General features: G+C 41.1%; 1 protein-coding gene and 1 long non-coding RNA gene across 2 annotated transcripts; one reads left to right on the top strand and one right to left on the bottom strand.

The window, feature by feature from the left end:
* Positions 1-2,671: 2,671 nt before the first annotated feature.
* Positions 2,672-20,638, bottom strand: CALB1 (calbindin 1). Its single transcript, XM_052786945.1, has 11 exons — positions 20,431-20,638; positions 20,075-20,151; positions 15,403-15,477; positions 10,403-10,486; positions 10,258-10,314; positions 7,118-7,195; positions 4,621-4,676; positions 4,486-4,525; positions 4,345-4,398; positions 4,141-4,212; positions 2,672-3,727 (listed from the first exon to the last, which is right to left on the bottom strand). The coding sequence occupies exons 1-11, from the start codon at positions 20,510-20,512 to the stop codon at positions 3,614-3,616; spliced, it is 789 nt and encodes a 262-aa protein (XP_052642905.1). The 5' UTR covers positions 20,513-20,638; the 3' UTR covers positions 2,672-3,613.
* A 491-nt stretch (positions 20,639-21,129) lies between these two features.
* On the top strand, positions 21,130-25,973 carry LOC128142303 (uncharacterized). The gene is made up of 3 exons (XR_008235339.1): positions 21,130-21,198; positions 21,962-22,110; positions 25,656-25,973. It is a non-coding gene; the product is annotated as an uncharacterized LOC128142303 (long non-coding RNA).
* Positions 25,974-72,089: the final 46,116 nt, after the last annotated feature.

The raw sequence follows: 72,089 nt of genomic DNA on the forward strand, positions 1-72,089 counted from the left end.
GGATTTGGAGGTGCTCAGCACTTCAGAAAATGAGGCCACGTAATTTGGGTGCCTAAATATGGATTCTGAGCCTCCTCATAGACACAGCAAGTAGGTGTGGATTTCGGTATGCCGCCACAACCAGTGATAATAACCATGATTATGATGAGGGCTTAGTATAAATGCACAAGATGTCAAATGGAAATTATTCAGAAAAAGCTAATGTCTAATGAAACAAACACTTAATCCTAGTTTAAGTGCAGTTTAGCAGCAGCATGTGCGTGTTTTGTGGGACGAGGTTCATTTTATATAGAAGCGGTGCCAGGTCTCAGCACCCTGATCTGTATTTGACATTTGCACATGGAATATTCCGTTTAGAAATTTTGTGAGCTTGTGTGGGGTAATCTTTTCACAGATGTGTAACGAAGTTGCAAATGCAGGATTAGACCAGTGCTATGATACCGTGCATGAACTGTTCAGGATAAAACAGTGCAGCAGTGAACAAAAGCCATATTGCTCACTTCAAGGCCCATGTTCAATCCAGATTAAATAGCCGGTGAAAATTACCGTGATACTCTCCATAATGGGCAGTGGTTTGTATGTATCACAGCTGCTAGCTGAGTGGTGGTAGTGACTTCAGGTCAGGTGAGGCCCCTGAGGTGCCCTGAAGGACTGTGTTACAGGCACAGCTGGAAGCAGGCACTCACTATGCCTGACCTGCTACTACTAAGGCTTACGTCTGTCAGCAAATATTGCATTTATAATGCAAAAGGTTTCTCAAGGGCCTAATAGTTCCTGGGATTTTTTTTTTTTTTTCAGCATTAGTAATGCTGCTTTGTGCTTTAATAGAAAATCGCCTTACTTGATTTGAATAGGAAGCATTGCGTTGTTTTCATCTGTACACCTTTACACTAGAATGGGCTAAAATTTTGCACAGCATGCTTGTTTGCAATTTGTAGGACTGTGTTTGAGTATTTATTAGCTTGAGCGCTTATTAGTTTGAGTATTTATTGAAATAAAATACCTATTTTTAGACAGTAAAATGGTTAACTTCAGTAAAGTAGATCCATGTAGCTGCCTGTCAGCCAGTTTCTCTGCTTAGCAGGAATATGGCATACCCACACTACCTCATGTAATTTTTGTGCATGCTACTATTTTAATTTCAACCCTTTTTTTGGTCACCAGATGTCTACCAGAAGAAAGAAGCTTGCAGTCTTCCCTATCATTACCTCTCTTACTATTTCAAGCCTCGTTCTGCCCTGACCCTAACCCAGGAGTGTTTTAGAGATTTTAAAACCTGGAGATTTTACAGCAGTTTCGACTTACCCGTATTTACTACACTTTGCTTTGCACTGACAGAGTAGACACCTTTGCTAGAACTTTTTTTTAAATTGCTGTCTTTTAATCCAAGTTCTGTTTATGAGAAATTACTGCAAGAAACCTTCTGCCTGTGGGGGACTGAGACCTGCTTTCTGTGTCGTGCTCAGCAGCAGAGCCAGCTGGTGGGCAGCAGCAATGGTAGAAACGTGGCTTCAGAACAGATCTGTGACAAGTAACTTTACTCATGTTCAGGAAGACAGATTCCAGTTTCTGTGATGACTTTTTGTCAAAACACTTTAAACGCTTTATCTTCCACTGTAATGATTTTAGCAAACGGTCACATCATATTTTTACGTACAAGTTTTGGGTTTTTTTCTTTACCTTTACACTTAAAATGTTAAAATAAGGCAAAATCCAGGGGTTTAAGTGCACAGTATGAACAGTATCAATCATTTATTGTACTGATATGCAGATTCACTGTTTCTTCACTTAACATACACAATTGTATTTCATGTTGCATAGAGAAAAGAGGGGAACAAGCAGGTGAGAAGTCAAATCACTGTGCACGGAGTGGGCATAAAGCAGTGAGAATGAGCTAGCTTAATCTTACTTTAATTTTTTTGTGTTTTTTTTCAGCAAGACCCCATCCAGCACCACCTACTCCTTAACTTTCCAAGGCTCAGACTGGAGAGAACCCAAGGCAATTAGGGCTGTCCTGAAATGGTATTTAGTTGCCTGAGTTGACCTGAGGAATTCAAAGATTCATTTCAGTGGGAGTTAGGGACTATAATCGTGAAGGATCTGAGCCTCATTGTTTGAGACACGTTTCAAATAAAAAGCATTTGCATCTGCTTGTTAAATAAGACACAGAGATGCATCTGAGAAGTTGTATGTAGCTAATCTGCTAACCTGGAATTGCTTCTGAAACAGCTGTACATGGAGACAGCATAGGTTTATTGGCTTTAAGACACAGCCCAATTTCCTTCCTACACCTGTACATACTGGGACCAATGGCCTGGACATTCATGGAGTTGTCTGGTGTAAAACCGGTGTAAAGTAAAAAGGGAGCCTGTCCAATAAAGTAAAGATGCAAGAAGACAGGGCTGTTTCCACAGTATAGTTCCCCATTTAAAAAATACCTGTCTAGCATAATAAAAAGCAGAGCCCACCATGTAAACTAAATTATTAAATTGGTATAAAATCTGTACTAGATCTTTTTCTTCCTTTAGTGTTAAATTTTAATACTATTATTATAGATTAGTGATTCAGTGTAAGATCCAGGGAGGCACATGTTTTTTTCAGATAGTTGTTTTGTCCTTTACATGGTACAGAAAAAGAATCCAGGAGATAGACAAACTAGACACCGACAATCTTAGGATATTAAATTTAATTATAGATTACACAGAATATGATGTAAAAACAGCAATTTACTAGAATAATTATAACCTGCAAAATGTGAAAATAGTTTAGAAAATGGATTGTCATATTCTCTGACACAGCAATAGTCATGAAAGGTACACTTATAATATCATACGTTAATCTGTGTATTAACTATACTACCTGTCATTTAGCCAGGATTCCAAGACAGATTACAGGCATTTATTTCTGAAGTGCCTATGTTTAAATTCAGTAAAGTTAAACAGCTAGATTGAAAACACTATATTTTTGTCAACTACTGCGTGGAGATCTATCCCGGATAAATGCTTTGTCTATATGCTATGAGTTCGTAATGAGAAGAGTAATTGAAAAACTGCAGAAAGCACAGACCTGGAAGTGGGTGGTTTGACAAGTGAAAATAGTTCTTAGTGCCTTGTTAAATTTTGGAAATCAGACATGCCAGCATCTCCTTCCTATTTCAGACCTAGAACGTATTTAATCTCAATTCATGTTTTGCATTTAAAAAAACCCACTTGGTTGTAATGGGGAAAGATATCTGTAGACCTTTGTGTTATGTAGTTCAACAAGAAATGGTGCAAGTGTCAAAGGATATGATGACCACAGCAATGTCAGCAGGTTTAATTTTTTTCCAGCCATGTTTATGAAAGCAAAAAAAAAAAAACCAAAACCAACCCTGACATATTTTAGTTTCTTTTTGAATATACAGACTAGCCCAAACATAGACATTCTCTTTATCAATCTTATTGTTACAAAAACTGTACATTACAAACAGTATAGAAACAAACTGAAAGGAATGTGCCACACATCCTGGCTAATTTTCTATATGCAGTTTAAAAATACAGCCTACTCCCTTATAGTGCACAGTTATTGTGTAGATAGAGTACATCACTAGTTAAGTGGACATGATAGAAGAGTTCTAGTTTTCCTCAGCACAGAGAATAAGAGCCAGTTCTGCTCGGTAAAGCTTTCCTCCATCAGACAAGGCCATGATGCTTTTCTTGTATGTCGCAAGGTTGTTAATGTCTAATTCCTATTTAAAGAACAGATAATGCTTTATAATCCTGTTTAGTTACCAGCATCAACAAGTTTGCTTCCCATGGCAGAAAATGAGAAAAAAAAAAAAGGGCATTCTCAGCCTGGCCAACAGTAACACATCGCAAATGTTGTCTATGTATTTGTATGTTATCGACATTATAGCCATATGTTAGATTGCTGATAGCTGGTGTCTCAGAAGCAAGCTTTTGACAGTGTCGCTATGTAATCACAACTCCCCTAGTTCAGGATTTACACTGGTATGACTTCTGCCGAGATTTTTAGTTGTACTTTGACTTCAGGAATTATGACTTAGAAGCTCTTTATTTATCTTAATTGGGTGGATTATAGTGTCCTTAAAATTGAAATTAAATCTGAACTCTAACGGGAAAAAAAACCCTCTAGGATTACCTTTTTGTTCTTTTCACAGAGATCCTTCAGTAGTGCATCAAGTTCATTTTCATCTATATAGCCATTGCCATCCTGAAAAATAACATGAAAGGTAATTTTAAACATTTATTTTTCATTTCAGAGGTTATGGCTAATTTTTCACAAATTCAGAAAATAAGTGCCATCAAACTACGCAATTAATAAAAAGGTTTTTTGAAGACTTACTTGATCATACATCTCAAAGGCTTTATTGAATTCTTTTGCACACATTTTGACACCCTAAATGCCAAAAGGAAAACAAATCCATTAATGACACCAGTTATGTGTGATGGTAACAGGTTACTTTAAGAATGTGAATATTCATACCTGAAATTTAATAAGAAAATTTTCCTGTACAGGGAGTAGTCTTTGGAGAGAGAAAACAAAGGTCAAAATATTTCACTGTTTCCATAATAGCGATTGGTACATGATACTTGTTGTGAAAAGAGACAGAAGACATACCTGGCCAGTTCAGTAAGCTCCAACTTTCCATCATTGTTTGCATCAAACATCCTGAGCTGAAAGAATATAGTATTTTACATTACTAATCAAAATTAATCAACTTAATGAAGAAAACACTTTTTGGAAAACTTAAATTCAATGAAATTTAGCCTGTATTTCATGCTGAAACGATGGCTCCAGATTTTGATCTGTCACATTTGCTGTGTAATACATTTATTTAAAGTACCGAGGAAGCAATTTATAGTAATTAATTCTACTGCAAAAGCCTGGCAAGAAACCAGATGAACAACACTGATTAACCTACTGTAAGGTAGGTCTTAACCTGCCTACGGTGATGAATGTCCCATATGAGGAATGCACATGTAATTATTTATAAATGAGAGGAGTGTTGACATGGTAACATTTTACTTTTGACTTCATGTCATGATCTGATAATAGCATCATTATTCTCTATTCATAAAGGTGAAACAACAGTCAGGTGAAGTTCAATAGAATACAAGGCATTCAATTTCTTAGACGGAAAATAATAGACATTCAATTGGCTGCTAGGTCTAAATATTTAAGTAAAGATCACCTGTTTCTGTGATATATTTCATTAAAAGAGTGAACAGATGCTGTAGATGATCACATTTTGTTGATGGTATGAAAATGGGAAATTAAATCTCTCCAAATAATTATAATTAAATTACAGGAATAAATATATCAATGTAATTTGACAAAATGAGTGAATACTATTTCTAATCATTTTTAATCACCCTATTGTATGAAAGTGTTTTCCTTTGAGGTCTTGAAAGGATGAGCTCCTGCTGCTTGAGAGGCACAAACAGCTCATATTCGCTGTTAGAAGTAGATGGAGATATTGCACCTGCGTGGGACTTCCAGTTTTTATGTCTGTATAGTTCCATTTGTCTACTTTCAAGTATTATTTTGCCTTTGCTGTATAAAAGAGTCACAAAAGCAGCAAACTGTACAAACATTGTTAGACATTGTACTGAAAACACCACCACCCACACTCCATCCCATCACTTTCAATCACAATAATTTTAGATGTAATTTTTAGATGAGAGGAAAAGCGACATCCTGTACTGAGATAAGTGTATATCCTTTTAAAGACAGAATTAATGCCTTGAAAAAAGACAGAGTTTCACTTGGTTAATACACAATAAATGGCAAAGGAGACCAGAAAAGAGACCAATTCTATAAACATTTATTTCTACGTAACACCCTGGTTCCTTTTAACACTTCCTTTCCTTGTATAAAAGCATCTGCCTTGCATGCGTTTCCCATGAAAGGAGATTTGCATTTGGGGGAGGTAAGCAGTGGCAGCTGTGAAGTCAACATATTTTGTATTTTGATGGGTTGTTAGTGGCTGGCTGTGCCTGCTTGCAGCTGCTCAGGACCGTGAATTTTCTATTAGTTGTCTTTTCTACTTTATGAGGAGATTATGGGAGAACTGGCCTTATATTTTTTTTGTTATTGCTGTTAATTCTTTGTCATTGTGTCTCTCTGCAGAGGCCAGAACTTAGAGCATGCTTTAAGATGAAGGTCAAAAATCTCCCTGAATGAAAAGGATACATGTTACCTTCACCAGTGAATAAACGGTGATAATTCTAGGTAAATGCTTTGTGCTGGTACAACAAACCAGCAGACTTTTTCCAGGAGAAACACAAGTTTTGATCAGCCATTCTCAGGCCAGTTTGAGGGCTAGTGTGTTTACCTAGCACATTTTTGATTGCTAAAAATATTTTAGGATGAAACCAAACTGGTAAAACAAAACCTGTAGTGTTTTGTATTTCCTGAAGACCAGAATTCTGTCTTTTTTTTTCTTGAAATGTCCACTCAGAGGCCAATGCTGGTCCTTACCATAGAGCACCATAGCAGTGGGATGGAAGGAGTGCCCCAAGGACGGGCTGATTTAAGGCTAGGGAAGCAACAGTTTTGTTCTAGTGTTTATCTAAAACATCAGTTTCTCCTTCTTGAAGGGGAGGAGAAGGAAAGAGTGAGATGTTTATAAATCCGGTAAGAAGCCATCATGCAGTGATGGCTTTTAAGACAAGAGACAGACACTACAGCACTGTAAGAAGGCAAAACATAGAAAGTAACCCCAAATTAATTTGATCTAAATACAGTAATATAATTATGACAGGTATAATTTTTTTTCCTATGAACTGTGAAGACTTCAGTTTTACAACTACTGGCACAGGGAAGCAGAACAGGGGAAAATACTATGGTATGGTCTAATATTATATAAATACCGAAAATATTCAGAATTCCTGAGCTTTTTTTTTTAAGGAGCGCTGAAAACTGCCCATCAAAGCTCTGTAGCTGCAGAAGTGCTTGCAGTGCTAGATGCCACAGTTGTCTTTCTGTTGCAATAACATAGTTAGCCTGATTAGTACCTGGTGGGGCTCCAAGTCATTTGGAGCCTTCCAGTGGCTAAAGATAAAGAGTTTGGATTAATCCAGTCTTGATGAAACATGCCTGTAAATAATCTTACCATTATTTCTGTGTATTCTGTTAGCTTTGAGTCTTCAATCTGCTTATTTGCTTTCTGTAATAAATCTTTCAAGAAGCTCTGTTAAAATAAATAGAAGAGTAATAGGTAAATTTTTATCTACAGTATAAAATGCTTGACTTGCTAACTTCAGATTAAAGTAATGGGAAATACTATTTTACTCCCACTTTAGTATTTACTGCTGAAGTTCCAAATAAGTATGAAAAGAAGTAGTAATTAACAGCTAAGAATATAACAGTTTCTTTTGATCAATTCAAGTATATTGCACAGTTTTATTTGGAAAAAGTGACTCAAAACTTTCTGCTTTGTATGCCATTTGTTGTATTGTGACTTTGGAAAAAATAGTTTGGCTTTCAAGTATACTGCTTCCTAATCAGCTCTATCAGTAAACTAAACTAATTAACCTTGAGTCTCCTTGAAAACTTGGATGTTTAATCACTTCTTGCAACATAGGAACAATTTTACAGAAAAGATCAATGATTAATCAAGTTTTCTCCTTGCCTATGGCGGTACCCAATGCTAGAAGTGAACGTTAACCTATGTTGCTCCTTCCTACCTTGTATTTTAAATGTGTGCAGCCAGTTTCCTTGCATTTTTTTAAATGAGAATTTGATATAGGATCACATGATTAGAAACACCAGCCATTTTTACTTTAAAAAATAAGATCCTTTCCACCCATTTAGTGGTTTAAATTTCTGTACTAGGTCTGTGACATTAAAAAAGAAAGATATCAAGGCATTAACAAGGGTATTACAAGACCTGAGATGTCTGTATGCCTGTCAATGCTCAATGAAGTACCTAATTACTGTCTTCAGCTGGAGTGTCATTATCTTTGTGGAATTTTGGGCAACACTTCAAGATAGGAAATAGGGTAGCTCATAAGAAAATCTATTTGTACATAGATGACATTCTTGAACTTGAATGCAACCATGTCAATAGTCATATGACTAATACCCACTATAGTTCTTCTAGTCTGGCGCCCTCCATGCTGGAGGTCCTTCCTAGTAGCCTCTATACAAAGACCATGACTGAAATGTCGTAAATGGATGTTACAGAGACATGTTTATCTTGTGTGCTTTGATGGAAAATAGGACTGGAAAGGACATTGAATGGCTATCCAGTCCGTCTGCGTGTCTCAAGAAAGGATCATCTCTATCTAAACTTCCTGAGTTACTGTCTGATCTGAGCTATTGCCAAACCTTTCCTAGATAAGGTAGTGATGGAGAACCTGCCTCCCCCTTAGACAACGTATTCCACTGCTGTTACTATTGTTAGAAAGTTTTCCTGATTTCCAGCTTAAATTTCTCTTACAAAGTTGTAAGTGGGTGTACTCCTTGCATAGCAAATACTTAAAATGTTTGGGCTTGTCAAGAAATACTGATCTAAAAATAAAACTGGACATGTATGTCTTATTTTCAACATGTTAAAATGGCCTGTTTCTCTAAGGCAGACAAAATCTCCCAGCACAAGAGAGATGGGACCATTTCGGATCCGGTTAAAATGTCTTCATTATTCAGCTGGTCCTCAATCAGCCCTGCCTTTTAAAGTCTATTTTAAATTATAGTAGCTGGCAACAGTCCTTAAGGCATCGTCTCACGGCCGGAGAGTTCTCAAGTGCTACATGTGTGGCCTCCTCCTGATCCTACCAACTTTAGATACATGGACCTGCTGCGACCAGCCAGCAGAAGAACGGGCTCGTATGCCTGCGGTTTACCTTGAGGTGGGATCCTTGGCAAACGTCACACAGATACCAAACTCAAAGAGGAAGGGAAAAGGAAAAAAGTTGTGAATTGTCTGGTGTGGATACCTCTTCTGAACAGAAGAGCTGTAAGGATTTCAGGTGGTTTGATCTCCTGTGCTTTAGTTAATAAAGCTTATATAGTTCTTTAGAATACCACATATGGGCAAAATAGTCCAAATTAGATGGATAAACACTGCTAGGTCTTTCTCTTGCTATGAATTGTTTTGATTCCTCTGAATTTAAAGCTGCAGCAATCTATCAAGTGCAATTGAACTGTGGAAAACAGCACCTTTCTACTCAGACGCTCTATATGAGCATCTTTTCTATGAGGAAAGGCTGAGAGCTGGGACTGTTCAGCATGGAGAAGAAGAGGCTCAGGGGGGACCTCATCAACCTATACAAATACTTCAAGGGGGGGCGCAAAGAGGATGGAGCCAGGCTGGTGCCCTTTGACAGGACCAGAGGCAATGGGCACAAACTGAAACACAGGAGGTTCCCTCTGAACATCAGGAAACACTTTTTCACTGTGAGGGTGACCGAGCACTGGCACAGATTGCCCAGGGAGGTTGTGGAATCTTCGTCCTTGGAGATACTTGAAAGCCATCTGGACATTGTTCTGGGCAACTGGCTCTAGGTGGCCCTGCTTGAGCAAGGGGGTTGGACCAGATGACCTCCACAGGTCCCTTCCAACCACTCTGTGATTCTGTGACTCCATGATTCAGCATCTACAAATTGCTGGTAGTTTTATGACTAGGAAGGTAAATCACCCTAGTTTTAAGGTTTGCTAACTCTGCGAGGCTGAGATGGCTAATGCAATAATCTCAATTCTGCTCTTATTTGTGCATATTAAAGCTGATACCAAAATCCCACCCAGCCTCTTGCTGTGTTAACCAAGCAGGGGCAACACAATTCCATTAGTGGTAGCCTAACAGTATTACAGTGGAAACTGTAGAGTTACATGGTACTTGACAGAGCATGATCTATCCAGCAGCAAAGTGATTAATGGTAGTGGTGCCCTTAGGGAAAAAAAACCCAACAAAACAGCCCTCATATCTAATATACCAAAAAAAGAACAACATAGCTTTCAAAGGCCTATCTTGCTTTCTTAATCTTTCTTACTTCTAAGCTAAAGTACCTGCTACCCTGAGTCACTTGAGACAAACATTGATCTGAATTAAAACATGTTTTAAAAAACATTGATCAGATTAGAGTTTCACTTTAAATAATTTACTGGCGATAAAAACATCAGCTAATCATATTGCTTTTCGGTCATGTTTGAAATGCAAAAACATGCATGGGTGGGTATCTGAAGTAATAGATAGCACAGGCTGTAATCCAATGCCTGTTCTCCTATCAAGCATACTCATAGATATTGGTTTACCTTAAGCTCCTCAGAATCAATGAAGCCACTGTGGTCGCTGTCATATTTTCTCCATGTCTGCAATCAGAACGTGAATGTTTTAATGATGTATTTATGGCAAGTGGGTCTTGGATGGTTTTACAAAAGGCAACATTTCATACTGTACCTGCATGAAGTCTTCACTTGACTTTAGCTGCTGGCATCTGAAGAACAACAGGAAATTCTCTTCCGTTGGTAATATCTGAGCAAGCTGTAACAGAATTTAAGAAAGATTAAGTTTTGATTCTTCATTAGGCCAGCTGAGCCTGTAAAAGAGCATGAAACTTTTTAAAAGAGTATGAAATTCTTTGTGCTCATACTGCCCTATTGTGGCCCCATAGGAAGCTTCTTGCTGTTAGCTGAAATGTTTGGAAAATGCCTCTGAAAGCCTTCTGGCTTGCAGCTTTGCCATATTTATCAAGGTCAAACAGAGCTGAGGTCTGAGAGAAGGGAATGAGACAGCACTTTACTGAAGGGGTAGCTGGGGAAAGACAGGAAGAAATTCACCCATGCAGAGTTAGGGTCTGTGGTGAAAACCTTGGAATCAGCACAAAGGGAAAGCATAACGCAAGGATGTTTAGAGGATAAGTGTGGAGGACCATGAATTAAGACAGTGAGGAAAATAGACTACTCACAGATAACGAGGAAGAGGAGGAAGAGAGAGGAACACTGACGTGAACAAAACATGTAAGGTAAACAGAAAAATATATGGAAAAGCCAGGAGAAAAAAAGAAAGTGGGGAGGGCAAGGGGATGGCAACCCGTGATCATTTGTCAGGCACAGAGATGTGTTCAAGAGGAGCTATAAATACCAGAAAGAAATCAAAAGGGCTTTTAGCCCTGCAAAATCAGGGGTGGTTCTTCCAATGCCTCTGCTCTACAAAAGGCTTTTTTAAAATCAGACATTATTGTACTGGTTATTGAAAATGTTAATTTACTGTAACTCAATTTTGGCAAGTGACAAATGTAGAAGATGGAGAGTATGCTGTATAATTTAATGTAAAATCATGATTTGTTTTTAACAAAAGCCCAATATTTTTTCTGTCCTCAAAATGTATGAAATGTGTTTTGATTAAAGAAAACTTTTTACTTGAAGAATAGACCAGCTGTGCTTACTAGAAAGAGAAAATGGAGAAAGACAGATTTCTTAGCTGCATTCTTTCATGAAAAATGACATCTGCAGACTTCCTGGAGCCCCATCTTAAAATTTTGATTCAAATTTTTGTTTTTCTGCATTCATTTCACACCCTCAAATCCCTCATTCTGTCTATTTCAGTGCTATAGCCTAATTAATTGCTCAGGCTTTTTTATTGGGTTCCAGTCACACCGTAGGTGAGTTCAGCTCTCCCTCTCACCCTACAGGTGAGATCATCAAGGGTATGGAGACGGATCTCTCATTTCTCTAAAAGTATCTGTGCAAGGAATCAGTTATAGTCTTTAAGTGTTGGTACAATTAAAAAGACACATCAGAGCACTCTCCTTACAGCAATGGCGCAGCTGATGACAGGCTGTCAGGCCCATCAGACCGTTCAGAGTGCTTTTGCTAAATGGCTGAACACCAAACCCAATCAGCTTAAACAGTGTGTTTTCATCAGCAGCTTTCAAAACCGACTCTATTATACATACCATACACACATGTGGGTAAGTACATGTTCACATATACACAGTATCTAAATGTGTGTAACTTAGTACTGATTTATGGAAAAAATTCTTTATTTCTCCCATGACAGGTGTCCTGGTTTGGGCTGAGATACAATTAATTTTCTTCCTAGGAGCTTTGATTTTTAGAGTAAGTCAACATTCCTACTCAACAACAAACGTTGAATGGAATAACTGATTATAATAATAAGCAGAGTTTGGGGGAAGGGACTGATTATGACAAAGGGAAAGAGTTTACGTGTGGAAATCATAAACAAGATGCCATTTGCGTGATGTCTATAGCTAACTGGTGAATTTTGCAAGGGCACTGTAAAATAGTATAAGGTGCAAGGGTAAATGTAAAATAGTAACTTTCCAAAGAAACATTAACAGCTTACTAGCAGTACCAAACTGTATTTGAGGTACAGAATATATTACCTCTGGAAGAAAATTACCTTATTTTAAGTTATACCTCTCACACTTTGTAAGTATCAGGGGAAAGCACAGTCTTTTACATTACAAAGATGTAGTAGCTCAATATCCAACATTAGCTCAGGCTTCCACCAAAAAATGTCTTTTGCGTTTTCTTTCTTTTGTACCCTTTAGCATAATATAAACAATATAGCTAAAGGGAAGTCCCATACTCCAAGCTCATGCATCAAGTATCATTAAATTGCTTTTTGTGGAAAACTCTGCATTATTAAGGGAAGAGAAGATTGTGTGGAAACTGGCTCAACTTCCCGGTCCCCGTTATACCACTACAGAGAAGAAAGACGGAAACCTGATGCTATTTCTAATGATGACTTCTTTGTGAGGGTAAGCGTAGGGGGACTCTGTGAGCATGTTTGAATGAGTGCAGACCACTACAACTTCATGTATGGCAGCAATAGCGGTTTAGTGAGCACTTCTGTGAGCTCTGCTGCTTTTATGTTGAATGTCGGCTATTTCTGCATCGTGAGTAACAGAGGACAACCACAAAGCCTGAGGCTGGCTTGACTCCTCTCTGCTTAGGTGCAGGCTGAGGTACGTCTTTATAGGTTACCTGGCAGAAAAAATACTCTCAGTACTTAATATCAGAACTATTTTCTAGAAATCATTCTCTAAGTAAATTCTGTTGATATTTAATGCTATTTAAAATTCCTTTCACTTAATAGAGTGAATCTGCTTTTTAAAATCCTATAGTAGAGAATGGGAGTACAAAGAACATTTTAGGCTAATAAGTCGCTATTTTTACGGCAGCAGTAAGCTTCAGATAATTTGAACGTGGAATTACGAAGTCCTGAGTTTCAAAACCTTGGGTTTCACATCCACATTTTAGTGAAAATGTTGGTCTGAATAAGTACAAAAGGTGCATTAAAGGTCCCTTACACAATGACAAGCAAGTGGACAGGTCAGACTCTGCCTTTAGCTGGAAGGCACTGGATAAAAGCTAGTGAACTAAGTGCAGTGTGCTTGCAAAGACAGAATCGACACTTAATCTGAGCTGAAAATCCACTCCTTCATCTGTGAGTGGCCTCCTCTTTATCTCAGTCACCAGACCTTTCTTGAAAATTTATTATGTGCTAGGACATTTTCTGTCAGATGCTGGGGTATTCATTATGATGGCTGGGAGTCTGAATGGCTTTACATAATTTTTTTTTTTAAACAACATGCATACACTTTTTCAGAAAAACTATTTGATGTACTATGTAAATGGGAGCAATCTGGAATTACTGGACATTTTTATTTATAAGGAAGGAGAATCAAGTCCAAATACCAACTTTAATATCATACTGCTCTGCACGTACAACGCATTTCATCTGAGTCCCATCAGCACTTTCCAAATCAAGCTTCATGCTGATGTAAGTGAAATAAAATATAGCTATTGGCTTAGGAAACTGCTATATTAAGGGAGAAAGTCCCTTCAGTCACTGAACTGAGTACTGTCACTGCTCAGTGGCTTCAGTGGATGTTGAGCATGCTTGGCACTTCATTGGGGGTGGTGAGCACCGTACCGTATCAGACCCTATCTGATCTGCTCACCTTTACCCATTAAGTTAATAGCAGAATCAGAAAGAGAATTTGAAAGGTAAAACTTTCAGTTATCTTTCCTAAGTGAAGAAACACAGTCTTTTTCAGTCACTGCCTATACATCCTTCTTGCATCCAATGCTTGCTATTACACATATTCAAAAATACTAAATTAAATAAGATTCTTCAATACCAAATGAATAAGCATTTGTTAGTCCAAACCCAAACAATTTGTTAGTCCAAATAAACACTAGTTCTTTTTAGGTGCAGAACTATTTGATCAATGCTAAACATCGTCAAAAGATGCATTTTTAAAAAATCAATGATAGCTGCAAGTGAAAAAACCTGTTCATATTTCCATGGTAGTTTAGTCATAATTGCATATGCATTTAAACAAGTATATGCAATTCAAACACCTGACAGAGGAGAAAAGATACCCTGAAATGATCTATTATATCAGCAGTGCTACTTCCTATTGACTTTTACAGATTCTGTTCAGTCCTCTATTTTAAAATTAGCTACTGACCCAAAGTTGGTCACTGTAGAAATTTTGCAGACCTGGCTTGTTTCCAGCTGTTTCATAATTAGCTCTCTAGGTCAGATTTCTTATTATCAGGAAAAAATATATAATAGCATTTAATAATAAAAACGCAGTCTCACCGCACTCAGAGTGACATAAATAAGTCATAGGCTTAGGCTTGAAAAAGTGATTTCTCAAGCTGCAACCCAGCAAACTCTCCTTTTTGACTTGCAGCACTGAAGAGTGAAAGCGAGAGAAAACACAACGGTTCCCCCTTTCCTAGCAAGTTGTCTAAATTACACAATTGTTGAGCAGCTGTACATGTGGAAGGGGTTGGTTATCTTTGCCCTCTTTAGAAAGCAGGAGTAAGGAATAGGGCAATTTTCTGTGTGAAGTGCTATTAAAGTTTGAGAAAGGAATTCATAAGAAATCCTGATCTTTCACCAGCTGGATCACAACTACTATTAAAAGTTTGTTTAAATTCAACATGATTAATGTGCTGTCTAACCATACTTTTTTAGAATAGACTACATACAGTGATTGCCCAGTTGTGTTCACTTGTGTATTATCCTCACTACAGGAGTGGTGACAGGGCATTAGTTCAAAATCATAGGTAGAAATAAATCACATTACCTTTCACAATTTAAATTTCTAAAATAGAGCTTTTACCTGCTTTGCAGGAAAACTAAATTGCTGTTGATGCTTATTTGTGCTGAATAAAGCATGCAAAGTTAAATGAAGTGTAGTGAAATGTCTGGAGAGGGGTAAGGAATACCTTATTTTTTGTTAATGAAAAAATTTCGTTAGTGAAAAAAATACTAAAGATCTTAAGACAGCGGAAGACATTTTCTGTGTAACTAAAAATCAAAAATATTTACATATTATACTCACATTGTTCTGTGCTAAATGTATTTTCTGCAAGTAAACATGTCAGTCTTTTGTTATAAAGTAACTGTCTTACCTCAACTATTCCTATTTTTCCATCTGTAGTCTTCCCATATTGGTCCACAAAAGCTTTCATTTCAGGTGTTAAATCCTACAAAGTTACAATGAGAGAATCATTACTTTAAGATACAGAAAAACATATGTAAACTTACTTGAATATTCTATTAGTTTCCAAATAAGGTACTACATTTAATGAAGTACTCGTACTTATTGCAGCTAGATTCCTCAAGTTTAATGAAATTGAGTATTTTTTTATCATGAACAACGTCACTGTGATAAATTTACTTCCTAAGTAATTATATTATAGTCAGTGTGAATGATTGGCATCTAAATACTTAGAACTCCTATTTTAGTTTACAGAATGAAAAAAATTATACAGACAGATGTGTTGGAAGATGTGTATAACAGCTCCTTTGTTTAAGAGGATGACAGTGAAGTTCACAGGCAATTATTAGTCAATTTTCTCAGTTTTCATTTTTATATCAGTAACCTAAAGGCAGTGCAATATCTTGCAAAATAAGGAACATTTCAGTATAATGCATCTGAACACCAAAATGGCCTTTACACATCTTTGAGTGGATTTTTCCTGAACAATGGATGCTATTTTAGCCCTAGAAGAACACATCACAATATTGTATTTTTTACTGTTTAGTATTTGGTTATCATAGAAACAGTCAAAATGTCACTGCTGAAATGTAGAGAGGCAGATTTAGGAGGGAGAAAATTTTCAGCAGTACCTTAAATCCAATGGAGTGAAGTCAGCGTAATTGTTCTTCATATAAATTGTGGTCCCTGCTATACTTCTGTTCTCTAAAGGCTATTCTCACTCTAGGCTATGGCAAAGGTGCCAGCCTTGGGGTGAATGTCTAAATATTTGATTTCACACTTCAACTTGACTTGCCTTGTTTTGATATGAGCTGCCATCAACCTTCAATACCGATTAAACTTTCTTTGTATTTCTTATAGATGTGAGCTAGTAAAACCATGCAGCAAGAATCAGGACTAGTTATATTAAAACAATGGACAATTCTATGGTTATAGATGAAAATACAGCAGCCTCTGGAAATTAAAGGTTTAGTTGCTATAATAGATCTGATTATATAGGACCTAAGTGATTCTCTCAGTGAAGACCCAGGGAATCTCAGCTGTACAAAGTCTGTTGTAGTTTGTCCCAAATTTCAACTACCAAAGCTAACTAAAATGTCAGTTCCTTGTAGCTGATACAATCATGGCCTAGTATCCTATTTCTGTCAAAGTCATCCATGGCAGGTTAGTAATTTGCCATGGCTTTAATTAGAGATATGGTTATTAATACAATGCACTTCAATGTCACCTTTCATCGAATGATCCCAAAGTGGGGACAAGTTTGCTTAGCAGATAGAATGGAGAATTTAGACACCTGGATTTTAATTAGTCCTGGTTAAATATTTTACTAATCTTTCTAACAGCAGCTCCGCAGTGCCAGACAGTGTCCAGCCACTGAAGGAGGCACAGCTGCTTACAGGCTAAACAAAACAGGATGCTCATTCTCTAGTATGTTATTCAGAAATGGGTTTTTTTTTGGTGTTCACTTCACCTGCTCTTGAGCTGCTTGATGAGTTATTGGAGTTATGCTATTCAAATAAATGTTTTCAGTCAAAAAATCTTGCCTAAATTTAACCAAGTCTAGTCCTAAACTTGATACAGATGCAGTGCTCAATGTTTGAAATTAAGAAACTAGCCCTTTGCAGTGCTCAATATTTGAAATTAAGAAACTAGCCCTTTGCACCTCAGTCTCCCCTCTTAAGAGATACTTATCCAACCAAGTGGAGCTGTAGAAAAAAATAGCTTTTTTTGAGATAATTTGAAAATGTAAGGATAGATGGCACTACAGAAACACTTACGTGACTGTATTCATAAACATCTATTAAATCACATATTTCTGTGGAGAAATATTGTCATCGTCTATACATGCAGAGAAAGTGAGAAACAGATGTGGAATAGCTCAGCCAAGATCCGCCTATTGACCCTTTATCAACCTCTGTGTTAGTCACTTATATCCCACAGTTTCTTTTGGCAATTGGCATACCTAAATAGAGAACATACTGCATAAATGTGGGGCACAATAAATGGAAGCTATGCTTATATAGCTTTTATCTTTAAAAAAGAGGCAGTTCTTTCAACGTCTGGAAGTATATCAGATCAATTCACTATCTACCATAAAGCATGAAGCAAAAAGACGTAGTGTTACCAAAGAAAAGCCCAAGCCCTAAAACCTCCACGTACACGTCAGCCCTTTGGGGCCAGCATGAATCAGGCTGCATGCTACTGCTCTGTCTGAGGAAAAGCAACTGTGAAAGTACGGGCTTACTGAGTGGATTAATAAAAGAATTAGAATTAGAACATAATTAGATCAGTTCTGTAGTTGGGAAGAATACTGGGAAATGTTAAACTATCCTATTCGATGACAGAATCAATGTGATTCTTTAATGCATATGGCATGACTGATGTAAAATCCAGCTATGAAGAATGCATAATTGAATATTTCAAAAATAGTGAGCAGGAGAGTGACCTGAAATGCAGAAGTTAATGATGAAAAAGAAGCTTTGGGGTGTTAAAAGAAGGACAGCCGAGGAAATGACATATAACCTACACTGGTTTCTCAATGTGTCCCTTCTGGCAAAAGAATAGAAATTCAAAGCTACCGAATTAGTATCCCGTGAGACAAGACACGAACTAATGAGATGCTTGTTTGGCAAATGAGCCTTCAAATCCAAGAATCAGCTTAGATTTGAAACCTAAGATGACATATATCCATACTCCAGCACCAACAGACCAAGTACTGAATTTGATGTTGCTACTGTAGGTTGCTCTTTTCAGCAGAACACTCCAAAGATAGGTTTGAATTAGAGAAATGGGAAAGGAAAACTAATTAAACACCTGAGCATTTTTAAACTATAGTGTGAGATACAGGCAGAGGTTATTTTAAAAAAAAAAAAGCATAAATTATGAAATTTGTAGCAGATAAGAGTAATCCTGCAAAGCTTTTCTGTGTTACTTTGAGCAGGCTCTGTTTTTAAGAAGAGATGCACACTTGCTTTGAGAGAGAAAAGAATCTGATCTTAAAATGATAAATATTTTTTTCCTTGAGCGTCTAATTAATTTTTTAACTACTGAATAATATATCAGCATTTCTACTAAGAATGCCATTCATACTAAATATACACAGGCTTTAATATCTTCATTCTAATGGACACGCTTAAGTTTCCTGCACTTCAATACAGAAGAGAGATTTGTTTTCTTGCAATACTTGAACGGTATTGAAGTAGTGTTTAATCTTTTCTGTCAAAAAAAAAAAAAAAAGACTTTTTCCCTCTAAAAAACACATTCCTTTCCCAATTTTCTGGGGGTTTTTTTGAGTTGTTTTTTTTTTTTTTAACTTTAGTTTAAAGTTACTTACAGTCATGAAAATGAGTGCCTACACCAACAACTGTAAGAAGAATTAACTGGTACCAAGACTGCAGTAACATTAGAGGCATTGCTGCGAGACAGATTTTCAGATGTGTGAAGTTTACACTCATACAATTAATAAGAAGATACAATTTTCCACAAAAGAAATTATGATTCATATTGATTTTTTTGCATTTACTTCCAAAATATACAACAGCTTTTAAAGCAAAGTTAATTATTGAAAAGCTATTGCTCAGTCTGGAGGTATTCTTATACGAAGTATTAATCTATTTCCCCCATGCATACATGCCATTCCGTTAAATTATAATTTCATTTTCTGTTACTTCAGAATTCTTTGAGTATAGATTAATTGAAATTGATTCCATGAGGTTATATACTGGAGTTTGATGCTAAGCGGCCTATTTTAGAAACTGATTATTTTAAAGGCAATTTATTTGTTAAAAAGGTTCGCTTCTGTTTTAATTCAAATCTTTACATGGAATCTTTCATTTCTTTCTTTCTTTTCTCCTTTCTTTCTTTCTCGCTCTGTTTTTTTTTTCCCACGTGGGTATAGTTTGGAGGAAATTAATAATTAGTGCTTTAATAACTCATCCACAGAATTGTTTTGACAACATTGTCAAAAACTTTGCTGTCTCCCTGAACAATTTAAACTATCAGGATTTGGTACTCATACTCCTGGTGTACAACACTGGTGAAGGGCAAAAAGTGGTTAGCAGTCATCTGCAGATCTATTGACTGGCCAGCAAGGGGCAGAAATGCATTTCAGCCCGTACTGCCCATTAGGTACGAAATTAAAACTGAGTCCAGCTAACTTGAAGTGTTGGGTTTTTTTTCTTTCTGGATTTTTTTTTTTCTTTTTAGTATCAGTGCATATCTGGATCAGGTAAGATTAATTGCAATGGGATGAGGTCCCATCCAAGACAAAAAGGCAACGTCCGTGCATTCCTTGACTTTTCTTTTTAAGTGCTGCCAGAAGTATCGGCTCGTAGCCCGACAAGATGTGAGCGGGACCTGCTCTCCAGGGAGGTGGACCCGGCCTCACCTTTCCAAAGCAGACGATTTATTTCATTTGCGACCTGCTGACTTCTAACCAAGCTACTTCCCTTCGCCTGGTGAGGCAAGGGCATGGAACCGTGTGATGGCAACAGAGAACAGAAGGAACCGGGGCACTGGAGCTGGCTCCAGAAAACTCTTCTTTCCCGCAGAAGACAGGAAAGCGGGGCGAAACGTTAACCTACCAAGCCTGCCTTCTTCCGCGCTTGCTGCAGCTCCTGGATGAAGTTTTGTAACTCCTTCCCATCCATGTACCCATTGCCTACAACAGAAAGAGTTACGGTTGCTGTCGCCGCTCCCTCCGAGCTCTCGCCGCTCTCCCGCCCCGGCCGGCACGGCTCCGGCCCGCCCGCTCCCTCCCGGCCCCGCGGTTCCCGCCACCCACCCCAGCCCCTGACGGCTCCGGGGCGCCGGGCGCGGAGCGGGGCCGGGGGCCGCTTTCGGGCGGGGAGCGGTGCGGGGCGTCCCCCCCACCCAGGCTCCCGCGGGCCTGCCCCCCTCCGCCCCCCGCCGCCCCGGGGTGGGTGGGTGAAGGAATCACCGTCGGAGTCGTAGTGGTGCCAGATCTCGAAGAACTGGGCGGCCGAGATCTCCACGCCCTGCAGGTGGGTCTCCGCCGTCATGGTGGGGGCGCGGGGCCGGGGGGGGGACGGGACGCGGCGGGGCGCTGTCCGCGGTCCTGACTCTGCCCGCGGCCGGCGGCGGCGGCGGCGACGACGACTGCGGCGACGGCTCCTCCCGCCGCCGCCCCGCCGAGGGCTATTTATGGGGCCGGCCCGGCCGGGCCACTCCCCCCCCGGCGCTGCCCTCCCTCTCCGCGGGCACCGGCGAGGCCTCCCCGCCCTGCGCTGCGGCGGGGGGGGGGGGGGGGGGGAGGGGGCCGAGGAGGGGGCCGCCGGGCCGGCCCCGGCGGGAGACCCCGGCAGGGGCAGAGGAACCCCGCGGCACCCTCCCCGCCCCCCCCCCCCCCCCCCCCCGCGGCTGAGCCCTCTGGGGACAGTCACCCCGAAACGGAGTGGGTCGGAGTGAGGGGTGTGCTGGTGCCGGCTGGAGGCCGCCGAGCAGGGGGAGCAGCGCTCGGGAGTTACTGCGGGTCCCTCGCTGTGGGAGATCCCGCCCGTGAGACGGGGGTGGGGTGGGGGGGCAGAGGGCGAGCGCCGTCTCCCAGTTTAGCCATCGGGTTTCCATCAGGGAAAGGGTCCTGGATGTGAGATGTCATGGGATATTGAGGCATTCATATTGAGATAGCATGGGAACAGGCACGGTAAATTTAAATATGCTGCCCTAGGAGGTAATGTCATCCCAACAGGTAAGTATGGAAGACTTCATTAGTAAGTTCTTTCTTTCCCAGTGCAGAGGTGTGAGGGGCACTACCACAGTCACTTCTGGCTGGGCGAGAATGTTTTTTGGCAGACCAGCTTTGCAGACTTGGCCTCCTATGGCAGTGGGTCGGTGGTGGGAGGCGACAGAGCAGCTTACCAAAGATCTTGCTTTTGTCATGGGGTAACATGGTATTGTACTAGTAATAATGATTAAGTCCCTTTGGGGATGACTCAGTTTAGTCATTAGGGTTGCCTGGGTACTCTGAAGCACTAAAACTGCCTTTGTCCTTCTGGCAATATCCCTCAGAGGCTACATTCTGTTAGCATGGTTTGATGGCCAAGATGATCGGCTGACAGGACATTGCCAAATACAGTAGGTAGTATAGTAAGGATGGGGGATAGGAACAGCTGGAAAACCCAGGGATCTCCACGTGTTAAGTGATTGATGTGAGCAACAGTAGGACAATAGTATGTTAAGACTCACATATAGTGCGAGAATAAAAAAACAATGGGATAATGCAGAACAGAAGACAGCAAAATGCCAAGGGGGATGGTTAACCCAGCAGGATGAGAGGTGGATGCTTAGTTAAGGGCTGACATGTCCTGAGAGGGATTTCAGTAGATTGCGTGGCTGAAATCTTGTATGCATTATGGAACAAGATGTGGGCATAGTGATTAAGTAATCATGAGACCTTATACTTGATTCCCTCCATCTTTCCATTCTCCTGTTTCTCCACCTGTTATGTGCAGCTTTCCCTCATTCTGTTGCTGCCGTTTGGCTGTGAGTTCTTCAAGAGATACATCGTGTTGGTCTATGTTTTGTGAGATGCTGAACAAAGCAGCAGCTAAGATGAAAGACACAAGAATCTGATAATTAATCCCTTCAGTTCAAAATATTTGTAAGTATTAGTGAAAAATGTTCAGAATAGCTTTACAGCCACAAATACCATTACACACTTGCAAAAGGACTGCAGAAATTTAAAATATTTCTTTACAATCAGGCTTTGTGTTTCACCATGTAAAAAAGAAATAAAAAACCCCATGGCTGGGTCAATTTCCCATCTAGGAACTGTTTTTTGGGCATGGCTTTCTCAGAGTGGTAGACTTCAGTGGTAGCCAGATCCTGAAACTTCTGTAATCTGCCTACATCTTCTCTTGAAAATAAAAATCTGAAACTAATGCCTTTCTATAAAGTAGCAATGATGACAAGAGAAGAGAGGATTCGTGGGGGTTTTTTTAGCAGGAGCAAGGACATGGCAGAGCTCTGGCCTTGACAAGCAGAAGCAGAGTGACTCGGGCCTGGGATTATCCTTTATGCTTGGAAAAGACAACGGGGTGCCAGTGACGCAAGGGCACTGGAAGGAGACAAAGGTGGAACTGGCATTTCTATCATTTTTAGATAGATGAGGTCTGTGCCAGTGAAGCAACTTCTTACGTTTGCCAAGTGTATTGAATTACTCCATTCAGTGCAGAATTTCAGCTTCTAGCAATCCTGCACGAACGGAAACCGAGCACTGAACCTGTTTCAACAGTCCTCTGACTTGCATCTTACGTTGATTTGCTCCCTGCTACATACCATTTTCTAATGGCACATGAAATATTGTGCTTGTTACTTTTCCCTGGCCCAGAAGTCTGTAGCTGAATGTGAGAGAAGAATTCAGCATTGTTGGGGGCCAGCCCAACCTTGCTCATCTGGCTGCTGAGACTTGTAAATGAACAGGAGCTGCAATGTTTACATTTTCAAAAGTCCTCAGAATAAAGTATTTTACATAGGTCATAAGTGGCCAGGAGGGTTTGAAGAAAGCCTCACATGAACTTTCAAAATATGCTGCTTCTCCCCACCAGGAACATGTATAATCGTGTGCAGGTAGGACACTTGGACACGCTGACCTCTCATTATGCCAACATCTACAAAATCAGTACTGTCTACAGAACATTTATGTATCTTTGTGCATTCTTTGTAAAACAGTATATTGAGGTGAATGGGTTTGTATGTTCTTGCTGCTGCACTTGAAGTGATCCTGCATGGGCATAAAAGTAGCAGACATTTCCATGCAAAAATAATCACTTATATAACTAACTGCACACCATATTTTCATGATTAATGAATTACCAAGACACCATTCATATTTAATCCCACCGGACTCTGCTCCTTATGCAAAACTAAGTCGGAAACTGGTCATTTCGATTCCAAGAAGCTATTAATTTCCATAGAAAGAGGAAGCACTGGAAAATGTTTAAAAATGGACATATATACAGGATATGATCCATAACCCAATGAAGTTCATGCAAATTTTTCTAGTGACTCTAGAGGGCCTTATACAAGGACAAAGTTCTTCATATTTTCAGAAATTATATGTATGGTGATACGCGTATATACACATTGATTAATGAATTACTTCACTGAGAAGCCTAAGCCTTGTCATTCATTTTAGCTAGAGCTACTTGAAGTTGTCCTTACAAAAAATGAGCCAGATCCATATCTGGCAGAAGTCAGAAATGCTACACTGAAGCCAGCTGGGAACTTGACCCAGAATCTAAGTGACTATGATTTTCTTCGAAAAGAGTTGTTGTTCATAGCTGTTCTTCAAATGCTTTTCATTAATAATTTTTTGTATATGGGTTCTCTGAGACTTCCTCATTCTGACTACCAAACTTTTGTCTTCACTCTCTGAAGAGCATCTAGCTGTAATATCCCAAGGGTTTCTCAAGACGTGTGGAAGTCAAATATGCCAATTATAATAGCAATACAACCTAAAATATCCCCCAAGTAAAAGCAAGAAATAACAAGAAAAGTAGTTCTCATCCAGAAAGCACCAATATTTCAGCATCACAAACTTGGATTTTGATTAGCAGACACCAAAAGAAACCCAAATGTAAGAACTTTCAAATGAGAAACATGAACACCACAAATGGTCTGCAGGAACAACAGAAGTTATTTACTCAGTTATTCTCAGTCCACCATCAGATGATACATCAAAGGCAGGGACTGTTTTCTCACCTCTCTTCTGAAAGGACAAATTCATGTGTGATCTTGAGGTGTGGCTGGACTTCCTTATCAACTTCTTTCCCATTTGACACTTAGTGATGATTAGCAGCAGAGTCTTGAAAGATGTAGAAGGAAATTCTGATCCTTAGCTGTTATTCCTCGCCACAGTCCTGCCTTCCTATAGAGAACCGTTTTGAAAGAAGTGATTCCCTAGATTTTAATTATAAGCTTTTCATGATTATATGATATGGAAAAAGTCTCTCTTACACTTTTATACATTCCCACATTAAAACATGTATCTGAGAAACATCATAACTGGAAGGGGTATAAGGTTTTAAAAACTGTAACAGTGTTGGTATCTGGTTTGGGCTGTAGCAGAATTTGCAGAGGTAGCCCTGGGCTCTAGAAGGCAGCTTCAAGTTGTGTGCAACTGCCAGCAAGCATGGCTGGCGGTGGTGGAGGAACATGTCTTTTCAAAATATTTGGATAACACTAAGAATAATTTATTGCTTATTTTCTCCTTATCTATATTTCATTCAGTATTTGTGTTCTTTAAAAATGAAAAAGAAAATGCAGCATTGAAGTGCACACTCTATCTTAAGCCATCCTAGGCTTATATAGTCATTATGGTAAACCACTATTTGCACAGAAAATACATTATATAAATAGTGATTTACATGAGCCTCCACTGTTTTTCAAAGGCAGCATTATACAGAAATATATTTTTCATGCACAAGACAAAATTGTCTGAAATAATTTAAGGGCATGAAATGTATTTTAATATAAACTGCAAATTGGTGAGCCACTTGTAAATTCAGATTGCAGCACATCCCAAGCCTTAACCTTCTACCAGGTGAAGCCAGGGCCTAATTCATCCCTTTTTTACCTATATTATACCCTTACAGTCTCATCTGTAGCTTTCCAAGGAGCAGCGTGCTGATGACAAGGCAATGCTCAACAACAGAATCCTTGGTATTAGAAGGCCCAAAGTCCATGCAGCCATGCTTTGCCATGTCTTCCTATCTGTAAGATCCTTGGAGCCATCAAAGCATTTCATTCTTCACATTGCAGCTCCCTTCCTTCAGGGACCACATGGATGCCCAGCACAGGCCTTGCGGGCAGCACTGGACTTGCACCTCCCTCCGGCCCAGCAATTCCCAAGGGCAGGGAGCATGAGAGCTTGTGGCTCTGGGCATTGAGGAACAGCTTTTTTGTTTGTAGGAATCCAACAACACATTAGCGCTATGGATGCATGAAAGGCTGTAGTGGAGTGTTGACGTATCAGTGCCACCAGGAAGAGCGCCTGAGTTCGACGGGATCTGTTTGATGCTCTACAATACTATAGACCAACTAGGAAACCAAGAAGAAAGAAAGCGAAACCATGGCAGGATTTTTGTATTTAGCTCCATCTTTTCCAAGATAATGCATAACAGTGTTTTTTCTTGTATTTTGCAGGCAAATACCTGCCTCACTGTGAGATTTAGGAGAGCCTCAGGGATGACCTAACTCATACCAGGAGAAAGCAGCTTGGGGATGACCTAACTCAGGCCAGCAAAAGCAGCTCCTCTCACCCACCTGCCGTGATCCCGTAATACCTTTACACTGGCAGGGTGTGAGGCACTGTGAAGTTACCGTTAATGCCAGAGTTACCCCTGGCATGAGGAAATCTTCAGCTCTTGCCTTGAGCTCTCTGCATGGCACGGACTGAGTGGGGATGGGCTGCAAGTCAATGGACCTACTGCTTTCTCCGAGAGTCTGATCCAATGTTTATTAACATCACTGTTTGTCTTTTTCTAGATTTTCAGTGAGTTTCAGTGGGATTTTTAGTGGCTTATGTTGCTGTATGCCAGGCTGGGTTTTTATTACCTTTCTACAGTTTGGATAATGTGTATTTGCATGCAGTTCCAAGCAAATTCAGCACAGTTTAGTAGTCTAGCAAGTAGTTAACTGGAATCTTAGTGCTACTGGTGGTGTTGGTAATTGGTTACTGAAGCTTTCAGAGACCCATCTTGTGAGACATCTTACTGGGAGACTGCTGGAAATTTAGGATCCTGATTTAGGAGGATTGTCTGTCTCTTGGGAGGATTTTAGAGCTCCTTTTGCTCATTTAAGATACTTACACTTTACCCATGCTAGAGGAGTCAGGCTGTCTAGCTTACGGGGGCAGTATGCATGCTTTGGCTGAGCATTAGCTCCCCAACGGGAGGAGAGCTGGGCGTGTGTCAGTGGTCCCTGTTCCCAGAGTCCTCACTTCCTGAGCACTGACTTTTTTTTGGAAAGAAACTCGAGCTGACAGCTGAAAGGAAACTCCAGAGTACACCCACAGGTACTGCAGTTTGGGTGAGTGGGGGGACCAGGGCGGCGGGGTGCACCCTGGGGCACACCTGCTCTGCAGCCCAGGCACATCCATAGGGCATTACTCTACCTGGAGGAAAAGCTGACTGTGTGACCAAAACTTGGGGGTGCAGTTTAGGGGTATGTTAGATGTGATGGGATCCAAGTGAAATGGTGTTGTGGATCAATCCCCTGTGGACAGAATGGGAGCAAAATGCTCCCCTCTGTTCTCTGTACATCCTCTTAACTGAACTTAATGCTCTTTAAGAAGAGCATGAATCATGAGAAACGCAGCCTGTGTCCTGGAGTAGTTATGCGGGATGAAAACATACTGTTAATTTGTAACTAAGAAATGCAGTGTTCTTCAGAAAGGTTGAATTAAAAATTTAAACTGAAGGTTTTTCTTGTTTGAGCTCAGAGCACAGCCCTACCCTGTCCAGTCTGTGTGCTGCAAGGGTCTACCACACCATAACGGTTGCTTGAAAACGCATTCATTTTAGCAAAGTTATGGAATACAAAGGTGTTTAATAAGTAGCTTCAACCTTTTGTAAATAATGGAAAAACTTGTGTTATCTCATTCCAAATTCTTTTATTACAGTTATAGGTCAACCCACACAACTTCAAAGCCATAAAATTACATGGTGAGCGTCTCAAAGTGTAATATGGAAAAAACAATAAATAAAGCAAACAATATTATAAGGTGAACAGGTTTATCTTTCGACTCTGCTGAACTCAAAACTAGCTCAGCAAAAATGACGTAAGTGCTGCTGTAATAAAGATCTCAGTCACTGCATGCTGCTGCACGACAATGGTATGGACAGAAATCTGTGTGATAAATGATCACTGCAACTGGAAGTCTACAGAAGCAGGCATGTAACTCTACTTACTTTTTCCGTGCAAAATACGAACAACTGTAGTTCAGCTGTACAGTCCATTCTTATGCACGGCTCTCACTGAAGATCAATGGCTGGTAATCTTGCATATCAAAGGGAGAATAACTCTTCCATATGCTATTTATCTTCCAAATGATATGCTCAGTTTCTACATAGACTGCTGCATTCTTCTATTTATTTTTTTACTTTTCATATTTCCACCAGCTTATCTCCTTTCTTACCCACAGATTAAAAAATATGTGTGAAAATAGAACATTACGTTGGGAAGGCAGACTTGCTAACAGTATTTTCCATCCCTCCGATCTATTTAAAAAAAAAGTTTAATGTTCTTTAAAAATTTAAATAATTTACTTTGTAGATGAGTTCAAGATCAGAAAAGAGAAATTTAGCAAGGAATCTCTTCATTAGTTCTCCAAGGCATATCACTTCTGAAGAGAATTGACAGCTACTTCTAAGTAGCTCCTGGAAAGGATTTCAGCATCTGATAAGCAAAGTGGCTTCTTGGATGCTTGTAAATGATATATTAAAAAGCATTTATTTTGTTTTATTTTAAAATTTGATCCATTCCATCTGCCTGCACTAGTGTTCAAGATTAGAAGCTTTCCTTCCAACAATTCATAACATAACTACTTATCAAAATTGTCCAAGGTTTGCAGTAAAGTTGTGATGAGCAAGTTTGATATAAGAGCTGGACCCTTTTCTGAGCAAAGATCAGGGCCTGGCCTCGTGATCATGGAAAGAAGTGACATTTACAACATCCAGAGAATGGAAAATGTTAGCAAGTTAAAGCAAACAGAAGCTAAACATCAGGCTTTCACAACACAACAGTGCAGTGTGTCCAACCTGTTATCAGTTTACAACTTTAGCCTCGCAGCCCTCTTTCCTAACTCACAAAGTTCTTTGTTGCTTCTTGATTGAGATCAACCTGGATTGCAAGGCTATTCCCACCGTGCCTCATGTGATACCGGTGGGGTGGGAGCAAGCAGAAATTTAAGGGCTGTGCAGTCCAACCTGCTGCATTATTTCTCATTAGTGAGTGAGAGCATTTAGTACCTGCCATGAAAAGGTTTTGGGAAGCTTGCTTTCTCTCCTCAGCTAAGGACTAGAAATGGCCACCAGCAGGGCTGCCAGTCTGACCAGATGGAAGCAATGTAAATCAGGAAAAGTTCATCCTATATTTAAATAGCTACAAACTAAGCAAAACAATGACATGAAAAAGTATATGTTGCGGACATACCAACTGATCAGGTTTTGCACTCAACCGTACAGGAAAAATGGGTCATGAATACTTCAAATGACCTCTGTCCTGTCAGGGCACAAACTTACTTGCCCAGATGTTTTTCTCTTAGTCTCACCTAATTGCAACACAAGACTGACCTCAGCTCCAGGTTTCTAGTCCCCCGTCTGTTTGTGAGAGAAGCACAGGGACACTCCCAGAAAACCTCTTCTCTTCCACCGTCCCACCAGCAGGATTTTTGCACAGGTTTTCCTTGTGATCAACCATTAGCTGCAGTAGGGCTCTTCACCTGAAGCATGGAAATCCCACATATTCAGGTGCCTGGGCTGGCTCCTGGGTGCCAGTTTTTCTGTGGTCAACCTATCCCAGGTTCACTGGGAATGACAATAATAGCCAGAGGTTTCCCACAACTTTTCAGCAGTGCCTCACTGGCTATATTCAGTCACTTAGTTTCAGAATGACTATTTTGAAATGTCTGTCCCTCTGCTTCTCATCACGTCCGTACTCTTCCCACAACCTGGAGGAGGGTAGGGAAGAACTTGGCTCTATGCCATGGAAAAGCATGGAAGGCAAAAGTGGTAGATAAAAGCTGTCCCCTCAAAATGAGATCCTCTGCAGCCTGAAACCATATGTGAATCAGTGGCCAGAATGTGCAGAGAAAAACCTCCCAGAAAGCCACAGAGAACTGAATAAACCAACTGAGAAATAGTAAAGCATGTGAGCTTAACACCAGCAGCACTGCAGTCTGGCAGAGCCTGTGTTAGAACTGAAGGAGGCCCCAGGAAGAGATTAACCTTCTCCCTCCACCAGTATGGGGGTCACTTTCTCCAGCCATATGTATGAAGACAAACTACTCCCATTTTGGTGCAGACAGAGCTCCAGTAACTGCTCTTGAAGTCATTCTGCAAACTGAAGGACAGACGTGCCAGAAAGTAAGTGTCTGTGCTGGCACCGAGCTCCGTTCAAGTGCTGCATTTGCCCTATGGAGCTTAAGCTTGACTAACCAACAGCTTGCTCTGTGGGTACCCCTCATACTTTAAAGCAGTCTTATTCTGATTTTCCATTCAAAATTGCACTGTTTCTTTCAGGAATAGCCTACATGCCTTTTGGGCTGACTCTTCCCCACTTCTCTGTGATATTATCTAGGGTAGAGATAAGTGGAGGAATTAGGAGTGTTTTGCATGGCTGCTCTTAAGATTTTGAAACACTTAGAGCCTTTAGCTTTGAGAAAAGTTTGCTAACTTCAGCAAGCCTTTCCAGCACTTTTCTAGAGACTTACAACAATCTTTTTCACCATATATTTTCCATTGACAAGCCAAGTTCATAGACCAGGATTAATCTTTAATGTTTATAATTAACATTTCAAGTAACCTGAAGATGTATTATTAAATTTTGCAAGCCACATTTCTTCCCTGGATGCCAGGGCGTGGCTTCTTTTAACTCGGAGTGACAATGAACATATGTATTTCTGGCTTGTTGATGCTTTGCATGTTGGTATAAAAGCCATAGTACAAAGGACTTCTCTAGTTTCTTACACAGGACTCATATTCTTCCCTTTTGCTACCCATAAATCTTCAAGGTCATCTGTTCCTAAAACTAATGTACAAAGCAGATACAATTCAAGAAAGTGGGAGGAGGCTTTGATTTCACAGGATGGCGTAGTGGGCAGGCTGGATTCTTTAGGCGACAAAGTCGGCAGAACCTTTCTTCGTGGTGACTCCTTCAAGGGGAGATCACCGGTAACAATGATTCATGATCTCCTCTCTCCACATATTTAAAAGACAGGCACAAGCAAGCAACAACAGTGTGCTCCTAAAATGTTGGCAACCAGAAAGTATCTGAGACTTGGGTGTGGAAGAAATGGCCCAGGAAATCCCACCAGAGGTGATCCCCATGGGGGAGCCTAAGTTCAAGCAGGATTTTTGTACTTATCCTTAGTGCAGACCATAGGAAAGAGCTACTTCAATCTGGGAGGGGTCTGTAGACAGTCCTGAATGTTGTATGAAGGTCTTTAAACCTTGAGAAAAGGTCTTTTTCATCACCTAATATGTACCAAATAACCAATGTACCCGGACCCATAGCTCCTGGGGCCTTATTCATCCTTCCCCTGCCACAATGGTTACAATGTATGTGAAAAAGGAAAAACATGCTTTTGGGAGGCAGAATGATGGATTCATTTAATCAAACTGGTCTGCTTGCTGGTTTTACACACAGGCAACCCATACCACTGGTGTGTGCAGCAACCTGTACACATGGCCATTTGTGTCCTGTGCCAGGGAGGAGCTAGCTGGGCCACTGGTGGCAGGAGCTGAAAGGACCAAGTAATGTTCACTTCCTCCCATCCCAGTGAGAAGGGCTGCTGCTGAGAGCGTATCTTATATAATGAGAAAAACTAAAGAGCGTGGAACTTAATTTTTAAAAGTTTATTTAAAGAAGAAAGGGGCCAAAGCTTGTTTATATAATAAAGAAATATCTTAAGACTGCTTCTGGACCAGCTACATTTTCTGCCTGAATTCCAGCAAACTAAATACCTCATTTCTTCGGTGTTTGAAACTTCTTAGAGAGGAAAAGTTTGGGGCTTCTGAGTCCTGATGTTGTGATACAGAAATCTTTGAAGGTCTCTTGAGGTTGAGTAAGTTTATTAATAATGTAAACTAAACGGATGCCAAATGTGATTTTCTGTGCTTTGAAGCAAAGTTGTCAACAAATGCTAGAAAACAAGTAAAAATGTAACACTTGCAGATCAGTTTTTCAAATGTGTCTTTCTTTCACCTAAGAGTAGGAAAGTCTGGCAAAAGAATAATATATTTTGTTTTGTCAGATTGCCTTATACACTCCAATTTAGAGATTTCTATCAGGCTCCAAAGTCTGTATCTAAGCACCTATGAACACACTGTTTGACTTTCCAAAACTCAAGTGCACACAAATCCTATTAAAGCAATGGAAGCTGTAGATATTCACTATCACTTCATGAAGGCTTTTTCCTGCAGGCAGAAAAGATTATTAATCATCATCAGTTTTAGGACTTTTTATGGTGTGTGCTGTAGCTCAAGCTGGGAGAAGGTGAACTTCTTCCTAAACCTCCTAAGTGGAATAAAAAAATTTTTTGATCGGGACCATAGCTAATTTATGATTTCAACTGCAAGGGCCACCAAAACATGCACATAACTGGGCCTGAAGGGTCTTCAAATTTAGGTATCTGATGATTTGTTTAACCCCACTGAGCTCAAGCTATTAGTTTGGCAAGTCTAAAAATTCTCTGTCTCTACAATTCAATGCAGGCTACATAATGATCAAGACATTATACCAAATTAGGGTCAAATCGTCCCAGCACCAAAAGAGAGGAGATTAAATGAAGCAAATAAATAGTCTAAGATAAAACTAGTCGGATCAGACACAGTTAACTTGAATTACTGGTGAAGATCTATTTTAAAATTAAGATTAACAAGTTCGTATTGCTGCGGGCATCACGCTATCAGACTGGTTAACACCAGTTGCTCTCCCGGACATGCTCTCCAGATTAACCAGGCATGAAGTAACAGAACCTAAATATAGGTTTCTATTTTTGTTAGCAGGTGTTATCCTTACCAGGTAAAATTGCTTTAAAGCAGAGACAAAGCAGTTAGGGTGGTCACTTGTAAGTATTTTGCATGGGCAAATAAAAGTATTTGGAACTGTCAAAGGAAATTTGGTGCAATTGTTTTAGTAGCTCTCCTTGACAATGCTGAAGTCTTTCTAATGCCTTTAAGTACATGGCATTTATAAAAATGTGAGTTAAATCATTGCTCATGCAATGCTGTTAGCTGTCAGGGAGTGCTAGTCGGCGAGATGTACCTCTGCTTCAATCTCCATTATCAGCTTTTCTGGTTTTTTTTCACCTCTCTTTGGACCTGGGTCCTTTTCTAAGCAAAAAATTTGTGTATAATTCAGAATATTCTGGGTTTGGAAGGAGACACCCCCCCCCTTTTTTTTTTTTTTAGTTTATGAAAACTTATGAAAACAAAAAAGCCAACAAAAACCTTAAAATGTGTCAGTTTCTGTGGTTGTTAGAAAAGAAGAAAAATTAATTACTCCCTAGGTTTTTGCTCAGGGTTTTAATTAGGAGGAGGGCAAGGAGAATGGTCCTTAAGCTTTTAGCAGGAAATACCCTTGTTTTATCAGCTCCTGCAGCCTTGCCTCAGTAAGACACTTTGTTGCCAGTACCAGGTCACCATGCTCAAGAAATCTCACACCACTGGAAGGAGTCCCAAATACTGTTGCCCTAACACTCCCCCAGCTTGGCTCTGTATCATCCACACAAAGCAGCCCTAATGCCAGCTTAACTGGTGGCCAGATGATCCCCAGCTCGGGGAGATCCACGGGCTGAGCAAAATCATTTTGACAACTGCCATGGCACCTCTGTGGACCAAGGTGGCTGGGTTAGGTGAGCAAACGACTCAGTAATTAGAGAAATCCTTCAGCAGCAATAATGACTGCTAGGACAAGCAGGGGAGGCTAGGAAAATGGTGAACCCCTAGGTTAGGGTGGCACAAAAGCCACCTAAGTGCCCCCTCATTGAAGTGACGAGCAGTGCCAGGAGGTCTCTGACTTGAAGCTATATATTTGTGTTAATGGCTTGAAACCTAGATTTCTTTATTGCATAGCAGTCCGCATTTGCTGTTGGATTAGTGACTAACCCGCTTGTAAATGGTTTGGCTAGTTTCTTGTTCCCACTTGTGCTAAAAAAGTGTGGATCTGGGAGGGAACAACTGCTGCTGCAGAGCAAAGATAATAATCTAATAAAGGAAGGGAATTCAGAAATAGCCATAAGTGGGAATCACTTCTATGTTAGTTGCTATTATTTGTAATTTCCTGCCATTTACAGGTTCAAGACCTGTAGGGTCAATATTCAAGATTTTGACACCTGTAGTAAATACGCCTCCAAAATTGGTGCATGTACCCCATTTCCCACAAACTCCATGTTTCCTCATTTGTATGCAGACAAAGCTTAGAAAGGCTTTGCTTTAAATATGTCAGTACAAATGCTGCCTGCAAAGCAACAGTCTGATGTGGAAAGAAAGAATCCTGTTTTCTCCAGCGGGTTTTGAGTAAAGCCTGAAATGCATTTGTATGGAGGATAGTGGTGTGCAGATTTGTCCCAGTGTTTCCAAAGGTATCTCTTAAAACCATCCAAGACACTATTTCATACTTAGTACACTTGGATAATATGAAATGCAAGAAAGGATTAATCAGTCTTCTATGATACATGACATAAAGTTAATTATTTACATAGTAGATAGAAATAGTTCCAGTATATTTGCTTAATACAGGGTTGAATTAAATTGTTATTTTATAAGTGAGCTTCTTTCTGGTGATCTGCATCTGATGAAGGACACTAGAGCTCTTGCCATGCTGGTTCTGCCTGCTCATAACCCTGTTACCAGGGCTTGCGGGGTGATGGCCAGGTGTACTATAGATGTGACAAATTCTCATTTTCCACAGGAATCTCTTGTCTTTCATTTCTTCTGCGTAACCAAAGAATCTAGAAGTCACTTGGGTCTATGACTCACATTTGAAAATAAGATTATAAAGAGCACAGGTAAATTTTTCAAGGAATATTCTCCCATTTTCATGGGTGATTCAGAGCTAAATAACCAAGGAAGAAAAGCAATGTTTTTATTGGTGTCTAGAGTGGACCATAAGGCAACCATCAAGCTGGGGCACATGGGTCCTCTGCTCTGACCCCCCTTCTCCAGAGGTCAGGCCTCCTGCTGAGTGCTAGATCTCAGACCCTAGTGCTGCTTGTCCTGGGCTCAGGAAACCTGCTAGTGCAGCCCTAGATGCCACTGTTCCTTATTTCTGTCTCCCTCAAATCCCTTTCTTTAGTGAGGGGTACGTTGATCTGGGGAGAGGGGAACAATTCCCAGAAGAGCTCCAGTTGCCCTGGACTCCAGTGAACTCCGATTGCTGTGGACCCTGGTGAAGCATCTATCTTACTTCAGGATTTGTACATCTCCCTGTGCTCTTCCTGCATCTCCAAAAGTGGGAAGAGCAGGGTCGCCTTCTCCTTTCTGCCCATGTACTCTGTTGCATGGGTAAGTGCTCCAGCAGCAGGCGATGGGGTACGACATGTTGGGGCTCTCCTGCATACTCCCCTTGCAGCTGTTTGACCCTGTATTGTGTAGCTGCATGTTCCTTCAGCCGAAGAGAAGGAGCATCGTCCCAGCAGCTGGGCACTCACCTGAGCGAGAGAGAGCAGGAGAAGAGAGACCTGCTTTCCTGTCCCCGCTCCACTGCTGTTCACGTAGTAACAGGAGGCAGGACCGAAACACAGGTGTCCCCTTGCCCAAAGGAGCATCTAGAGAGTAATGCTTATCTTCTGGCCAATTAATATTTAATAATCCTATATAAAATGAGTGGCTCCAAAAGGAAAAATTGGAAGTGGGCTTTCTTCCTCCCCCCCAACAAGAATATGTAATAAACTGAAAGTGAGACCTTTCCTCCCCTGAAAAGTGTGAGGCACCATGGATTCAAATCCTCATGGGCAGAGCAGAAAGGTCTAATCCCAGCTCCCACAGTTCAGTGAACACTCCACACAAGCTGGTGGGTAAAGACTGGGGTGTTGGAGCTTCCCTTTTTCTGGAATCAGGTGCCTGGCTTGCCTTGTGTTACAACAATCCTTGACAAATTTTTCAGGCTTCTTCGAAAAACTCAGTTCTGTGGCTGCCCCATTCTTAAGTCTTTTTTGTTTTGTAAAAGGAGCCATACATACTCCAAGGAGAAATGCTTTAAAGTGCCCCACCATCGTACCATACAGCCAGCCTTTAGGGGCTGTGTTGTAAGGCCCTTGGGACCAGGGTGGTCCCCACTAGACCGAGCACTTTGAAAATTTCCGCTTAGGTTGTTAGAACCTCACGTCCCTGCCTTTTGGCCAGCTCCCAATTCTGGAAGCAAAGGTCAGAATATATGGCCAGAATATTTACTGATGCAATGGCTGGGTCTTACAAGGACTGTGCTGAGGACTGTTTTTAAGTAAAGTACTAGCCCATTAAAAATTGTGTACTTATAGACTGGAAAACTTAGAAATTTACCATCTCAAAGAATTTTGCTACCTAAGTAGTAGAATTATAAGACACATTGTGTACTTTTATGGTCAATAAAGTAAAGCCTGTTCTCAGGTGCAGGGCTCTTAAGTGGCTGCCAATCACTAACATGAGACTTCAGACTGATTTTATCCTTCTGATGTTCAATGGAACAAATATCCCGTAGTTTGCAGATAAGGATCACTCCAGGATCAGTTTCAGTTTGACACAGTTGTTTCAAAATTCACCTTGGGTATATTTTTTCGTTTCCACTTTATCTAAAAAACGAATCTGCCTGGCTAATGAGTTAAAGGGGTCAAAGGAATCAATGGTCCTTATTTGCATTCATTCAAATGAATACATACCTGTTTTATTGAATAAGGAGTCACAGCTCTGGTATTCGTAAATACCTGATACAGAATGAAGATAATTCAGTAAAAATAATCTGGTTTTCTTGTTATGAATTAACATACACTGCATATAAGTCTTTTTACAATTAAAAAGATTGTTCATGTGAAAGTGATCTCCGGACAGGTAAAATGGTGCTATTGAAAGGAAGGATGATTGAATAGCTGAGGTCCTGCTGTTAGACTTAGGAGGTCTGGGCTCAGTGCTCCCTGAACTGACTCCCTGAATGGCTCTGGGAGCTCTTTGGAGCTGTGGTGCTTCAGTTCCCACTCATGAATTTTCTTTCTTAGAGTGGTGAAAATGAATACCTTAGAAGCTAAGGATGTCAGATCTTTTAATTGTGCAATACGGTAAGAATAGAAGACCAATACGAAAGAAAAAGGGTCAATTTCTTTTAAATGGAATAAAGAAATGCAGTGGGAAAACTGGAAGGGCTGACAAGGCTTGTTTTGTTAAAGTTCATCTTGTTTTTCCATGACGTGCTAAGCTAGGCCTGGCTGTAATATGGAAGGCAACAAGAAACCTGATTTGAAAGTGCATTGGGCTGTTTTCAAAACTGTGTAGTCCCTAATCATTCTTGAGACTGCTGGAAAACTGCACTACATTCTTCTGGATATTATTTTACATATTTAAGTTAATGGAGGTACTTGTCCGACTGCAGGCTGCACAGTCAAAAGACTTCTGACTATTCCTGTCATATTGGCTCAGAAGAAAAATAATCTGAATTTAGGGCCCACTCCTGCTGAAGCACACCTGATTTCACTGGTAAGGGCATAGGATGTCAGCTGGCAGGACTTTATTAGTGTCAGTGAGATGGCTCAGGTGGGAAACAAAACTCTTCAGAGCAGGTCCCTTTTATGCAGAAATAATGGAAGTATCAGTGCCACACAGTTCAGTGCCATATGGAGAAACCTGAACTGTTTCTGCTGCTCTGGCTGGGACTACAGAAGCCAGGCAAGCTCCGTCAGCCAGTGTGGAGTGCTGCACTGACATGGGCCTGCTGAGACAAAATGGTTTCATTTGCAGTAGCTACTAAATGTGAAACCCTTTCGGCAACCCATTTTAATTCCTAAACAGTTATAAAAATGTACTCCTCAGATTACCTGTGGTAGTCTTTTATTGAAAATTACTTGATAAAAACCACATGGACAGTAGCGCTCAGGTGTCTTCTCTCTCAGATGAGCATCCTCAACCACTAGCCAGAGAAAGTGTTTGTCCCCCTCTTCCATGCAGAAATGAATGGCTTTTACGGCAGGGACTAGATGCCTTTTTTGCAGCCCACAAATGAGCCTATAGATATGTAGAGAGGGGCCTCTCATGCTCAGAGTTCAACTCCGTTAGGAGAAAAGCAGGAGCTAAATGCAGATCTCTACATCTCAGACAGCTGCAGACACCAACAGGGGAAGCAGATCCCCATCAGAGCTTTGAATGAAAGAGCTGTTTTGTGATCAGTTCGGGAAAGAAACAAACTCGGAGCAAAATTCAGGAATATTGTGGCACCAGCTGAGCATTAATCGGCGCCCAGTGTGACACCTAGAGTCAGAAGAAGATTGCCTGGTACAACACTGATGCTTGACAGGCCACCTCTATTTCCCTGTGGACCTCAGGGTTTACCTCTCTGGGAAAAGATTTTGAGTTGAGTCACAAATAGGGAGAATCATAAGACACCTTTTTCAGGGCTTTTCTGCTTTGCTGATTTAGGTGGCTTGCCCCTGGAGTACCAGTTTTTGCATATCTCTTTCAGAAATGTTGCACTATTTCCAGCCTGTGTAAGCCAGGCAGGCTCCCTTTCCCAGGGCCGTGGATCAGAGGGCTGGAGGGCAGCTGCCTAAGATCCCTTCTGTATTTAGCCCCCTGTTAGTATTAATAGCCATAGTTCAAAACTGAAGGCATTCAAATCTTGTCTGTCTATAGAGAAAGAACTGAAACAAATATTTAATTTGATTTAACAGCAAGGCAGGAAGAAATGTTTTACAGAGTTCCAAGAGTTTCCTACTGGCTTTCTCCATGCATCATGTCTTTAAATTTCTTCCTTCTTAATTGGTGAAGATTTAAGGACAAGACTCCTCACGCTCTTTTTATCTCTGTAACAAGCTGTGGTTTTAACACGAGTCATTTTGGGGGTACTGGAGAAGGAAGAGGGAACATTGGACTCTGGGGACACATTTCCATAGGGTAATGCTGTTGAGCTGCTTGATTTGTGCACATCATTGTGCCTCGGGGTGAAAGCAAGGGAGGTGTTTGGAAAGCTACCTACTCACTCAAGTTATTTGATTGAAGTTTGCCATTACCTGCATGTACACACAAAGTACTCATTTGTGTTTATAACTGCTCTGTGCAGATTTTTGGCAGATGTTGTGCTGTTACCCTGAAATATGGCTCTTTGTTCTCCTTAATGAGCAAGAGCTCTTAATACCATGCTGTGTTTATGATGTCTTTTTGCTGGTCAGTACTCACTGCCCTCTTTGCTGCAGCAGAAGCAGGAATAGAAGCAGTGGTAGCAGACCATTGCACCTCCCACTTATCTGATGTTACAGACTGGCAAAGTGAGGAGATCTCTGGGAGGAAGAGCCATTTTCTTTTAATCAATTATTAACTGGTAAGTCAGCCTGGTCAATCTTTGCTCAGCAGTGAGCGAAACTTGTGAGCAGGTTTTTGAGCAGACCAGGCTTAGCTGAAACCAAGTGAAAGGAAAATCATATTCTGTGCAGACCTGCTGAAAAAAGAAGCAGGTGGCAAACTGTGGAGACAATGAGAAAGCACCCACTTATATTTATAGAACTGTTCTTGTCCTAAGTGTCATAAAGCTCTTTAGAAACTTAGAAATACATACTGTGCACAGGGACTCTTTCATTTTCCCCTTAGAAACAATAAGTGAATGAAAGAAGACTTCTTATGACAATACACGACAGCACTGCAGTGAAGAATACTCTACCTGGTAGCAGGTTATGTTAGCCAAATAGAACTACCTAGTACCAGCTTGGCACAGTATTGTTACTAGTGCAGCTATTTTTACTGTGATACAGCACCTGTAGCTAGTATATGTAGTCAAAACACTGATGATGTCTTCATCACCACAATACCCCTTAAAATGGAGGCGTGCACAAATGCAGGACAGAAAGAAATCCCTCATTTAAACTCTTTTTTCCCTGGGAAAAAATGCAAAGCTACTCAATTGCTGCTGCTTTCCTTGCAATAAACCCTACCTGTTAATGTGATAAAAAGAAAGATGTTGCTAGTTTAGTAGTCAAACTAGCTAGGTATTCTGACAAAGGTCATCAAAAGATGTGTGTCATTAAAGGAAGTAGAGCCAAAGCTTTGGGTTTGCAGTGACATTGGATGCTAAGCAAGCATGGTCCAGATTAAGGTTCATCATAGTAAGCGTCCCAGTTGACATGCTGGAAAAAGTAATTCCCATAAGTTCTCTGTGGAAAAGCTGATATATGGTCTTTAACTCTGATTCATGGGTGACATGGCACACAACCCTGACCACTTTTTAGCAGTAGGAGGACTTTTTATGGCTCCACAATGATAGCTTTCTTGGAAGAAGCCCTCTGGGACCTCAGATTGCCAGTCCTCCTGCAAGTGTGTGCTACACAGTTTAAATGGGGACCTGATGTAAACAAATAATACTGAATATTTGTTAGAAGTAATTAAATGTTCTCAGAACACTAGATTCTCGAAAAAATACAGCTGTGTATCATTTTTATGGTTGTCTTCAAAAAATAATTTACCATACAGTCACCGAGGTGTACAGTTAATGAACAGCAAATTAATCAAAACATTCTCCTGATAATGTGCTTGTCTTCAATTTACATAAGCATTACTTTCAGCAAAGAATTTGCTAATGAGTTTCCTGCCACACTAGGACTTATTCAACAGAGAAAAATGAGAGATGCAGAGAGAGAACTGTGTGAGGGTGTGATGCTTCTAGTTCATCAGGGCTATTCAAATGCAGTCCTTCTCTGAGCAGCTCCAGTGTGAAGCTGCATCTTCTGTACATAACAAATCTGCTTTATATGGTTTTATCTACTTTAGTGCTTTATTTTGGATCAGAAGTGTGTTTTGAAACAAATGTCCCTACTCATGCTTACTGTGTTTTTGTTCCCATCATGGAACAGTTTTTGAAAACATGAACTGGATTCCTTTTGCATGAAACTAAAGTGGAAAATGCTCTCTAGTAGTATAGCTAATGCACTGCAGCCACAAACAGGTCTTCAGTCTGTGGGACTGGACTAGAGCTGTTCTGAAGAAAAAGGGAAAACAAAACCCTGGGATAGGTGCTGTGTGGATGTTGGTTCTCAGACTCTTTCACTTTATAGATCTGCTCCTACTGATCCACACTGTTAGATAATACAGATGCAGGCTGCATCGTCAGGGCCATATCTACTAAAGGGAATGACAATGTGTTGCTTCTACCCTTGCTGAACCAAGCTAGCAAAGCTGCTCTTTGTTCTTGTCTGTCACTTTACATGTTTTCTTCTAATCCAGTCATGTTCTAATCCTTTCCTGTGTTTAATCAACAGTCTTGCTTAATGAAATGCAAAGGATAACATCTGACAATCCCACTGAAGTCAAAAAGGTTTGCAAAGGTGTCACTGCAGACTACTTGAAATGCCGTGGGGTTCTTACACAGCAACCTTGTTTGGCCTTGGCTACCTTATTAATGCTGGTGACATGCAAGTAGGAATAACATTTTTAGTCCAGATCCCATGCTGAGTTCTCCAGACTGTGAAGCATGTACCTTATTTGTGTAGATGAGAGGGTACAGGTGGATCCTAACAGTACTACTTTTAGAGAGGAGAAATGGACTTGACATGAGGAAGAGGCCCAAGCTAAGAGACTGGAGATGGATATTAATGTGCAATTAATGGACTAAGAGACTGCATTCATAATAATAAAAGAATAAGGTAATTCGGTTACTAGAGTTCTGTAATTATTTTCTGTGTTAGTCCCTAATGTGTGGGTCAAACCTTTTGTCTACTGAAGTTCATAAAAATTTTCCATCTGGCATCAGAAGGACACAGCCAGGGCCCATTAGAAATGAACAGCTCCTCTGACGTGCATACAATGTCGCGTGCATAAACTCTAATGCACTCACTACTGCCTTTGTGGAAATAATAGACATCTTTATACTAGATTTGTATATCTCTGCATATCTGTATATAATTGAAAGTGAAACCAATATAGATTTCAGTGGTAGTAGTACCATGATCATTTAGCAGAAAAAACCTAAGACTGTGTGTGTCTTTGCAAAGAAAATTCTTCAGACTTTCTGTAGGGTAGTCTCTGGCTAATACCGCTCTGCATTGCACTTATATGGCTTAGAAAACATATTGCGTTTTCAAACTGCAGATGGAGCTGAAACAAGTGTCTCTGTTCAAGTTAATTTCACTTCCAAGCCATCTCAGTAACGCTACTAATGAATTTCTGTCTCTATGTATATGATATTTCTGAATGTCTATCACCAGGGTATCTAAATGTCATTATAAATTTAATGAACAGCTGCTGCCCATTAAAAGTAAGTGTAACTTCTATTGCCTAAATTAAACTAGTTTAAAGTAAAATGAGCATTTAGGTTAGGCAGGTGTTGCTGCTATTTATATCCAAAAGTCAAATTTCTCCTAGACCGAGGGCTAGTTTCAAAATTGCACTTTTTCTGCCACTGCTATTTTGCCAGAAAAAGCTCCATAAATTGGAATCTAAACTATAGAGATGGTTAAAGAGGTGCCTACATCACAGTTCTGGTCATCTCTCAAATGTGGGTATTCATACCAGAGGATTGAATGATCTTACATGAGGAACTTCTAGCATTTGCCTTCTATATTGCCAGTTGATGACACTATACTGAGGTTAATTGGGCCATTCAATCGTGTTCTGCCACTCTGTCTTTCCTTAAAGGATTCAGTAAGATTGCCTGCTAAAATTCTTATTACCTCTGTAACAAATCTTAGTTTTACTACTGCTGGTCTAAGAGCAGAGGAAAAGGATTGGGGCAGCTCCACAGCAGAATCAATTAGTGTCTTCGATGCTTTTTTTGAATAATTACCAGAGCTCACAGGGGTGTCCAGAAACAAACTTGGTCAGGGTAAAGGATGATTGTAACCTCTCTGCCAGGTAATTAATAGCAGCAAAAAGGGCCAGGTTCAGTATATCTAGGACTGCTCTTCACAAGTGACTGAGCAAAGTCAAGCCCCAACTCACAGAGTGGTGCCCTACGCAGGCAGGTCATCCCCCTGCTAGCTCTCTCTAATTGTAGGAAATCTGTTTATTAAGGCATAGAAAATGGACATAATTGGAGGGAACTAGAGAAGCATATTACACATGCACAAATATTGAAAGCATCTGCGAGTCAAGAGGAAATGATGTTGTAAATAAGCCATTTAGCATCCTTCCTCTTCACCGCTGAGTATCTCGCATCACTCCACTTTAGACATCCACTCCACCCACTCCCCAGCTTAGCTCTGCAAAGAGCAGCTCTGTGAAGGTCTCTTTACCTGTCTCGGGTCCTCAGGGAGCTTTTCCGATCCGGCTGTGTGGTGCTGCTCCTTAGTGATTCAGCTGCATGAAGATGCTGAGAAAGCAGGACTTGATAGTAGAGTCCACTGAGTGACACTTCCTGCCCCGTCTCCTCTCATCCAAAGGATTTCCTGCAGTGTGTCCTAACACACAGCGTTTCCTAGCCTGGGGAACTGCAGTCAAGGCCAGGGAGGTGCCTGATGCCTGGGTCTGGGGCTGCCCCAGCTGCCCTGTTCCCTGGCTGGGTTGGTGGGACAGGTCCAGGCTGCCCAGCCCAGCCCTGCCACCCCCATGGGGAGCCCCCGAAGCCACCAGCCCCGAGCAGCCCCTGGCCCGCTGGAAGGTGTGTGAAAGGCCCCACTTTGACTGTGTGTCTGCAAACATTTCCAGGTTGTTTTCAGTGCATAACTTTAATCACCAGAAACCTTGGAAGACTTTGGACACATCTGGCTGAGCAGAGATCTGCAAACAAATTTCCTGCGAAATTTTAATGGAGAGTTGAAATTTTCCATCGTCTACCTGCAATGGTTGGAGCCTACATGCAATTTGACTGCATACCTGGCGCAGGACGCTTGGCAGAAGTCAGGTGGAAGAGCTCTGTTAGGTCCAGACTGGCTGGGGCTATCCCAGGTGATAGCAGATCCAGCACAGCTGTCCAATGAGCACAGCTGGACACAGCACCACCACTGTGGAGCACCACAGTTTCTCCAACGAGCAGCTGTCCATCAAATTCACTGTCTTATTCAGACAGGGAAATGGAATCCTCCTCTTCAACAGTGCCACCACCTCCCCTCATTTTCTCCTGCTCCAGGTATCAGGCTATTGCTGGCCTCGTTAATACACTTATTCCTTCCTGCAGATCCTCGTTACGTTTGACCTAATATTTGCTACTTTTATTTTGAAGAAAAATAAATGCACTGGGTTTCTTTATCAGCCTGGCAAATTTGCTTTTGAGTAGCTTATACATGATGCTCCGTAATATCTTAGTCTACTTGGAAATTGTCTTTCCATCCTTATGAACTTTAAACTTGGCATTTACTGTATTGCAAGGGAGAGATGGTGGCTCTGTGAGACAGTGCCTGATGTCTGACTGTGGTATCATAGAGCAGGTGCAGACCTCAGCAGGGCAGTAAAGACTTCATGTGGCACAGTGCCTGAAATGGAAGAAAGAAGGACTCAGTGGCCAGGAGATCTTTTCCAGCCCTGTGTTATTTTTGCATTATTCTTTGCTGGATTAGGAGGATCATCTCAAAGGATGAGGTACAAAAGGCAGGTAAGAAGGCTTCAGTACACCCCAGGCTTTACGTCAGCTGTTGTGTCAATCACTCTCTCACAGATTTTCTTTTTAATTGCAAGTAATTCAGTAACAGCTGGGTTTGGTTCATCCTTTAAAAGTAACTTCAAGTGAACAAGAGAAATGATTCAATGATCAGTGACAGCAGTCAAGCGCCAGCAGTGTATATCATATATTTTAACCCCAGGCCTTATCAGGCAACAGAGGACTAGAAACAGAAGCTAATTTACCATATTCGAATATCTTTCTGTGACATGAGAAAAAACCCAAATCTTTTACACATCCTGAAGACATGAAAATACATGACTGTCCCAGAGCAAAAATTTTGAGGCATATTGCTGATGAATGAGACACTTTGATACAAGACAAAGCACCCATGCTGAGGGAAGCCCTTGAGGTGCTGTTGTATGACCTGGCATGTGGGAGTTGGAGGTTTTGCCCAAGTTGTTTGGGGAAACTGAGGGAGTTAGTCCAGAGTCTCTAACACTCTTAAAAAGGTTCTGAGAAATGCAAAAATCCTTTATTCAAATTTCCTCATTTGATGGCTAACATGGTGTAAATGGGTCTTTTCAGGAAGTTTCATGTGTGTCACCTCTCTGCTCTGGATAAAGAGCTATTTCTTCAGCTGGCTGAGTTCTGAATATGAAGACCCTGAGCTCTATTCCAGATGCCATGTGCAGCAGGAGTGACTTTCAAAATCATTATATATACACAATGCATACAGGTACAATACACTACAGTTGATTAGTCACACTGCAAACAGTTTTCCTTCAATGGAAGTAGTCATGCACATACATATCCTCTCCAGCCACTGAACTTGTTGTCAGCATGACCTTGGCAACATTAATGCAACATCAAAGTGGAAGATCTCAGTGCCAACTGCAAAACTACTGGATATATATATATTAAAAAAAAAGATTTAATGAAAATTATAAGCAGCTCTGTTCACTCCCTCCCCAACAGATGTACTCTCATGCTCCTAGCTACCATCTGGTTTATTAATGGACTAAAGAAGGGCAAACTGCTGTACAGAGTCACCTGTTCCATGAGGAACAGTTTCAAGGACTACTTAACGGAGACAATTAACATGATGGACAGAACAACTGATTTTTTACCTTCCTCATAGCAATAGGATGTTTTCTTAATTACAAGGAACTGATTATGAGCAAAATGCTAGTCAAAGCATGGCTTCACCAAGGGCAAGTCCTGCCTGACCAACCTAGTGGCCTTCTATGATGGAGCAACTACATCAGTGGACAAGGGAAGGGCTACAGATCTTGTCTATCTGGAATTCTGTAAGGCCTTTGACGCAGTCTCTCACAACATCCTTCTCTCTAAATTGGAGAGATATGGATTTGATGGATGGACTGTTAGGTGCATGAAGAATTGGTTGGATGACTGCATCCAGAGGGTAGTGGTCAACAGCTCAATGTCCGGATGGAGATCAGTGATGAGTGGTGTCCCTCAGGGGTCTGTACTGGGACCAGTACTGTTTAATATCTTCATCAGTGACATAGACAGTGGGATTGAGTGCACCTTCAGCAAGTTTGCAGATGACACCAAGCTGAGTGGCGCGGTTGACATGCCTGAGGAATGCAATGCCATTCAGAGGGACCTGGACAAGCTTGAGAAGTGAACCCATGTGAATCTTATTCATGAGGTTCCACAAGGCCAAGTGCAAGGTCCTTTACCTGAGTCCAGGCGATCTCTGGTATTAATACTGGCTGGGGGATGAAGGGATTGAGAGCAGCCCTGTGGAAAAGGACTTGGGGGTATTGGTGGATGAAAAACTGGATGTGAGGCAGCAATGCACACGCGCAGCCAAGAAAGCCAACCATATCCTGGGCTGCATCAAAAGAAGCATGGCCAGCAGGTCAAGGGAGGTGATTCTGCCCCTCTACTCTGCTCTCGTGAGACCCCACCTGGAGTATTGCGTCCAGCTCTGGAGTCCTCAGCACAGGAAAGACATGGGCCTGTTGGAGTGGGTCCAGAGGAGGGCCACAAAAATGATCAGAGGGATGGAACATCTCTCCTATGAGGAAAGGCTGAGGGAGTTGGGGTTGTTCAGCCTAGAGAAGAGAAGGCTCTGGGGACACCTTATTGCAGCCTTTCAATACTTAAAGGGGGCTTATAAGAAAGATGGGGACAGACTTTTTAATAGGGCCTGTTGCGATAGGACAAGGGGTAATGGTTTTAAACTGAAGGAGGGTAGATTCAGACCAGATATAAGGAGGAAATTTTTTATGGTGAGGGTGGTGACACACTGGAACAGGTTTCCCAGAGAGGTGGTAGATACCCCATCCCTGGAAACATTCAAGGTCAGGCTGGACAGGGCTCTGAGCAACCTGATCTAGTTGAAGATGTCCCTGCTCATTGCAGGGGCGTTGGACTAGATGACCTTTAAAGGTCCCTTCCAACCCAAACTATTCTATGATTCTATGATTCTGTGATCAAAGACTTCTGGGCAGCCTACTGAATCCTGTTTAGTGCCAATCTTGGGGTGATACAAATAAGCGTCAGGCACTTCAGAACATTAAATATATTTTGTTGCCTCAGAATGTAATTGATTTTGTTTAGCTCCAGAAAGGTTTGAAAAATATGGTGATTTTTTTCACATTGCAGCAGCTGCACTGGTGTGAAACATTAATCAATTCTGCATTTTTAATTAATTGTCTCCAGCCTCTAGAAGTGTACAATAGGAGTGGTTTTCATTTGCATTCTACTACTGTATTTGTCTTCCTTCAAGAAACATAGACAGTCTAAGTCAGGAACATTACTTAATATGAGAATTGGGCTTCTGAATTTTAAAAGCAAAATGACCACTATGGTTATCTCAGTAGATCTGCAAAACCCTCAGTCAGGGAAGCAGCATTCAGAAATTCATGTCTCAAGCTTGATCCATTGTGCACCCCATTTCAGAAAAGTTAAAAACTATACAGAATTTAACGAGCACAGTATCCCCCACAGCCCCCCAAAAAGAAGAATTGGGACAGTAAAGGTGACATCATCAGACAGAATGAAAGCTGTTAAAACAGCAGCAATCCACTTTAAAAAAATCAATACAGTAAAATTATGAATGCATGTAAATTGCTTCTTGCCAAGTACACAAGGCAGTGGAAAATTGTCTGTAAGGGATATTATGCTTTATCTTGGATGTGTATTGCTGCAATTAGGTAGTTTGCTCTTTAACTTGGAGGCACGAAGTGTCTGGACAGTAGTATTAGAGCTAGTTGTATTCTCAATTCCCTGCTGCGCAGTCAGCAGGAATAATTTTACCGTTCTTCTTTATGAGCCCTTGGAGCCATAAACACCTCCCCAGCTTTCTGTGCAGAGCTCTGTAACTGGTTAAGCAGTGAGTCCATTAGCAATCTGATTGCAGAGGAGCTGGAGCAAGTCTACTCCGGAAAACTGTATGTCTGCCTTGTACTATCTGGTGCAGCCCTCTAACAAGGACCGACAGCAATTTTCTGCTTCAACACCACGTGAGAAATTCAAGGGAGGTAGGAGAGGCTTGGAGATCAGACAAGCAGAATCAACCTACATTTTTCTTCCCCTTGAAACATATAGATATGTATATAATAAATCTTTTGTCCCTCAATAAGTGGTTCACCCCCAGTTCTTGTTAGAAATACTTAAAACTGGCACAAGATGATGCTTGGATTTTGACTTCTGTGAGATGTTCATTTCCATGCGGATGAAGACTGACATTACAAACTCCATCACCATAGCTGGCCCCAAATCTGACAGCCTCAGCTGGAGCCCAGAGCTGTAATCAAACCTCTTAGCTCAGAGGTGGCTCTTTCTGCATCAGGGTTGATGGGAACGGGTGGGTCTGCCTATACAGGAAGCTGACCCTGATGTTAACCTTCAGAGGTTAAGTGCAAGATGCTGATCATCTCCACCATTTTTTTATGAGTGTTAAATTCGCCTGAAAATATGAACAGTGTCTTGGAGGATTTGGTGTCTTGCATCTTCATCTCTGCAGAATTTTCTGCTACCTGAATGTGGGATGGTGTGATGAACTGTCATCTATGTGACAGGTTAATTGAAACAGATTTTTACATGCATGAGACCCCCACAAGTGTGTGGTGGGAGGGAGCAGTTTTATCAAACTTCTGGCAAGGCAGCGAGCTCGTGATCTTAAATATGCACCTTTTCATGTTCATTGTGTAAATCTGACATGGCCCATTTCTATGGGAACATTAGCAGGAAAACACACACCTTCACTGTGTGAATGGGCAGCTGGTTTCCTTGCAAGTACCACCTTTCTTTCTTCATTCATACATTCATGAACACCTCATGGGACTGTGGAGAAGAATTGCTCAGCAACAGGCATGAATGGACAAGACAATTATTCCTCTTGTTCTGATGAACAACTTTCAAATCTCGCTGTTTAAATCCAGATTGCCTCTCCACACAGACAGTCTCTTGGAGGAGAGAGATAGGAAAGCAGGAAGAATTTCACCATGAAAGGAAGAAGTCCCAGTTCTACAGCTGGAAAAGAGATGCACTCCGGCCACACATCCTCTCCATGGACCTCTAAGGAATGGTTCCTCCATTGGCCAGCAGCTAACAGAGGTCCCTGGGGTCTCTGCACTGTCAGTATCAGGAATTGTCACTGGACAGTAAAATTTTATTATCTACTATGCTAGACTGTTAAAACTGTCCCCAGCGCAGCCCAGGCTATGAATTCCATACAATTCCCAAGCAATTTGGGGGTTGGTGCAAGCTAGGGACTATTGCCAATACACAATTTGTCTTGGAGGCTAAAGAAGTTTAGCAACATGGCTACAGGCTGTTTGGTGATGGATAAAATGTGTAACACTACTGTAAATGTAGCTGGCTGGAGGGTGAGGCATTCCTCAGTCTCTATTAGAGGATGGGTGGTAAAGCTTTAAATAACACGTGCTCTGCTCCTGGTGTAAAACTGTGTTCCTATTGCTGAAGAAATAGTAGTCTGGTTTTGAGAAGAGTGGTTGAAGCACACTGTTTATCACTGGGAACAGTTTTATAGAGGACTTTATGGGTGTTAAACTCAGCTGGCCAGAGGGTACGGGCAGGTGAGACATGGGCACCGTGATCCCAAACGTCAGGGGAAGGTGGAGGAATTCCTTCAGGGCAGGAAAAAGGCAAAGGCTGATACCAGAGAGGGTGAGTAAGAGGTCGGAGAGGGGATGAAGGTGCAGGGACATCTGGCTTTGCTGAAGTAGCAAGCACGTCATGACTTGTTTGTTTTACGTTACCTCATTTTCCACCAGGTCTGCCTGATTAGCCCATCTGTTGGGTCATCCGCACGACCCACAGAGACTGAAGAGCGCATGGGAGGCTACCCTCCTCTTCAGGAGTTTTCCACACTGTTGTTAGCACAGGCAGACCTTGATCCTGGGCAGCACACCAAGTGCAAGGTGTAAAGGAACATAGCCAGGCCCTTGCTTTGACCCTTCTTCCCCTCTGTCCTGGTTTCAGCTGGGATAGAGTTAACTGTCTTCCTAGTAGCTGGTACAGTGCTATGTTTTGAGTTCAGTATGCGAAGAATGTTGATAACACTGATGTCTTCAGTTGTTGCTCAGTAGTGTTTAGACTAATGTCAAGGATTTTTCAGCTTCTTATGCCCAGCCAGTGAGAAAGCTGGAGGGGCACAAGAAGTTGGCACAGGACACAGCCAGGGCACCTGACCCAAACTGGCCAACGGGGTATTCCATACCATGTGACGTCCCATCTAGTATAGGAACGGGGAAGTGGGGGGCAGGGATTGGCCGCTCGGGGAACTAGCTGGGTGTCGGTCGGCGGGTGGTGAGCAATTGCACTGCACATCATTTGTACATTCCAATCCTTTCATTATTGCTGTTGTCATTTTATTAGTGTTATCATTATCATTATTAGTTTCTTCTTTTCTGTTCTATTAAACCGTTCTTACCTCAACCTGCGGGTTTTGCTTCTTTTCCCGATTTTCTCCCCCATCCCACTGGGTGGGGGGGAGTGAGTGAGCGGCTGCGTGGTGTTTAGTTGCTGGCTGGGGTTAAACCACGACACCCTCTCATGGGAAGACCAGTTCCTTGTGTTCATTTTCTCAACAAACACTGCTAAAGAAGCAGCCATGCGTTTCCTGGAAGAGGGGTATGGTATAGTGGAGCGAGACAGAAGCGAAATCTCTGTAGCATGAAGTTCTTCCGGAAAAGGGGGTGGACATCAATTTCAGCAGGATGCAAACTCCAGCACCGACTCACTGGGAGCATTGCCTGGATGAGGCTTCATAAAACTCTTGTATCATAATACATACTTAAAGAAATTGAGTGGCATCTCATGTGAGCCTCTTGCACTGGAGTTTGCTGAGTACTGAAGCTCTTTCTGATGGCTTAGAAAGTTAGCGTGGTATTGCAAAGGTGTCCTCCTCCCAGATGTTCAGAATACAGACACTGACATAGCTAAACCAAGATGTAGCATGGGCAGGAGGTACCAAAGAAAGAAAGGGATGGGTTGCTGGTGACTGGAAATTACACTTGCACTGGGAGTTATGTTTAGGATCTTATGTACAATCACAGAGTGTAAATGATACATGACTCTCTAAATTCTTCTTATTAAGAAATAAATCATAAGGTGATTGAGACCACTTTGGAATAATAGAATAAGAGCTGATTCAACAAATGAGACGTGTCTAGAAGCACAGAGAATGAATTTATGCATCCGACCAGTGTAACTGGATTTCTACTCCTTACCCATTCATTACTCTCCTTTCAGCAGGAGTCTCACACTAAAAGGGATGACTGGTTTAAATACAGTATCAATGGGAAAAAATACAAACTTAACCCCCCCTTTTTTGGCTCCAGCTTTGTTCTCAAGCCGAAGCACATGCAATCAGGATGGAATGCAGGGTGAGGCAATATGCTGGGGAATACTATGTTTTATTAAGGGATTTGTGAGTGAAATACTATAACCTTCCACAAGCTGCACTCATTCACCCAGTGTAAAATAATTGTTACGTCCTGAAAGTAGATCGGCACAATGAGATAGAGAAGCTGAGTACCAAGTTATTTATGCCCCCTTCTTGATGTAAGATTTTGGGAGTCCAACAGCTGTTGGAAAAGATAACTCCCTGATTGCTTTTAATCTTCACAGGTAAGGCTGACTTCCATCTCACCTTCTAAAACAAAGTTTCATGCTGCACTACTAAAAAAGTTTTCAAGGGTTATGTACAGGAAACCAATGTGTTTGCATTTTGTCTCCCCACCCTGAAGTCTCTTTTCAGGGGAAAAACCAGTTGCAGTATTTACAGAGCAGTTACAGATACTGCAGGCATAGCAAAATATCCAAAGTTTAGGTTAGCACCAACACCAGAATCATGGGACGTGGGAAGGGTAGGGGAGAGGCATTATATATGCAAGGTAGTGCAATAGAAGAAGCCATTTTGGCCAGTGGTCAAAGCTATATTGTTTCTCTTCCCATTAAATTAGTGCCTGTTCTTTTTTTTTTTTTTTTTTTTTTATTACGGGAAGATATTTGATTCTGGTCTCCAAGTGCTATGTGCAATGTTGGGTTTTTTTTCCAAAGCAGGAATGCAAAGGATGGAATTATTCTGAGCTCCTGTTCTTTACTAACATAAAGCATCTTCTTCAAGGAGCTCTTTGGATACTAAATCTGTGGGTCTTACCTTCTAACCTGCTTACTTACCAAAAAGGATGAAGAAATTTGCTTAGAGTATGGTGAATGCTTTTGGGTGAGGGCTAAAGCAAAGGATTTCCTCTGTCTTTCAAGTTTAGATCATTCTAAGACTTCCAGCCTGAAATCTTGAGATTACAAGTAGATTTTTCCAGGTCTGTAATGGGATGATTTTCTGTCTCACAAAACTGCTGAACCAGTAAGATTTAGGGGAAGCTGAAACTTACAGAAGGCAAGGACTGTGCTCTTGGACCTGGAGAGCAAAGCCTGCTTGCTTTAAGTCCTAGCCTAGCAGGAGGACAGTTTGCAAAGCAAATTGCCTTACGCTCTTGTTGACCCTGATATTATGACGATACGCACAGTGTGAAACCTCATTTAGGAACAAGAACAGATATCATACAGTATGGTAAATCTGATATTTTCCTGGAAGATAAGGAAAGAGGAGATAATCATGACTGCCTCTATTCTTATATTTATCTCCTCATATAAGAAGAATAGCTCTTCAATGTCTTTTCAGTTTTAATCAATCAATAAGAGTTATTGAAAATATAAAAAATTAAAGACATTTCTGGTTTGGGGGGGTTTGGTTGTTTGGGGTTTTTTGTTTGGTTTTGTTTTTGTTTTTGTTTTTTGTTTTAAATTATATCCTATGTCCTTCCTGTATTTCTTTGTACATATGGCCTCTGCTTTTACCTTGATCTTCAAACCTTTCTCCCTCCTTTGCACTTTTGTAAGGCTCCAAGCAACCCTGCTGGTGTAAAATGGACCTGGTTTTCATGTAGTCTGAGTCTTGTAATTAGGACTTTGAATGGTTTCCTTTTAGAGTAAGTGAATCAAATCTGACCTAGATTGGCCACAATCAGACATTTCTATCTTCTGGAAGTTGTCCGGAGAGCAGTGTTAAATGCTCCCCATTTCTTTCCCAATGGAGAGTGTCTCAGCACAGAAATGTCTGACATTACAATTAATTCTTTTGTCGGCAGTTTCAACAGAAAGACCCAAGCCAGAAAGAACTAGAGACCAGACTACCTTAGCAGCAGTGATCCACTTATTTGTTGGATCCATGGTTAGCCCAGGGCTTTCCAGAAGAGGTAAATTAGGGGCTTTACTCAGATGTACTGAAGACTTAGGTGTCCACGTGGTATCTTGAATTCAAGGGCAGAGCAGCTGATATTCAATACTGCCAGACCTGGTTTCTTTATGTAATGAAGACAAATGGAGCTGGATTCAGGCTGCCCTCTACAGCTATTTAATATAAATGTTTAGCATGAATTGGAGAGCTTACCATGGCCATGCAGCAGTGGGGCTCCCTATGCAGTCATGGGACTCCCTAGGCAGTCAGGACAGACAGTGATCAGGAAGGTCAAATTAAAGCAACCACATTGTTCCTGGCAGTCCAGGTTGTCACCGAGCTGGATATCACGTAGTCTGCATTGCCCTGAAATGGGGTCTGCCTCTTGCCAGTGACTGAGGGCGCAGGTACTTGCTCATTCAGGTCCTGATGCACCCTTGCTGCTGCTGTGCTTGGCATCGGGGGCCTCTTGCTGGAAGAAAAACTAGTGCCCTGTGACCCCCTCAGTGTAGAGGGTGTTTACTGAAGGTCACCCTTGTCCTTCAGTGCAGGCTTAGCTTAAGTTAATAACTTTGGCCATTTGGCCATCTCCACAAAGTATCTCAACTGTGCGCTCTGAATAACCCTACCAGGCCAGGAAACTACATCTACATGATACAACACTGAACATTGGGCAACCCTAAATAATTGCATAGAGAAAAAGTGTCACTTTTCCCAGAAAGTTATTACTACTGTTAATCACTGTTAATCTCATGTTCACAGAGTCGAAGTCCCTTCCTCAATGTCTTTGCAATCTCAGTATTAGTGACATTAGCAGAAGTCAGCAACGGAAACATTCCCCTTAAAGCAGCCTAAAATCATATACAAACACTGTTATCCCCCACATCTGTGTACGATTGAAGAGTATCACAGAGCAGGGAGGTGCGGGTGACATTCTTTGCTTGGTGTCACTGGAGAGCTTGAATTTATCTCTTTTCATGCTTCCTGATTTATCCAGATAAAGGTGACATCAACTGTTGAAAATGGCTCAAATCTGCTGTTCTTTGACAAAAAGTGAGTCATCCACAGCTAAGAGGAATATGATTATCTTTTCAAATTCTTTTTCCAAACAATAAACAAGCACAGTAGCAATACTGATTTTTCCATTCTGTGTTTTTGCCCTCTGTTCTTTGCTTTATTTCAACCTGCACAGCTCAGGGCTGATCAGGGTTTATATTGAGCATTCAGAACTCTTACAGAAGTCTGTGCAATTTGTGGAAATTCAGTGTGTCTTCAACTTTGATCCTGTTAAAGAACTTCAATAGGCTGTGCAGAAAATCTCTTTTCTTTGCCTAAGCCCCAGCTGAAGTTTTTCACTCACCACTTGAGATGAGTCTTTAACAACTATACTTCATCTCGTGGATGCTTGCCTTCATGCAGTAAGTTTGGGTTTGGGTTCTGTGTTTACCACAGACATGCTATAAGCACCCACACCTCAGTACTATGGTGAAGTCTGGTTCCCCAGGTCCAGTTAAAGCTTCAGTAAGAAAGAGCATGGGTCTGGTTACATCCCAGCCTTGCAAGGTTATAAATACTTCTCTGCACATTTTGGGGGGGCTCTTACTACTCAGTCTTTTCAGTGGTGTTCACAGTACTCCCTCCCTAAGTTCACAACATGATAAAACATGCAGTGGAAGGGCCAAACACAAGGCAGAGCAGATTTAAAAGGTCTCTTCTGAGATGTATGGGGAGCTAAGACCTAGGCATTTTACAGCATACTCCAGCAGCTACTTTAAATAAGATTATATCTGCCCCGGTGAAGCCATTTTCCCACCAAATTCAGCAGGCATTTTTGCTTAGACTGTGCTTCCCTAGAGTATGCTTAGAAAGTTGATTTCAGTTTTATAAATAGCAATGATTTCAGACGAAATATTTATGCCTACAACAAAGAATCTAACTTCATTAATGACACACAAAAACCTTTTTGCTTCCATGGCAAAACAGTAGAATAACTTAAATGAAGTATTTGCAGGCTGGTTTATATTTTCTGACATATTGAAATAAAGTTTAACATTCCTTAATTTTGAGTCTGCTGAACTTTAAGTTGGCTTCAGAATGATTTGCTGAGTCTGTGTGTTGGGAGGGTTCATTAACAAACAGGTTTTAAATGCCTTTTTTAAGTTCAGCTTTTTTTGTGTAGCTGAATTTATTTATTTTTTTAATTCTTTAGGAATTTAAGCCACCTTCAGAAACTGTGTTTTTGAGTAAATAAATTGTTCACCTGAAAAGTTCAGCTACCTCTGTTAGCTGGTCTAATGCATTCACCACAATGAGTTTTTGAATCACATCCAGTATTTTTTAATGAGTGGTAGACCAAGCCCTAAGGTTTGAATACAAACCTACACCTTATGTCTTTAAAGGCTCTTATCTGGATGAGATTTGGTGTTACTACCATCAAACTCCACTGTGAAATGAAGCTATTACTGAACACGGAAATCAACTGAGCATCTCAACAGATTTTCAATGTTACATTAGTATGAAAAGAATTAAGCCAAAATTGGCTTTGCTGGGATCTGCCAGTTCTAAATAAAACTTGTAGCAGGAAAATCCTATTGCATACTGCATCAATAAGTCAATAAACTGAATTTGCAAGAGAATCAACGTATAAAAAGATCAATGTCTCCCTGGGTTCTTACCAGCTTCTCTTGTCAAGACGCTCTTAGTACTTAAATGCCTTTAACCTTCACTATAACCCCTACATTTTCTCTGATATGATGTATATGGGATGAAGATATTTAAAATAGATAAGGTAGGTAGGGTTTCAAGATTTGCTCTTTTCATTGCCTTGTATGATGGGTAAGTAGGGGAGGAGAAGGACCAAATTTGACTACAAAGATAGGTAAAATATCTATGGGTAAAATTCTAGCTAGAAAACTGACAGGGCTTTATTCAGCTTAGTCATTTAAAGGGATCAAAATTCAAGAGTGCTGAACAACTAATCTTCAGTTTTCAAACTGACAGACTTTGACTCTTAGGAAGTCTACGAAGAGAGGCAGGTGGGACATCCAGGTTACACCAGTGTGTTGTGGCAACTGGGTCTCTTCATGGATGCTGCAGGAGGTCCAGGGATGACAGCCATGGACAGCAGGGAGCTTGGATCACTAAGCATCAGTCTTAGATGACTTCTAGTTGCTTCACTCCACCTCTGAATTTTGTATTTACTGAACATCTCATATGCAGCTACTATAGGCACCACCCTCGCCTTTGCTACCTATCTGTAAAAGACACAGATTATATTATTATAGACTCCTCTCCAAACACCAGCTGGGGTAAAGCTGCCGAAACCCAGGTCTGATTGCCACCAGGCTCTGGGTTCCTCCACCTTGTGTTTGGACAAGAAATCTGCAGACAATACCAAAATTTGAGTCACATTGCAGATCTACGTATCCCAGCATCCTTCTCTGATGATAACCAATGCTGGGAAAATACATATATATACAGAAGGGACAGACATGTGTCGTATGTCCTCCAAGATCTCTCCAGCTTTCTGAAATTTGACTCAAGTATTTCGTGAACAAAGGTGTTTAAGTACTTCCAGTGGGTTCCTCTTTTATTATTATCCATAAACCTATATTGTGTGAAAATAAAGTCTGCAGTCTGGAAACTGCATCTGTCTCTTCACTAGGCATCAAGAGCAGCCTACAGGACATTCACATAGGCAAATCATTTAAAAGCACCTACCCATACAACTCCCACTGAAACCAATGGCTATGTCCACAGTACCTGGAGCAGTGATCTGCCTCCCCCCCACCTCCTGTGCATGGAGCTGCCTTGAAGACAGCCTGCCTGAGAGCACGGCATACGTTTGGGGATATGGGACCTGGTGGGATGTTTGAGTTCGTTGGTGTGTTCTGGCTACACAGGAAGCCAGCTTTGCAAACTTTCAGCTTTGGTTTTCCATGTTTTCTTGGGGCAGCCATTAACACACAAATCTAGAAATATCACTGAAAAATAGGTTCCTAAGTGTCTCATCCTAAATCTACCCTCTGCAAAGGATAGAAGTTGATTTTGCCTTTTCTACCTGCAGTACTATGGAGAGATGTAATACTATTGGTGAGGCACGTGGCTATTATAGTGACAGTAGAAGACAGAATGGAAATCCTAGATCCGAAACCAAATTAAAAAGATACCAGCTTGAATCCCAGCAGCATTACAGATGCATTTGTGGCACTAACTGATTTACCTTCTAAAGGAAGTAAACTGTTTTACTATCTCATTTAGAGCTAATTTGAGAGTTTCTGCACAATTCTTTGTATGATGCAAAGAAACCTCATGATCCTCTGCAGCTTTAAAAAAAAAAAAAAGGAATCCCTCTGGCATTTTCATTTTCTCACAGGTTGGTCTTGACAAGTGGTTCATCAATGCTAGTGCTCCTGGAGTTAAAATGTTGACAGTTTGTATTACATTTTCCTGTTACCAAATAACCTTTTATAAAGGTGAACACAATTCACTTAAGTCTGTCCCCCCAGTGTCTAGTTCCTTGCCTCGGCATCATAAAATATTACAGTTTGGTCATTACGGCTGTCTCTTACTAGTCTATTTTTGTGCAGGTTATTTGGGGACATCCCCAAGTCTTTGCTTTCTGTTACCTAATTTAGCCCCAACTTCACCAGTGAAAATCCTAAGGATCAGGGAAGGATTTTTTACATTCAGCAGCTTGTGACATAACTTACAATTTTCATCAGGCCTAATTCAGAAGGAAATGCAAAATAAGCCAGTTACCAAACTTCTTCCACCTCTGAAGTTCTCCCGTTTCACAAGAAGAGAGGGGTCAAATATGCATAAGACTGGATTAGGAGTCTTTGAAAGAATATCCAGAGTAGCAGTGATTCCCAGCAGACAGATTATCTCACTATAGGACAGTCAAAACCACACAGTTTTGTAAGTAATTTACAGATTACTCTGCTTTGGGAAGCTCCAAAATCCTTTATGACTGAGACTTTTAAGTATTCAACACTGAATATATTCAATCAGTTTTGTAGGAGCACACTCAGAATTGTCAAACTGTAAAGGCCTTACTCAGATCTATGGAAACAAACTAGATTGTAGGAAACAATAATTAAATATTGGCTCAAACAAACATTTAATGTGAAATAACAAAACACTGGCTGTTAATATTTAATGCAAGGACGTGTAGTTTTGGCTAGAGTCAGCAAAACCATGAGAAGGCACTGAACTACCGAGGATAAAATTCATTTTGCTAAATTTAGAACCTCCTCGAAATGACAGAAACTCCCATTAACTTCAATAGAGCCAAGATTTCATTCAGAGTTCCTAAATTTAGTACAGAACTTGAAACATTCATAATTAGCAAAATGGGAGTTCTGAAATGGTGGGAATGGCTTTATTTATTTGCCCGCTAACTCTTATTCCACTGTAATTTGAACAAAGATTCATTAGAGGAATGGCTCATCTGTTTCCCAGGCTATTTTTGTAAATATTTAGAAGATTTTTGAGGGAAGATTCCCCAAGTCTTGTATCACTGATGGGATTTTAGTGTGCTTCTTGAATCAATAAATGGTAAGCTTCCTTCAAAAATCTGTTTTGATCTTCAAACAGCTGATGATAGCCTGTTTCTTGCACCGGAGAAAAAGACATACATCCTTTGTCAGTGTGAGAAAAATGTAGATCTACATTTTCATTCATTCATGTCTTGCTTCCACCCAAACACCAGAAGGGATTTCTTGTTTCCTCCATCAGTTGTAAACCGGAATGAACTTGTATCTTCTTCCTCTTGAAAAGGCAGCTGTTGGGCAAATGGTTTCACAAAAAATAATGCTTGTGCATACTCTGCAGTCAGCTTAATCTGTACATCCGCAAACTGTGAATTGTGCAGAACTAGATCTCTATCAGCTGACCTCTTGCAGGCAGAACTGTTAGCTTCAATTAAGAAAGCACAAACACAAACACTAATCTTGCTGACTGGCCTGCATGCAATTTCACCTTCTTTGGGGCTTTTTGTGGGGGAATGAATTCAATATGTAGGCTGTGAATGGGTCAGTGAATCTTTGTGGTTTTGGGGTCAAGCCAAGTCATATCAAAGGCTGACTAGGTAACTTTGATAAGCTTTTCCTGGACCTTATTTCATTAACAAAATAGCAAGTACATAAAATGCCCTCCCACCTACTCTAAACCTTAGGCAGCCATGTAAACCTTAAAAGACTGCTCAAATGAAGAGTAAACTTGCTTACTTTGTAGACAGTGGTCTTTAATACTAGGTAGGTGGTCTTCACATATGGCTATCAACATTAATAAGTAGTGATTTCTATGAACTGTGTGCATATTTGCTGCTCTTAACACTGGCTGGATGTGAGCTGAGCCATTGGTGGCTGAACACATATAAAGTGCTCAAGATAGCTTGCATCTCATATTCTCACAAGTATCTAATCTTAATATTTGTCACCCATGAGAATATACAAAGTGAAGAACAAACTCACTGGCTTGAACCAAAAGACTGCCCAGAGAGCTGTGTCTCCAGCATCACCCAGTAACGCAAATCTTGAAGAATATGTGTAAGAAACAGGCAGGATTAGCTGATGCTTCTCTTTGTATATCTTCCTGGCTATTGCTTCTTAGTCTATTCTCCTTCTTTATCATAAAATCTCCATTTCAGAAAAAAGCTGTTTAGAGATCTCTGGAGTAGAATGTTGTATCTGGACTGCAGTATATTAATTCTCCAGCAATCTGTTGAGTTTCTTTGGCCTCCCCAACACCCTGTGGCAGAGTTCCACTGTTCAGCTATGTCCCATGTGAAAGAGAACTTCTTTGTGTCTTCAGCGTGCTGCTTGATAACACCACCATTTTCTGAAAAACTGAAGCACTTGAAAAAAGTACATCTCATACTAATTCTCTGTAACAAAGAAAGCATTTTTCCAGGGAGCTACTGATTGTCTACTGGCATACAATTTGAACAAGGTGTATTGTACCAAAAACATCCTCTTTCTAATTTAATGCCTGACTTCCTCTAGGATACATCTAATTTGGGGATATTTTGTGCTAGCAAAATAGAGATTCATACAGAACTGCCTCATAAATAACTCACAGTTCCCTCCATCTCTGGTCACTACACCTGCCTACTTTGCCAGGGTGTTCGGAAACTGCTGAATGATTGTTTCCTTTGCTATGGTAAGCTGAGAAGAAGAGGAGCCTCTAGCAAGGTCTGCCACATGCTGACTGGGAAAATGAGGCTTTCAGAAGTTCCTTTTGTCCTTCGCTTGCCACCCACCCACCCCACTTTCCAGAGCACAGCAAGCGTTTCTTTTTTTTTTGGTAAAGTGATAAAGCAGGTTTTTGTCATCCTATCCTTCTCCATATGCTCTTTTAGCAGAAAAATAATCCAGCAGCAGCAAGAAAGCTCTGTGTGAGTGAGCTCCTTTCAGCAACCTGGCTGAAAGGACCTTTTCCTTTCTTCCCCAAATCTGTTTATCCAACTGCTGAAGAAAACTTTTGTTCTTAAGTAGAAGTTGGATAAGTTTGTTTGTTCTTTGTTTGTCTTCAGGGAGAGTCAAAAACCTTCAGTCTTTAGCAATCTTAAAGCTTGCTAATGAGTGGTTTAGTTTTCTAATTATAGTTTCTCTGCATTAAATAATAAAAAAAAAGCATACTTTTGTTGTTGTTCCTCTTTTTCTAAAGAAACAAAGTTCCTTTAGTCAGCTTAGGATAGTTGCTCAAAAACAGATGCACAGCGTCACTAGTCTCTTTTAACAATCTTGGTTTTGCATTTGACAGTACGTGCCATATGTGGGTGTTGAATACTTTTGAAAGCAGGTGAGAAATGCCATTACAATGCATTGCTATTCAAGGCCAGAGTCATAGTAAGACAGCAAGCACCCCAGGCAGAGTCTCAGTTTAATTTCCCAGCTAGGATGGGTGTGTGGCCCTGCACAGGCTGGGCCTTATGCAGGATGGTTCAGCAGTGCCTTCTGTTTCAAGTGACTAGAAAGAGCCAGATTTGATGGTAGCACCTCTGCCCTATCTATCCTTAGAAGCCTCCAACACTCGTAGGATGCTTGGGGAGGGGCCAAGCTGGGCATGATTTTAGGTCCAGCTTTTCCTCTTCTGCAAACTTTGAGTGGATGCCAAAGGAACTGTGCCTTGTCCTTGTGGTTTGTGGCTTCCTGCCATGACAGGTCCAAGCACTCAGCTGGCTTCTGAATGAACAGCAAGGCAGGGAAAGGGCAGAGCCTATGTTTACGATGCAGACTGTCATTTCCTGGCTGTGCAGCTCTCTCTGCCCGCGGCCATGCCAAGGAGTTCAGAGACTGTATAAGCCCAATATGAAACTGTCTTCTTTGCTGAAAAAGTAGAGGAAGTAGTTACCCATGGATCACTTTTCATGAGTGGAAGACATCACCACTTGACCTGTAAAAGAAAGGGGAATGGGTTTCTTAGGGTTTTTGCAAGCCTTATATAGCTTCTGTTGCAAGTGGGGTTTCCCTGAGACACTGTAGTATGGAAAGCCAGAGGAATTTCATTGTCTGTTTTTTAAGGAGCACCTGCCCACCTGACCCAAGCCCAAGGACAACATCTCCCATAGTTCAGGGTTACCAGTGAGCCTCAGAAGTGCCTTCTTGGGAAGTAACATGCATGTTGGCAAAATTCCCCACCAAGCTTAAAACATTATTAATTGGGAATGGTCCCTAGCACATCCTGATCCCTGAATCATCCACTGGTATTATCTTCAGAAGTGCTGTTCCTGCAGACCAAACCTGTGTTGGGCAGTTGCTGGATGGACAGGCCACAGGCTTGTTCTTTTTCCCTGATTCTTTTTTAATCAGATTCCCCCAAAGTGGGTGATACCATCCTGAAAGGAGCAGATAGAGGCACTGTTTATCTACTAGACCAGCAGCAAACTTGATTTAGCTCATAAAAGGGATGTACAGGTCTAAATTCCAAAAGCTGGTCTGCTTCGACTCAAAACCGGCAACATGTTTCAGACCTTGCACTTCTATCTGATGAAGAATCTGATACCTCTGCAAGTGCTGGTGCTCCTATTCTTACAGATAGGGGATAGAGGCATCACATGTCATGGCATCTTGTTGCCTCTCCACAGTTACCATATACTTTGTCACCATGTCAGCGCCCTGCTGCAGAGCAGGGTATTTCATCAGGGGATGCACCTGGAATTCCCACCACTTCAAATGCAGAGGTCTGGGAATGAGCCTGGTGGACTAGGATACTCCTAAAATGAGTCACGTTTCCCCACATAAGGATTTACATATCACAAGGGATTACATTGCAGTGATGGGTGCCTTAGATATGTTTATAAGGGTTAAAGGTGCAATTGCACCAGCAGGGAGGGAGGCACACAGTCTCTAAAGCTAGCCCTGCTTGCTACCTTTAAGGAAAGATAGGCACAAAGTTGCCCGCTACAGACCTGTGAACCTGGGTCACTTGGAGATCCCTCAGTCTCTTGGTACATTTTTGAGCAACTCAAAATCTTTCAGGACAAAGCATGTAATGAGGATAAGCATTCAGAAACACAGATGTGTACCCTACCTTCCTAAGACTCCAGCTGGCAAACTCAGCAGCTGCTGTCTTTCTCCCTGTTCCTTATGCCCTTCGGAATCCAGCCTGTGATTTCAGCCTGTTTCCTGGTGCCCCCAGAGGACTAGCTCCACAGCTAGCCTCCACTACAAAGACCTTTCTAGCACATGCACTCCTTCGCAGACCAGGGACCATCAACATCCCTGATTTACAGAATAATTCCTCTTCCACTGCCAAACAGTGCCTTCAGTACAATGGGATATTTCATGTGCTTCCACTTGGAAAAAAACCCACCCCTCCAGCTGTCTTTTTTTCTGGAAGATTTCTGGCAAAATATCCTCTGAACTCCTTAGTACTCTCCAGGCCTGAAGAAAACACATAAATGTAGTTGCCTTGTTCCTTTCCTGAGGAGTGGAAAATGTTCTGCTGCTGCCCATACATCACCCAGGAACTCATTGCACTGTGAGGTATGCTTAGACCTTGCCAAGGATGGAGAGTAGATGAACAGATTAGCTGCTTTGTTCGGTCCTTGCTGAGACTTTCAGAGGATTACTCTTCTCTCAAATACAATTTTTCATGAAGAGTTTCTTTTTCTTGCTCATTATGACTGAAAGGTTATAACAGAAATGTTTTGAAGGTATTTGGACAGCCATGCTCTTCATGCAGAGCTGACAGTTTTACCAAGCCTGAAGAGTGGAATTAAATTTGTTCCCAGCCCTTAGTAGGAACTGCGTTTTGGATAAAACCTTAATTGGCTAAAGATTTCTTGGACATACGGTTTCTTTTCTGAGGATCCAGAAGATCTGTTTCCAGTCTTCGCATAGCTAGACAGTTTCTCTTAAATTCCACTTTCTCCACACAACTTGTAACTTTCCAATTTTGAGGTTCTGCTGCTGACCTATAATTATACTTTGGCTGAGGTTACACTTGAAGGTCACTGGGAAACAGTTCCTCATGTGCATTGCAAATGCATACCTATTAGGTAGTGTTAACTAGTAATCATTACATTAGCTCTTTTCTAGTTGTTCTGATGGCTGCATCTCACAGAATCACAGAACGGTTGAGGTTGGCAGGGACCTCTGGAGGTCATATGGTCCAACCCCCCTGCTCAAGCTGGGCCACCTAGACCCAGTTGCCCAGGACCATATCCAGACAGCTTTTGAATATCTCCAAGGATGAGACTCCACAACCTTTCCAGGGAACCTGTGCCAGTGCTTCGTCACCCTTGCAGTAAAAAAGTGTTTCCTGATGTTCAGATGGATCCTCCTGTGTTTCACTTTGTGCCCATTGCCTCTTGACTTCTTAGTTGTTCTGGCTGCAATTCAGACTGTCAAGATCCTTATGTGAAGCCCCAGAGTGTTTTTGTCCTTCCTTTCTGAGATACTTCCTGTAATCTTCCACAGCTCTCCTTAAACCACTCTCCTTGTGGTTGAAGCTTTTCCAAAGTTAATTCTGAAGATGAAGAGTTTGTGGATTCACAACTTCCACCACATTTAAGGGCTCCTGTTACTATCACCTTTCAACCAGGAGATTGTTCTTCTAATACATATTTACAACCAAAATGGAGCTCAAAGCATATGTTAGAACATGAGATTTCTTGACTAACAGTAACTTTAAAAGTTGGAGTGGAAATAACAGCTGTGACTGTTCCTATTTAATTTGATGCTCCAAGCAATAGATGTGCTTCTGTGCCTTGCTGAGCCCTGCTGTGCCCTGTTGAACCCCCTGCAGCTACTGTGCACTCCTCTGGGTTTGAAGACACTATGAGAAACAGTGAGATCAGAAGACACCTAACATAGGGTCTAACTGTAGGACAGAATTTCCCATTCATTTTCAATATTCAGACTTGAACCACGATTTTGTGTACTTGTTTGTAAGGCACCTGTCTATGCAAATTTCAAGTCACCACAAGTAACCATTTGGGGGATGTAACAGGTTAATTTATTCCTGTACATGTTTTATTTTGTTCCCATTTAAAACCTAACATTATCCTTTTGCATTAAAACCATTATCAGATTTCTGGAGTTAATGAGCCAGAGAGAGTAGAACGCAGCATATTTTCTTCCACTGACTTGGAAAAATGTAGTCATTGAAAGAAAAGACATCACTTGTTATTGCATAGATCTAAAAGAATATTTATTTATTTATTTATTTATGGAGAAAAGTGAGGAGAATGACAATGGCAGATAATTAGACCTGGAATGACATATCTCAGAAGGAGTTGCACAAACTTGAGAGGTATGTGTTACTTGAAACATTGGCTGATGTGGTAAATATCTCTGCTTTTAACATTTCCTCCAGCTCCTAAACGGGGTGAACGCTGAGTAAAGCATCAGGCCCTATCAGCAAGGTACAGGCTGCAATGCCAGATGCGGTTTGGGACCATTCTTCACCCCCACTGGCCTTCCTGCCCCGTAGGTCCTGCAGGCAAATGTGGGCATCTGCTGTGCAGGGGGTCATCTTCACCACAGAAGTGACTCCAGTTGTCCATTCTCGAAAGCAAATCTGAGTGAGGGAGTATATCTCCCTCACTTGTTTAGTCGTGGAGAAATAAGTAGTTAAACTACTTAAATGTCACTTGATTTTTATCTTCTTTAGATTTCTGAAGACGTAGTTTCTACATGATAAAATGTAACCAAAACCCACAAAGTTTTGTTTAAAAAGGATAAGGTTCACTATGAATATGTTGCTATTGAACTCCCAAACACCAAAACTTTACCAAGCACCAAAAAATGATATTTTATATGAAAATGGCATGAACTGCTCTGAGTCATTCTGTCTATTGTCAGCATCAGACTATAAAAACACTGACCAAAATGAAAAATTACTAGAAAAATTTCAATTGTAATTGAAGAGTCATTTTAATTCAGCAGATGTTGACTAGATCTAATACACTCTTTAGAGAGTAAGATCCTGAAATGAAGAAAGACCCATTAATTTAGAGGTGAGTTCTATTTTGTTCAACTAAGCACATCCCAGAGAGCAGAAGGATAAAAAGATTTAAAGCCTAACCTCCACCAAGCCTAACATCCAAAAAATTTTTGTTTAACAGTTTATTAAGCAAAACAGAGCTAGTTTCTGCATGTCTCTCCTTAGAAAGTAATACTGCTGAGCTCATTATGCCTTCTCTCACATCAAAGATATGAAGAAATCAGCTCTGTTTGGGTCTTTTTCTGCTACAGGGAATCTTAGCTGGGCAACTGGGATTCAGTAGTGTTTTATTCATTTTAATACATTACTTTTTAAAATTTAAAGGCATTTTAGTGAATCTACTGTTCCCAGAACATTGTGGGAAACAGACAACAGATATTGTAGCCATTTCTACAAAAGCCCTCTATTCAAATGGCTTTTAGCATCAGGGGGCTTAATTTCCTTGAATTCATTCATAGTTCAAATAACCTCAAAAAACCAGGACCTTGCTTTCTGATTTACAGAAACAGCATCTGAACTTGTATGTGCATTTGCAAGAATGCAAAGAATTTATTTACTCATGGATTTTCTGTCAGGCATAAACTCCACCTTTCTGAGACCAGATTTCATCTAATTGTATGAATGCATGAACTAAATGGCTCCTTAAAGCATTTAAAAAGCAAATGCCCATACTAAACGTTAAAAAGGTGTCTCAGACTGGACCCAAGAGAGTAGTTTTCATTTAGTACTCATAACACTAGTATTAATGAAAGACATGCAATACAAGATTCTTGGTGTGCAGTATAAGTATGCATAAGCTAAAATGTTTCACTTCTTTCTGTTTATAGAGAAACAAATGTTCTGCAAACCACTTAAAAAAATAATCCTAAATTGTCATCAAATAACTAGATATAATCTACTGTGTCAGCAATTAATGCCCACAGATGATTACAAGGATAAAGTATTTTTACTACAGTGGCTTGCATTTAGTAAATCAAAAATAAGATGTCCACATGTAAGCAAGGGGAGATTTTAAGAGACATTGGGAAGATGTAATTAAACCATGCATGCATGCATTCTTGCTTTTGTGCATGCAGACAAACAGATCTACTCCCTGTTCTTTTTCATTATCCCCTAAATTAATCCCAGAAAACTTCACTGTCATGAATCTGTTGGTCATAGTTGTCCAGGTAGGAGCAGAGGTTGGTCATATTCTTCACCAATTTCATGATCCCACTTTAACAGCCAGGCCAACATTCAAGGAGAGTAATCAGACCAAAGATGACCAACTAAACCTTAGACCAAATAATAAAATGCAACTTCTTTTAATAGTAGTAAGGTAATATTTACATAATTAGCAGTCCAAGATATCAAGATGATAAATTTTGCATACCAAGTTCCAAAGAGAAGGGGCACCTGTGGGGCTCAGTGGGGTTTGTGACCCTCTTACACATACAATATAGAGGCAGTTTGACCTATGCTATTAGCTGGTCAACTCAGATGATTCCTATTTTCTTCAATATGGTAACACATCCATTCTTTGGACTAGCCATCAATGTATATTTTTAGGTAAGCTGTCCTTCCTGTAGATTATCTGTTGGGGTATGTTTTCAGTCCGCAGACTGACATTCATTTTAGACATGGTACTTTACTGATTTGTTTCCAAATGTAGTTCAGGATAGCCTTATTATATTCTTGAACGCTCATAAATTCTTACTTTAGGGTTCCCAGATTCTCAAGGTCCCTCAAATTTAAATTATATAACAATAGTAAAAAAGTATATGTCTAGATGTGTGTGTGCGTATAGGTAGTAATATTATATCTATGTATAACACTTTTCTAACTATGTGGTCTTAATGTATTAACATCTATCTCATTCTGACAACGTTAATGGTAGTTACCAAACTTCTTTACTTATATTTCCTTGATTCTCTTGAGGCTACAACATACCACAGCTCTCTGCCTGAACTTCCTGCTGGATTTGGTGGATCAGAAAAAGGAATGGACTAAAATGGCTGACCGCTGGTAAAGTCATGCCTTTTTTAACTTCAGTGCCAGTATCAGTGCCTAAGAGAGAGGATAAAGAAGAGTGGTAAGGAAAGCCGTCATGCTCTAATCCATGAAAACAAGGGCTTGCTTTGCATGTATCTTGGAAACAAGACAATTTTGATATAAGCAGTCAGGAAAAGGGAGACAATGGGTTCAGACATTTGAGGGCTACTTTGCAAACAACCACTACTGCTCAGATGGAAACGCACTGGCTTGTCACGTGGCTGTCTTGAGTCAAAGTTGGATCTTTGTGATCTGATATGGCAGTTGTGCCACTTTGTTTATTAACTGCCATTGTTAATTACCATATAAACTACCGTTGGGCCACTGTTTATTAACTGGTAATTTTTAAAAACAAATGAACAAGTCTGGCCTGCATTCACAGTTGATGGATGTCTTGTCTATTTAGTTAGTGGATTTGAATGTCAAAGAAGAATTTGAATGTCTGAAAAGACTGGGAGCATTTTCTACCCACTTTTTTTTGTTATGGTGTACTTGTGTAAGTGGGAACAGAAAGGTGCCAGAGCACTGGTGCTTCAGCCCCTTCATTAAATTTAGTTATGCCTAAGCATGGGTAATTGCTTCCACTTTGGAAAGAAATGGAGGATTGAGTCCCTGGCAATGGATTTCAGTTTCAAGCCTGAGGAATATGAAGAATTTCTGAAGGAGAGACATAGTGAGTACAGGGATTCTTTTATTTATTATCCTCAGGCCTGTGGGGAAATAAAACATTTTAATTGTGTCTGAAAATTTGTTTGCAAACTGCTGACCCAGAAGGATAGCCCCGGAAATAATTTGTTACAGGCTTCTTGGTGAACTACTGTGTGAGCTGACATGCATCAGAACTGCCCAGACATCTTGTGCTGCTGAAAGGACACTGCAGTTAGTTGCTGATATCCTCAAAAAAATAAAATCTGATACAAAGCTGTTGCAATATTCAGCACTGGAATCTATGAGAAACATAATCTGATGATATGGACAGAAGTAAACAGCACAGGGCATGCCTCTGATTGAGGCTGCAGGAATTGGTTCTTTGGGGATCAGCATGCTTTGTTATCCAGAACAATTATGTCAAACTGTGGATTCATGTAAGAGAAATCCCCAGAAGCAGGGTGTTGAAGGCAGCTTTACAGCTGCTGTGTGCTGATGGAGCAGGGAAAAGCATCCTGGCCCTGGAATCATAATTCTAGGTAGCTGAAATTCTTGTGTGACTGTTTTGCAAGACTTTGTAAACACAGACTGGAAATAAATAACTGTGCTCCTATGCTCTGACAAGAACTGTATAAGGAGGAACTGGGGAAATGTAAAATCATTATATTTTTCAGAAGATGAAATATATATTTGTTTTCTTCACATGAAAACATGGCAATATTCTGTAACAATAGGAAAGGCAGATGCTTGGTCTTGGTTGTTTGATGGGCAGAAGTATAATGCTTTTTCATGTGCTCTACAGCAAAGTCTCTATGCACACAGAGGAAGACAGAAATCCTGTATGGGTCAGAGTCATCTTGTTTATGTTGCACGTCTAAAAAGCTTTCTGCCAGCCATGGGTGAGAACACGTACAGATACTTTGACAACTGTAGCTCAAGGTAGAGCAAGATCTTACGAGCTCCTGGGGAATATGGCAACATCCTGCCAGTCCTGAGGGGGCCGTGGTCTGCTCCCAGCCCAGTCCCTTCTGTTGGTTGATGATGGAAGGACAGGATTATGATGCTCTTGCTTCCCCACAGCCTTTCCTAAAGCTAAGCCCTGTGTGCATGGTACAGGAGCAGGGCCTGTAGTCTGTAGAGGGTCTGATCAAGCGGGACACCCTGGGAGGAGCTGCAGCAGAGCATGGGAGGGCTCCTTCTGCATGCCCATCCTGGAGCATCTGCCCATGTGCAAGCTGTGCCTGGCTAGCCTGAGCAATAATAAGCTGAGTGCCATGTGTTACCAGAATGGACTGGGGGTTTTTTGGCTTGAGCTGAGACGCTGTGTGAATGGCAAACTTAAATCTTGGTTTCTCTTTTGCTACTCTCTCTCCCACCAGCAGTGCTCACCCTGTATGCCATGCACCAGGGAGGATGGACTCGGCTCAGAAACCAACATCACTAAAACCCTATGGCTAAAAATTTTGTGATGGAGCTGGGTGGAGCAAGGCATTGTCCAGTGAGGCATTGCAGATGGAGCAGGTACAGGTGATCACAGCACGGCATGAAAAGCAGCTTCTCTGAGCAGTGGGGTCCTCACATGTGCTCATTTCAGTGAACTTGCTTGCCTACAGAGGACTCTCAGCCCTGAGATTTTAAGAAAAAAATTTCAACCCCCCCACAGGACTCTAAGCTCCATCAGAAAGTTTACGAGCGTTGCACGTCTCCCTGCAATTTGCGCCTTTCAAACTTCCCTCTCTGCTGAAGTCTCAGCAGCAGCAAAGCTATTATGAAGAGAGCCCCTATGTTTCCTGCTAAGCTGTGAAATGCTGTGAAAGAAATCTTTGAATTCAGTTTTAGAAAGAAATTTCTGAACATGGAAAAAAGTATTTTATTAAGGAAACAGAATTGGTCTGCCTCATGTCAGCTGAACATTAATCTGCCTCTGAATTGCTTGTATGTGTGTGCTGTATTACAGCATATGTACTCCAGTGAAGGAGCCCAGCTCACAGGGCACCGTGGGATCGTGAGTTGCTTTTAACTACAAATCTCCTGAAATACTGCTGTGGCTTAAAGAGGATGCAGGTCAATATTCAGTAAAGTCAAAATTAAGTCCTTCAGAATTTCTGTATTAATCTCATCCAGAAATGGGACATTTTCTTTTGCCCTATTCAGTATAAAATCAAATATTAACAAGCATTTATGCAATAAATTCTCACCTTTAACAGCTCCAAAGAGTATTAACACTCTAAACTATGTGATTTCACTGGAAAATTAATCAATCCACTAGCAGATTTTACTGTGAGAAAATATACATTACAGCTTCAGGCAGCCTGATTACTTAGCCCAAACTATAACTCTGTGACCAGGAGCATCTTCTCAGTCTATAGCACAACGGGAGAGAGTCCACAGCAGCTGTGCGAGGGTGCAGGGGGAAGCCCCTGCAGAGCAGTGGGTACCAGACTGGGCCATCGTTCTGTGCAGCAGTTCTGGACAGGAATCTCAGCCCCAGTAGCAGGGTCCAGCAGTCCGATTAGCTGTAAGATGGGTTTTATAAACTGATAAACAGAGTGGTATCACCTGGTTGTCTGCAGGGGCAGGTAAGTGGATCTGATGATGCAAGGGCTCTTGCAGGCCTGTGTGTCTATATTCCTGTTTCATCTGTGCATCCTGGAGTCATTCTCAATGCAGGGCTCCTATTCTGAGAAGCCTTCAGGCCACCTCTCTAGGGACATAGCTCAAGGAGTGCTCTCGAGGGCCATAGCTCCCCAAGTTTCCATGTAATTATATTGGTTCATACAAGTTACTGTCTCCTAATTCTATTGCTTTACATGGGCTATCTCCCTCCTCTCCGCAAAGTTATCCCGTTTTGATTTTTGTCCTAAAACACCATAAGCCTTTTTTCTAAACAGATAATTTGCTCATTTTCCCCTGAGTTAGGATACAATTTCTTTACCTTCATCTACATCAGGTCCCAGGACAATTACTGGTAAAACACTCCACCCCACCTACCATAGCTGGTTCCCGTGCAAGACACGTGGGTGTTACAGAATTAGACAAAAGAAAGTAAACCGGGGCAGTTTAGCTGATAATGCTATTTCCTTGTAAGGTTATAGAATGTAGCAATGTGTCCTAATGAGACAAATCTCTCCTTTATCAAGGGAAAGCTATTTTTAACTGATTCTTTTAATTGACTTGCAGTAACTCCTTACATGGAGCAGTTAATGTTGAATCATCTCAAAATGTTCTTCTTCTCTGTCTTCCTGCAAAAAAAGATCTCTTAAGAATATCTACCATTTTTGTATGCTAAAATCAAAATTAAAAATGTGGATTTTGGCTTAGTTCTGACATGAGTCACTGTAGCATAGTATGAAATTAAAAGGAAGTGAGGAAGGAGGAGTCTGTCCTTTTTAATTTACTGTCCCTCTTGCTCTCTCTGTAAAGCTATGTGTGTGGATGTGATGTGGAAGAAACGAAGGTGACTAAGGGTCCCAAAAGGGTCCAAGTGATTGTTTTCTAATTTCTGTCACCCCCACTATACTGAATTTTATGTATGAGAGGCTATTTGTTTTATTACTCCTTTTTAAGAAGGTTGTGAATACATGAGGATCTCTGTAAGTTGAAGCCTACCTGATCCTTATGTGGGGATGCAGAATGAGAGTATGGAAGGGGAGAGGATACCTTCTCTCCGTTTCTGAGGGGCTCTTGCAAAGGCCAACCTTTAACCGAAGAAACTGCTGTCAAAGAAAGATACTCACCACTTCTGCTCTGTCCCCTAACGTCCTCCAGGGGATGTTTCCCAAGATGTTAGTGCCACCTGAGGGGAGACAGGCTCTCTTTAATCACATATGCCAGGTTACAAAGCAAAGATGACAGGTAGTAAGGCATGGGCTGTGTGCCTTTTGTATGTGTGTATATTCTTCTTGTATAGTAAGAGTTTCAGGCATTGAAATGCTTCCAAGCATTTCCAAGAAGCAGAATGCTTCACAGTGCTCCCTCTGGGACAGATTGTTCTGCATTACCCTCTCTTCGAGCTAAGCCTTGAAGTTATATTTTAGCCCTATATGATTGTCCTGGTTTCAGCTGGGATAGAGTTAACTGTCTTCCTAGTAGCTGGTACAGTGCTATGTTTTGAGTTCAGTATGTGAAGAATGTTGATAACACTGATGTTTTCAGTTGTTGCTCAGTAGTGTTTAGTCTAAAGTCAAGGATTTTTCAGCTTCTCATGCCCAGCCAGCGAGAAAGCTGGAGGGGCACAAGAAGTTGGCACAGGACACAGCCAGGGCACCTGACCCAAACTG

This window comes from Harpia harpyja, chromosome 5, assembly GCF_026419915.1.
Source record: "Harpia harpyja isolate bHarHar1 chromosome 5, bHarHar1 primary haplotype, whole genome shotgun sequence".
Classification (NCBI taxonomy): Eukaryota; Metazoa; Chordata; class Aves; order Accipitriformes; family Accipitridae; genus Harpia; species Harpia harpyja.

Excerpts from the sequence above, each read along its gene's own strand:
- CALB1 (XM_052786945.1), bottom strand. The coding sequence starts at position 20,512 with ATGACGGCGGAGACCCACCTGCAGGGCGTGGAGATCTCGGCCGCCCAG. Across the intron at positions 15,478-20,074 it reads CGCGGAAGAAGGCAGGCTTG|GATTTAACACCTGAAATGAA; the intron begins GTAGGTTAACGT and ends GTAACTTTGTAG. Across the intron at positions 4,677-7,117 it reads CAGAATACACAGAAATAATG|CTCAGGATGTTTGATGCAAA; the intron begins GTAAGATTATTT and ends ATATTCTTTCAG.